This window comes from Coenobita brevimanus, chromosome 65 (assembly GCF_032717465.1).
Source record: "Coenobita brevimanus isolate Jiangsu-jjx chromosome 65, ASM3271746v2, whole genome shotgun sequence".
In the NCBI taxonomy this organism is placed as follows: domain Eukaryota; kingdom Metazoa; phylum Arthropoda; class Malacostraca; order Decapoda; family Coenobitidae; genus Coenobita; species Coenobita brevimanus.
The window spans coordinates 9,646,573-9,718,661 of record NC_137018.1 but is presented as its reverse complement, the minus strand read 5'-3'; the positions used below and the strand labels follow the sequence as shown (position 1 = coordinate 9,718,661).

At 42.2% G+C, this 72,089-nt stretch overlaps 2 protein-coding genes across 2 annotated transcripts; one reads left to right on the top strand and one right to left on the bottom strand.

Moving 5' to 3' along the window:
• Window positions 1–20,786: 20,786 nt before the first annotated feature.
• LOC145405063 (anaphase-promoting complex subunit 1-like) lies at window positions 20,787–27,010 on the bottom strand. The gene is made up of 3 exons (XM_080276566.1): window positions 26,888–27,010; window positions 24,126–24,299; window positions 20,787–20,940 (listed from the first exon to the last, which is right to left on the bottom strand). The coding sequence occupies exons 1-3, from the start codon at window positions 26,963–26,965 to the stop codon at window positions 20,929–20,931; spliced, it is 264 nt and encodes an 87-aa protein (XP_080132692.1). The 5' UTR covers window positions 26,966–27,010; the 3' UTR covers window positions 20,787–20,928.
• Window positions 27,011–33,480: 6,470 nt separating this feature from the next.
• On the top strand, window positions 33,481–52,235 carry LOC145404895 (centrosomal protein of 41 kDa-like). Its single transcript, XM_080276396.1, has 5 exons — window positions 33,481–33,546; window positions 36,986–37,157; window positions 38,299–38,490; window positions 40,396–40,602; window positions 51,708–52,235. Exons 3-5 carry the CDS (start codon window positions 38,302–38,304, stop codon window positions 52,233–52,235), a joined length of 924 nt encoding a protein of 307 aa, XP_080132522.1. The 5' UTR covers window positions 33,481–33,546; window positions 36,986–37,157; window positions 38,299–38,301.
• Window positions 52,236–72,089: the final 19,854 nt, after the last annotated feature.

Here is a 72,089-nt window from a genome sequence, read left to right as displayed (position 1 = left end):
GGGTAGGAGAGTGAGAGAGGGGGTGGGAAGGCAGGATAATGACGGGATGATGGGAGTATGGGATATGGGGAGGATAGTGACAGGATGACGGGGGTATAGGATATGGGGAGGATAGTGACAAGATGACGGGGGTATGGGATATGGGGAGGAAATCTGAGACAATGTAGTGATAAATTACTGGTGATGGGTGGGAAAATTTTAATCAGCAGTGCACAATAATTCCAACCTGCAGTCCACTGGGTTCACATTTCAGATGAACTACTACTACTACTGCTGCTGCTGCAACAACTACTACTGCTGCTGCAACAACTACTACTACTGCTACAACTACTACTACTACTACTAAACCATCCAGTATTATATCTTCATACGGCGTGGGTGAGTGCTCGGAAAGCATTTTGCATTTTATCTGGGCCATAAATTGAGGAAAGAACCCCCACCTTGTAACTCTCTCTCTCTCTTCCCCTATCATACCTGACCCCCATAATTCTCTCTCTCTCTCATATCCCTTTATCATACATCTCCTTAACTCACACACACACAAACACACACACACACACACACACACACATATATTTCTCATTACATGTACCCTTCAACACCCCCCTCTTCTCTCTCTCTACATCTCCCCCTTAACTCTGATCCCTGTATCATGTCCCCCCCCCCCTCTCTCTCACACACACAGACACACACACACACACAAAATTCCATTTCCCCTTATTTGTACCATTCTCTCTCTCTCTCTCTCTCTCTCTCTCTCTCTCTCTCACACACACACACAATCCTATTTCTCCTTGTTATGTACCCACCTCTCTCTCTCTCTCTCTCTCTCACACACACACACACACACACAAAACCATCTCCCCTTACTATGTTCTCTCTCTTTCTCTCTCTCTCACACACACACATCCCATTTCCCCTTCTATTTACCCAGCCTCTCACCCCTGCATAAGGTGTAGGATGTAAACTTTTTTAACATTGTGTAAAGGTCTAACTAAACAGTGTGTAATATGTAATACTAAAGATGCCACTGCAATATAATTATTTGGTCCACAAACTATATATATTTTTATGCATAAAATCTGTAAGCCTTGATGTCTTTCCATATGCTGTTATTATTTTGCTGCCAGCTTTAGTAGTGGCAACTTCATTGTTACATTGTACACTAATACATTGTACAGTGATACAGAACAATGGTATAACTGATGGACAATACCAACATCACATAGGGCTGTACTCCAAACAGTACTTAGCACAAAAACAGAAGACTGAAAGAAATTTGGACCAAGTTAAGGTAAAAAGGGTATAGACAGGCAACTGAAACAAGATTGTAAAAATGTATATACAAGAATTTATTTTTACAAAGTAACATTCATTTACTATACATAAAGTATATGGTACATGCCTATACTCTCTTCACCTTAACTTGGCCAAATTTTCATAATTTTGTAGCTGAAATTCTTGTTCAATGCCAGAAACATCATTTTCATAGCATTTTCTCATGACTAGCACAATATTCTATGTAATCTCTTGTTACAAGTACTGTACAGTGATAATGGAAAAGATGTTAATTTTAGGCCAAGTTAGAGTGCCGGTAAAAACTGTATAGTAATATTAGTTGTGCACTGAGACAAACTATTACTCTGACGGTTGAAGCCTTTGTCGATCTATTTTACATTAACTTATTCAGGCCATCACAAGAAACTAATGGGAAACTGACTGGCTTTTGCAGCGTTGTCTCTGAAAGCAAACATTTTATGCCCCATACTGAATGGCCTCAGTAAAAAATCAGTGTGAAGTGGTTAAAAGCTACTTTAATTTTTTGCCTGCACAAATCAATGACTTAGCATCAATTAACTACCAGTAACAGCTTTAGAATATTGTCCTCCTGATGCAAAAGGTGATAGAAATTTACATAATGGAGCATTTAGAAAAACATCCACTGATCCAGCTCTACTCATGTCTGTCTCTAAGAAACATGCTAAGCATTAAACATAAGTCCGTTTTTATATATGTATTACAGCTCTAACCTGGGATTTAAAAAGAATAAATAAATAAAGAAAAAAAAAGCAAACACACAAAACCTTCAGTGTAAAAATGTCCTGTACATAATCACTTTAGTCCCGTTTATTTAATATACAACCATTTATATGTATAAAATACACCTACAGTATTTGCATGACCATCTTCTACCTATGGTCAATAAATAAAACTTCAGCAAGTAATATGACACATGTTGGAAGCAGTAAGTTGAGAAGCTTGGACAACAGGGAGAGTGGATTGCTGCAGCCTGGTAGGGAGAGAGACACTGTTACTAGAATAATAAGCAAAATAACTGCATAGGTAAAGATATTAGGAAGTTTACTGATGATAATATGGGACCTAGTGTTTTAGTACAGCAGGAAAAACATCATAAGGATAAAGATCAATTTGATGGTAATATTTCTTATTGTGCTGATGATCATAACTGATCATCAGCATAATAAGATATATTGCCATCATATTCATCGTCTTTATGATGTTTTTCCTGCTGCTGTAGTCCCAGGCTCCTCTGAAGGTGAACCAGTTAACTACAAGCTCTAATCTTGCAGTCAATCCTCATTCTTTTCGGGGGATAACAAGACTGGGTACATGGTTATATCAGTGCCACTGCATGAAGGCATCCTTCAATAGCATCTTGATAGAACAAAATACTACTTATATGCTTTCTCTTTCTGGATCCTACCTAACCTGATGCTTTAATGGAATTAGGGTTATCCATCAATCCATCATCCAATCCTATGTTGCCCCATGAAGAATGTAAGGGCCTAGGGCTAGGCAAGATGGTCCTAAAATTTAAGATGAGAGTGACCAGCCTCACTCATCCCTGCATGGCATTACATGTGCATAATACCCCAACCACCCCTTGGATATTAACCTACATAGGCCCAATCTGACTGGAGTGCCTGAATTACCCAATGAACCACCAGATGCCATAATTTGGTTATATGGTTACCACCCAGCACAGTAAATGGTTTTCTGGTGTACAGGAAACCATCTGGCTTGTCACTCAGTGTAGAGTCACCCACAGGCAGAAGAAAGAGGAATGAATGAAGGAAGGCAAGACAGAAGAGGAAGGATGGAGGACAGGAAAAGGCAGACACCCAAAGCAGCATTACACAGTGAGTGGATGGTGAATGCTCCCACCTACCAACAACTTAGGGTAATAAGGATGTGGGGGGGAGGGAGGATAGTAATCATCTCGACCCTATCTTTAAAAAGAAAAGAAAAAAATGGGTGAGCAGTAGGATTGGGGGGGGGAAGGAAGATGACCAAGGCCCATCATTCAGAAACTGCCTAATATCTCTCCTAAGTGATTATTCTGCTTATTACTCCTTACTATCATCTTGTGTCATTTAAATCATTACAATACCTCCATACTCAGCATAAATAACATACAAATTGACAGCAGGCAGCCCTATCCAAAAATAATTAGCTAAGGAAAAGATGCTAGGCAGCCTCCTTAAGTTACAAGAATATGGACCCAGTGGTTATGCTGATACAATGACAATGCTATTTTGTGGCCTATTACACAGGCAGCTGGAGCGACTCGGTGCCAACAGTGCAATGGTTACCAGTCTCACTTGCCCACGCCTCAGATGAAACCTTTACAGTGTCCATCCAGCTGGAGCATCTTAACCCACTAAACCACCACCCAGCATAGCAAATGATTTGGGATATAGCAAACCATTTCACTTGTCACTCAGAGGGACTACATAGGAGACAAGGAAGGATGGGGACAACATGAAGTAGAGAGAGAGGGGATGGGGACTATAAGTAGAGAGGGGGGGTGAGGATAGGGACATCAAAGAGAGGGGGAGATGGGGATGCATCAAGGGAGGGGGGGAACTACATCAAGCTGAGCACAGAGGAGGGGGAAGGCACTACACTGCAAGGGGGAAGAGAGAGGGTCACTATCAAGTGGAAGGAGGGGGAAGGGGTGGGGACAGAGAAAAGGGGGGAAGGGAGAGAGGGTGACTGCACCCCCACCTTCCACCGTTATACTATAATTTTTTAATGATAAATACAACCACCATTACTACCAATGTTTCACCTTTCACAAACAAGACAAATGATAAAGAAGGAATAAGATAAAATTTTAATCAAGTGGACATAAAATGTATTTTACGTAAAATAAAAACAACTGTAACCTTCAATACATTAATTACCTTGGGCATCAAGAAGGGTGAGTATGAAGGCACACTTAGGTGTCAACTGGCAGTCTGTCTCACCCTTAACGTAGCTGATAACTTGTCCTTGCACCACTGTTGTGAATGGGATCAGAACAAAATTGGTTAAAAATAATAATAAAATTGTTAAAAAACACTCCTCCAACTGTTATACAATCCTTCAGTGCCTCATCAGGAGCACACATATAGTTACCTCCACTTCTAACGAGTACAGCGGGTGGTGTGTTTGGTGAAATGTGGCACCACTGTGTTTGTTTACATCGTAGTAATAGTAAGTGAATGGGCAGACCCGGCAGAGCTTCCCCTCTGCTACAGTACTAGTACCCATAGAAATAGTGTTCCATCAAATCATACTCTGTATGCAAATACAAGTGTTTGTCACGTAGGTATAGTGGAAGGTAAGAGAGAAAAACAAATCTTAGCACCCACTTTTTCTCTGACAGGAGGTGACTGTGAGGCGAGGTGGAACGGAGGGGAGGGGGAACAAGTGGTGGGGGCACATGTATCGAAACTTTGTCGAGTTTCGTTAAGTAGGATGCAGGATGTGATTATACAGATGTTCTGAGGTGATCGGTAATTCCATTTGCAGTAACGTATTTTGGATGAATGTTGGAGTCTTATTGTTCGTCATACAATGTGGTGAACAACTGTAGTCGAGCGTAAGTGTTTGAAGGTGAGATGTTTGGTGTCTCGAAACATGGTTCACCTGAGTGTAGTGAGTGTGCGACTCAACTGCTGTAACATTTTTGTGGCTGAACCAGAGTGGTGAATACTGATTCATGATTACACATGTGACACAATGGTAATGCATAGTAGGGGAGGCAGTAGCTCAGTCGGTAGAGAGGTGGCCTGCGGTCCTACCGGACCCAGGTTCAAATCCCCGCTGGGGCAAGGAACAGTTTAAGGATTTGGATTTAATAAAAGCAGGCTTTACTGATCTACCAGAAGACCCGCCGACATGTAAAAAAAAACTCGCTAATACCATTACACCAGTCCTGTATGAGACAGCCCCAGCATGTATTCAATGTGGACGGTGGGTGTTAGCGCCGAAGCGGTGACATGTAGAGGTGTATGGTATGTTGGAGGACTACTGGGTCTTGAGAGCAGGCTGTGAAGACTATGCCCAGAGTTGGACACACAAAAAAAAAAAAAATCCTGTCTGTTTTATTGTGAGGAAAAACAATCATTATATTCGCAAACCATGATATAAGTAGATGTCCTATTGCATAGGATTATAGCTACTTTGAGTGTTGGACAGCTGTTGGCTTATTGCGTGCAAATGTTGTGCAGTCATCATACTGATGGATCACGCGGAGGTAATGAGAAAATGTATTTGCATAATGAATGCATGTCTGGTATTATAATAATTGAAATAATGGTTGTGGGTGTCCAGTCCACACATGACGTCGCTTACTTCGAGTAATATTTCATTAGGTTCGATGGTTGTAACTCAACATCCACAAACATTAATCATCGTTTATTATATTCTTCTCAACAAATTCATACATCAGTTTTCATACAAGTATTACACATCCATGCCCTCCTTCGCTCCAGACGCATTAAATTAATCGTGGGTCTACACTCACACATTGTTCATCCAGAGGGAATAACATTTCCCTTACCATCACCAAAAATCACATGTGTGTGATGACTCTACACCCACCTTCTCACTCTCTCCTACTCCACCCCAGTCCGCTTCCAGACACACCTTGCCACCAAGCAGGGTGGTCAAGCCCTCCCACCCTCTCTATTCCAGGAATTTTTCGTTCCTCTCTTAATACCCCATCCCACTGACAAACCTCTCTTCAAGTCCCCTCTTACCTACCGAATATTCTGATCTATTTCAAACCGCCTTGGGAATATCGTTGTCAACGTTCAGCGTCATGGGACACGGCATAATAGATATCTGTAATATCAAAATCTATTGTTGAACTTTAGGTTATTATGAATCTCATATGATAGCTCTAAAAAACTATACTATGACAGCGTTTGGCATCCCATCTACAATTTCCACTACAACAGTGTCCGATACACATTACACATCATGATGTTTTAGATCCTGTTTCCCGTTGTCCTACGATTGATATACTATGTGTGTCCATTGTTTGTCATGAAATTTCAAGGATAGTATCGGGCCAGTATTCACTGTTAAAAAGAGGCATTTCGTGGTCTGGTGTTGCTAAGAAAATTGCGTAGTCTAACCTTTTTTGTGCAGGGTCCAGTAATGCAACTGGCCAGTCAAGATCCATGTTAACACAGTAGATGACGTCTGCAACGTTTGTGTGTGATAAACGGACAGTTAACGAACTGCAACACTGGCCACAATATTCATGTCTGACATTTTAACGCAAGGTTTTAAGATGTGGCCATAGCTACAGAAAGTATATTGGCAGTGTGGTGCTGCTGGGTTTACATGTGTTTCTGCAGGGAATCAGATAATACACCTCATAGACCTTTTCACACTCATACCAAGATAGCAGCCAAAGATGCGGTTTTGGTGGCTATACTGACTTAACATTGAACACACTTTCACCTCCTTCCAGTCAAAATGATGTCCAGTTTACAACTAATAGAAACATTAAGTAATACAATGAACAGTGCAGTTATATATGTTAATGAAGGAGTGTTTTATGCACTGTGTCATCACAGACTGATGCCGTTTAACAGCAAAGGATAAGTTGGACCTACTGTAGGGTAAAGGTTGATTGCTGCTGGAGAGTCCAAGTAAACGTATGCAACATTGGTGCACCAGCACCTGGATGGTAGTACCCAACCAGTGCCTTTTATGCAAAATATCCCTGGGTTCTGAAACTACCCCACGTCATCCAGTAGATTTACGCAAGGCCATTGACAAGGCTGCAATCTCGTTGTAATTATGCAATATGATAATGAAGTCAGTATCAGGTCTCGTTACCCATTATACGAAGAATGGTCGGGATTTTGTGTGTGCGAGAGAGCGATAAAAAAAAGTCTCTCTCTCTTTCTCCTTATATATACAGTATATATATATATATATATATATATATATATATATATATATATATATATATATATATATATATATATATCCCGACCATTCTTCATATAATGGGTAACAAGACCTGATACTGACTTCAATATCATATTGCATAATTAAGACGAGATTGCAGCCTTGTCAATGGCAAATCTACTGGATGACGTGGGGTAGTTTCAGAACCCGGGGGTTTTTCGCATAAAAGGCAGTGGTTGGGTACTACCATCCAGGTGCTGGTGCACCAATGTTGCATACGTTTACTTGGACTCTCCAGCAGCAATCAACCTTTACCCTACTGTAGATCCAGCTTATCCTTTGCTGTTAAACGGCATCAGTCTGTGATGACACAGTGCATAAAAAACTCTTTCATTAACATATAAAACTGCACTGTTCATTGTATTACTTAATGTTTCTATTAGTTGTAAACTGGACATCATTTTGACTGGAAGGAGGTGAAAGTGTGTTCAATGTTAAGTCAGTATAGCCACCAAAACTGCATCTTTGGCTGCTATCTTGGTATGAGTGTGAATAGGTCTATGAGGTGTATTATCTGATTCCCTGCAGAAACACAGGTAGACTATACATAATTTTACACTATCCCAGCAGCACCACACTGCCAATATACTTTCTGTAGCTATGGCCACATCCTAAAACCTTGCATTAAAATGTCAGACATGAATATTGTGGCCAATGTTGCAGTTCGTTAACTGTCCGTTTATCACACACAAACGTTGCAGACGTCATCTACTGTGTTAACATGGATCTTGACTGGCCAGTTGCATTACTGGACCCCTGTACAAAAAAGGTTAGACAACGCAATTTTCTTAGCAACACCAGACCACGAAATGGCTCTTTTTAACAGTGAATACTGGCCCGATACTATCCTTGAAATTTCATGACAAACAATGGACACACATAGTATATCAATCGTAGGACAACGGGAAACAGGATCTAAAACATCATGATGTGTAATGTGTATTGGACACTGTTGCAGTGGATATTGTAGATGGGATGCCATACGTTGTCATAGTACAGTAATCACTCTAATATCCGGACGCCCAATAACCGAACATCCCCACTAACCGAACCTTATCGTCCTGGGATCAAACATTCCCAAAATGGTCCGAAAATCCAAAAAAATTGGAAAAAAAAATCGATTTTTTGCCGTCCGTAATTTGAACTTGCCGCGCGCGCCGCGTGAGAGCATTGTTTTGGTTCGTCATTCCTCCGACGTCCGATAGAGCGCCGCTGCATCCTCCCCACTTCCCGCCTGTCTCTCACCGCGACAAGACCTGCGCTGTTCGCCATGGCTGCCCACGTGCTCGCTTTTGTGGTGGTGCCGTACTTGCTGCAAGGCCTCCTGCTGCTCTCTGCCCTACTCTTAGTGTGTGTGATGATGGCTCCGCCTCCTGAGAAAAGGAAGAGAGCGGTGTTGACTCTGGAGAAGAAACGGGAGATATTGGAGAAGGTTGATGCGGGTTGGTCTTCCTCTCGCATTCTCCGCTAGTTCAACCTGGCCCGGTCGACTTTGTTCGATATCAAGCGTTCCCGAGACAAGCTCATGCAGTACACGGCTGACTAAAGTGAACACTGTGAAAAGAACGGACTTCTGTGTGTTAGTGACTAAGTTCAGTGCAAGACTTCAGGAAGAGTGTAGTGCGAGTGCTTCAGGAAATCGTTCTTACTGTCAGAGTCCAAGAGGAGGCGGTTATTCATCGAGGTGGCCAGGGACTTGCTGTAAGTAGCCAGAATGTTTCATGTTGTACTATTTTCCATACTATATTTACCAGAATGTTTCATATTGTATTTTTTCCCATACTATACTTACCAGAAAGTGTCATACTGTACTTCTTTCCATACTAAACTTACCTCATGCATGTGCAGTAGGAATGTGTTTTTCAGAGTTCGGTTAGGTTCGGTTAGGTTAGGTTCGGTTAGAGTCCATAAGTACCAGAATGTTTATTAATGTAAGAACATACTTCTAAACCCACATTTTATGTTTCTATTGCATTTATTTCAGTCATTTATGTGCCTTATTGGTGTGATTTGGGTGTTAAATAGGTGCTATGCATGTCCGGAGGGAGTTGTATAGGTGTTTCTCTGTGTTAGGGTCCGTAAGTACAAGTCCATAAGCTGGGGCCCAATATCCGGACGAAACCAATATCCGAACCTACCGATGGCTCTATTGATCCGGATATTGGAGGGGTTACTGTATAGTTTTTTACAGCTATCATACGAGATTCATAATAACCTAAAGTTCAACAATAGATTTTGATATTACAGATATCTATCATGCTGTGTCCCATGACGCTGAACGTTGACAACGATATTCCCAAGGCAGTTTGAAATAGATCAGAATATTCGGTAGGTAAGAGGGGACTTAAAGAGAGGTTTGTCAGTGGGATGGGGTATTAAGAGAGGAACGAAAAATTCCTGGAATAAAGAGGGTGGGAGGGCTTGACCACCCTGCTTGGTGGCAAGGTGTGTCTGGAAGTGGACTGGGGTGGCGTAGGAGAGAGTGAGGAGGTGGATGTAAAGTCATCACACACATGTGATTTTTGGTGATGGTAAGGGAAATATTATTCCCTCTGGATGAACAATGTGCGAGTGTAGACCCACGATTAATTTAACGCGTCTGGAGCGAAGGAGGGCATGGATGTGTAATACTTGTATGAAAACTGATGTATGAATTTGTTGAGAAGAATATAATAAACGATGATTAATGTTTGTGGATGTTGAGTTACAACCATCGAACCTAATGAAATATTACTCGAAGTAAGCGACGTCATGTGTGGACTGGACACCCATAACCATTATTTCAATTATTATAATACCAGACATGCATTCATTATGCAAATACATTTTCTCATTACCTCCGTGTGATCCATCAGTATGATGACTGCACAACATTTGCACACAATAAGCCAACAGCTGTCCAACACTCAAAGTAGCTATAATCCTATGCAATATGACATCTACTTATACCATGGTTTGCGAATATAATGATTGTTTCTCCTCACAATAAGACAGACAGGATTTTTTTTTTTTTTTATGTGTCCAACTCTGGGCATAGGCTTCACAGCCTGCTCTCAAGACCCAGTAGTCCTCCAATATAACATACACCTCTAAGTGTCAACGCTTCGGCGCTAACACCCACTGACCATATTGAATACATGCTGGAGCTGTCTCATACAAGACTGGTGTAATGGTATTAGCGAGGTTTTTTTTACGATATGTCGGCGGGTCTTCTGGTAGATCAGTAAAGTCTGCTTTTATTAAATCCAAATCCTTAAACCATTCCCTGCCACAGCGGGGATTTGAACTTGGGTCCGGTAGGACCGCGGGCCATCTCTCTACCGACTGAGCTACCGCCTCCCCCACTGTGCATTACCATTGTGTCACGTGTAATCATGAATCAGTATTCGCCACTCTGGTTCGGCCACAAAAATGTTACAGCAGTTGAGTCGCACACTCACTACACTCAGGTGAACCACGTTTCGAGACACCAAACATCTCACCTTCTAACACTTGTGCTAGACTACAGTTGTTCACCACATTGTATGACGAACATTAAGACTCTAACATTCATCCAAAACATGTTACTGCAAATGGAATTACCGATCACCTCAGAACATCTGTATAATCACATCCTGCATCCTACTTAACGAAACTCAACAAAGTTTCGATACATGTGCCCCCACCACTTGTTCCCCCTCCCCTCCGTTCCACCTCGCCTCACAGTCACCTCCTGTCAGAGAAAAAGTGGGTGCTAAGATTTGTTTTTCTCTCTACCTTCCACTATACCTACGTGACAAACACTTGTATTTGCATACAGAGTATGATTTGATGGAACACTATTTCTATGGGTACTAGTACTGTAGCGGAGGGGAAGCTCTCCCGGGTCTGCCCATTCACTTACTATTACTACGATGTAAACAAACACAGTGGTGCCACATTTCACCAAACACACCACCCGCTGTACTCGTTAGAAGTGGAGGTAACTGTACCTGGGTCTCCACACCTTAGTCCAGGCTGGATTACGAGGCAAGTGACCAGTTGCTCTTTCTTGAATAAGGGAAGTGTTGGCAGTAAGGGAGAAGGAGGAGGCTGGAACTAAGTCAGAAGATAAGAATGAAATGGAAGTGGAGGAAGAGGCTGGCATTATGAGAAAAGGAGGGGGAGGGGGGGGAGCTGGCATTGAGAGAGGAGAATGGAGGAAGAAAGGGTTGGCAATGTGATAGACGGAAAGGAGGAGTACTGAGGTGGTATACACAAACAAAGAAGGAAGAGGCTGGCACAGAAATGAAGAGGAAAGGAGGAGGAAGGGGCTGGCATTGAGACGGAAAGGAGGAGGAATAAGGAGCTGGCACAGAGACAGACAGACAGCAAGGGGTGGGCACTGTGAAATGAGAGGAAGGAGTAGGGAGTTACAAGTGAGAGGGAGGGAGGGAGAAGGAGGTGCAGGGGATGTGCACTGAGAAAGGAGAAAGCTAGGTGTAAGGGAGAGGGGACTGAGGAGGGAGCAAGGTGTAAGGGAAGTGCACTGAGAAAGGAGGGGGATGAGGAGAAGGCTGCAAATGAGAGAGATGGAGGGGGTGATAAGCCTCTGTGAAGATAGAGGGTGGTGGTGGGGGAGGGGGGAGAAAGGGGCTGGCACTGAGAGAGAAAGGGAAGAGAAGGAAATTACTAACACTGGGGGAAGAGAGAGAGAGAGAGAGAGGAGGGGGGGGGGCTGGCATTAAGAGAGGAGGAGGAGGAAGAGGCTTGCATTGAGGGAGGAGGAGTAATGTAAACTGTTTAGGGAAAAGTTACCAGTAAAGAAGTTTCAATCCTAAGATCAGATGATAAAAATTTTTCATTGTGTGGGTACCAATATTACCATATACTGTACCTGGCCCTTTCAGTATGAGTCTTTAAAGTATTTATTTTCATTATCCACAGACAATTAACATTAACTGTATTTTACTCTGAAGAGAGTACTATCAGCGTCTTGGCTACAGGAAGTCATCCCAGTTCGATAAGATTGTTTGAGAAATTTTAAAACTAAATAAATATTTACACCAGTATCATACTGAAAGGTTTAACCATTTAAATTTACTGTATTTTTGGGTACCGTGAACCGGGGTGACTTCGTACGATTTTGAAGGTTATTTCATCCTGACACAATTTATTTTGGCCAAAATACTGATGTTAAGTATTACATACGTACGTGAGCCAATAACCTGTAAGTATCTAACAGCCAGATAATCTCAGTATCTCCATCTAGACGTAGTAAAATATTTTATAGGTGTCCGAGGTCACCCCGGACTGGGGAGACTTCGGACTGCCTTGGGGTGACCCCGGACACTCATTAGAAATGCACTGAAATGGGCCCCTAGTAGCTCAGCTGAATGTTTGGACAGTTCTGGGGGGTCTTCGGACACTGCGCGACTTTTAAAAAAATTGCTGAAAAAAATACAAAAAAATACAGAAAAATTACAAGTAAATAGTAGTGATATATAGCAAAAATAGATGAAAAAATAAATTTTCCATTGACTTACAACCCCAGTTTAGTTGATTATACATATACATTATAGGGAGTACATTCCCACGCTATGCGCAGGTTAAAGGCACGATTGTGACTGACTGACCGGACGGTTTAAAGCGTGCCGGCTATTTAAATGCCTAATTAAAGGGAACTTGGAATGGAGGAACAGAAGATAGGGAAGGAAAGAGCTAAAGAGTGAAGGAGCTTGGGAAGGAATGAGAGAAGGAGCTTGGGAAGGAGAAACAGGAGTTAGGAATGAGGAACAAGAGGAGGGAGAGGAGACGAACTATAAGGATATCATACCGGTACCGTACCATATGGTAACTTATATAATATGTGTTCTCACATCATATTTCTTAGCAGCAAAAACAAAGATAAGCATGCAGACTGTGTACATTGTACAAAATATGTTTTATTACATATAAAAAAAGCAAATTAGATATGCTGTCTGACCTCAACCCTTTAAATATCCATTGTCCGAAGTTACCCCTTTAAATCCCAAAAATGCGTACACATTCACTCATGTCATGTTTACATACATTCAAAATGCAGATTTTAACCCTTTCTCTGTTCCAATCTTCAAGTTAGACGTTAAAGTAAACCTCTAAATGTGTATAAGCGTGCGGTTTGTTATGATTCGTTCACACCAGACCAAGTTTTCCCGTATTCATTTTTTCACCAAAAAATAGCATTGTCTTTTTTACAATATATTCACCAGTGGAACATAATATTTTAAAAAGATAATTATACATAACATTTTACAAAACCTATGCAACATTATCCCGTTTAAATATATACGATATCTTTCTTCGTTTAGCAGCTGCGTAGCATTTAATCTTTTTATGCAAATTTCGTCCGAAACCACCCCGTGTCCGAATTCACCCCGGCTCACGGTAATTATTGCGTTCCAGTCAGATTCAGCCGGTGAAGGTTTATATCCAAGGGGTGGTTGGGGTTGATTGCTCATGTAATGCCACTCAAGGATGAGTGAGGCTGGTCACTCTCATCTTAAATGTCGGGACCAACTGCCTAGCACCGGGCTCCTACGCTCCTTATGGGGCAATGTAGGATTGGATGATGGATGGATGGATTTTAAGAGAGTACTTGCATCTTGGCTGTATGTGGTTTGTCACAATCTGATAAAATTGTTAGAAGAATGGATTTTTAAAAATACATCATCATACTGAAAGGTTTAATGGGTCCAAAGCACAAAAGGCTAAACTTCAGTAGTTTCTTTAAATATACACTCACTATTGCCAGACTATTTCCTGCAGCATTATATAAACCACTAATGATGAGGTGTCTGACAGCCAAATTAACTCCTCCAGTTATGTCTCTTGAAATTTTGGCTGGAGGTAAAAAATAAAAAATATATAAACCAATTAAGATGACAATATAATAATAATAATATTAATAATAATAACAAAAACTATGCCAAAGATTAAATGCCAGATTTGTCGGTAATATAAATCCACCTGACAAACTATGCATCATCCAGATATCAGTGGAGTTTCGTTACCTCGTGATAAATACACAGCTGGACACATACAGACGAACAAAGGTAAATGCATACAATGACAGCAAACACAGGCAGATATGACTAACCTTGCATCATGCAGGTATCGGCGAGTGACTGGAGTCGTTTACCAAGAGACAGTGCTTGTTTGGGCAACACTAGAGGCCTTGCGTGTTGCTGTTGCCCCTTCACCGTGGATGATGGGCAGACCAGAGGATGAGGGGTGACAGGGTGGAGGAAGTGGGAGGCTCGGCTGATCAGTTTAGCCTGCCACACTAACAATCCTGCTCGCTGGCTCAGATCTGATACTTGCCGAATCCCCCGTGGGAGAACGAGTCACTTTAACTCCTCTGCAATTACAGGTACATTGATTTTCAGTACTGTATAATCCTGCTATATACAGACGACTTGATTCTGCTTGGGTAAATATAAAAACTTGAGAGGTCTGACATACCACCAGACTGCCTGTTCATACATAGCAATCCAATATTTCTCCCCAAATTCCTATCAGAGAAAAGGGATGAGGTAGGATCCCCCCCTACCTCCCCACCAGAAAAGGAGAGTATAACAATCAAACAGCATACCCAGTGACATGCCAGTTATTAACATATCACCAAACAAGATAATAATGGCTCCACCTTATAAGTACAACCTGGTTGATTCTTCCCTTTAGCACTTCTTAACTCCTTCTGTAACACCTGCACTTATAAAGTATTAAAGGTACCACTCAACTTTTTCTCTACCATCCACACATGCACTGCTCAAAATGGCAATGTAGTTACTCATACAAAACCCTAATACAAATGGGCTCCTGATGGTACCAGTAGTTATGTTTATGGAAATCAGTTCATATGACAGAGTACATAACGTATGGGCAAAATTGGAGACTGGGTGTATAACCACCACCAACATACACCTATTATGCTATATATGAGGCAGTTTTATACAAGAAGAAGGGTTACTTATATCTAAAACACACAAAATTAACATCAGACCTATAATAATGCATACCTATTGTAATGGATGCTATACGAGGCAGTTTTATACAAGAAGAAGGGTTAGTTATATCTAAAACACACAAAATTAACATAAGACCTATAATAATGCATACCGGTACCTATTGTAATGGATGCATAAAGATCCCAAGAAAAGCTATTGGAACTGAAACTACATCCTCAAACTCCTGACTCTGGCTACTGATTTCATACAACAGTTATAAACACGAGTGACATAACCCTTAAAGGATTAATGCTGCGAGCAATATATAGGAATAATTTATCCCACTATTGCCAGAAGCCTTAACCCTGTAGGGAATGACCAAAAACAAACTGCTTCCACAATGCCCTGTCTTTTGGCTGCCCTCCCCTTAACTCATATCCTCCTCTCTCATTTACCTTTCCAGTTAATCCTCCCATCTTATCCCAGGTCTCCCCCTCCACCTGATGCACACACACTTTCCTAACCAGTCTTGTTCTTCACCCTCCCCACATGGCTAATAATTTATGCCCTTGATTGACCCACCAGTTCACAGAAAACTATTCCTAACATGTTATGAAAATCCAGGATACTTGATATCTTAATTCTGTCTCAACTGTTGTAATGTCTTAGGTGATACACTGGCAAGTATTTATAATAGTTCCTACCCAGGTAACAGCATGAACAAACCTCCCCAAGTTTACTAAAAAATGGTTTAGTTTTTGTTACTCTGATATTCCATCTAAATGACTTCCTTATGAAGTGTTTGTTAACAATAAGTGAAGACAGATGTAGTACACACACCATTTTACAAACAATTTAAGCTTAGTGAAGTATATAAAGAGGGATGCCTTCATATGGTGTACTGGTCAGCTCCACTGCCAGGTTTGAAAAACATTCCTCAGCTCCCTCCCTATCCCCAGAAAAGTGGATGGTGAACTGAGGAGGGCAGCTGCAGCCCACAGTTCACTGGGTTCACATTGCAGATGTGCTTTAGGACACTACTACATGTGTTGTGTGGTGCTGGTGCAGGATTTGTGCATTACACTGACAATATAATAAATATCACCTGTAGTGCTGCCAGCCAGTTGGGTATGGCCTGGGGCATTCCAACAGACAGGTACTTGTATACAATTGTCGTAAGTGCTGGAGTGAACCCATTTTCATTGTCCTCTTCTCTCCTCTCATTGCTGCAGCCTTCAGATGAACCCAGTGACCTGGATGATAGTGAAGATGGTTTGGTTGATGATGAGGATGACGTACTGGTTGACGCTGCTGACGATGAGAGTGATGACCCACCAACTTGTGCATGCACCAGCTGAGCAGAACAGCCACTGACCTCTGTACACAGCTCTGGAAGTGTTGGGAAAGATACAGTGCATGACATATAAATAAATAACTACATCAATTCATCCCAACTCTTATTCAGCCATTAAGTTAAATAAGTAAACTGAAGTGTCAATGAAAGTGTTAAAGCGATGCATACAAGTGCATACAAGATATTCACATTAGGAAAAAAAAAATGAATGAACACCAAGACTATTAACATGAATGAACATCAAGATTATTAATAAAGTTTGCTTAACCCCTAAAAGACGGGCATTGTAATGTTTTGACATATGTTCAGAACAGGCATAATCGGTGGGTGCGATATGGTGGGGGATTTGCAGGGGGGAGGTGTGGAGGGGTGTGGGGATTGTAGGGTGGTGCAGGGATGGGGACTGGGTGCTTGAGGGAGGTGGGGTTGGGGGTGATGGGTGGGGATGATAAGTGGGGGGTCGGGAGGGGGGAAAGGGTGGGGGTGGCAGTGCGGAGCTGAGAGGTGGCATTGTTTGGGAGGTGTGGGGATGGGGAGTGGAGAAGGGTAGGGGGTTGGGGGTGGTGGGGGTAGGGGAAGGGCAGTAGGGGATGGGGGATAAAGGGTGGTGGAGTGATGGTGGGGGGAGTGGGGGGTGGTGGGGTAGCAGCTGGGGTGATTGGGGATTGTGGGGGCATTGGGGATTGGGGTCGGGGTCGTGGGAGGGTGGGGGTTTAGGGCAGTAGGGGGCTGTGGAGGGTATTGGGGGGATGGTGGGGGGTGGGGGGAGTTTGGGGGTGGGGTGGTGGGAGGGTGGGGGTTTAGGGCAGTAGGGGGCTGTGGAAGGTATAGGGGGGATGGTGGGGGGAGCTGGGGGGTGGTGGGAGTCTGGGGGTGGGGTGGTGGGGGGTTGTGGGGGAAGGATGGGGGGTTGGGGTAGGGGGTGAGGGTGGGGGTGGATGGTAGGGGGTGAGGGTGGGGGTGGATGGTAGGGGGTGAGGGTGGGGGTGGATGGCAGGTGGTATGTGGGTGTGGTGGTAGGGGGGTGGGGTGGGTTTGGGGTGGGTGGGGGGACGTGACCGCATATGAAGACACCCGTCTTTTTGGCCCTAGTACCCTTGGACAGCATATGTGGACACCCGTCTTTTAGAGGTTAAAAGTACATACGAAATTTTCACATAAGGATAGGAAATAGATGAGGAACTGTACAGGCTGAATATGCAAGGGACAACCTCAGTGAGAAGACCAAATATGTCTGTCACAGTTTACAAACCAACATACTTTAATGGTCCAACGAGCAGTGGGATCAGTTGTAAATAAAGATGCTGGTAGTTTAGCAGCAGCAGCAGGGTGAGGGGTGGCGGTTCTGGAATAGGGGTGGTGGCCATCTCAGTTTAACCACTACACTTGCCCCAGATCCCAGCAGCCAAGCCAGGACGTCCCTGCTGGCGTGGCCTCAGGTCAAGGTGATGGGCCAGCAGTGGTGGTCAGGGGTGTCTGCTGCCAGGGTCACCATGGATAGCTCAGTCAATTCAGGAAGCCAGCGTTGGCGTCACCACCTCGTACTTCACTCCATGATACTCACACACTCCTTGAAATCTGGATGGGATGGTAGTGGGGTTTGAATGTTATATACAGTAGGCTGTTTGTGTGTCAACTTTCCTGATAGAACAACAACAAAGGTCGCTGCTAGTGTGTGTTTCTCAAAAAAAAAGCATACATGATTGCTTAAAAACCCAACTGTCACAATGAAAATCTTCAGACTCTGAGGTCAACTGAGAGGAGAAAAAGTTTTGGCATAAAAATAAATTGCACAGTTTCCTCTTCATTTTTTTTTTTTACCACTAGAATGTGAACCTATCCAGACAACCAATTCATCACCATAATACCAACCAGTACTAACATTCTCTGTCAATTTTGTCAGTTCCAGGCACTTTGGCCAAGAGGAAAATACAGACAGTCCTCATTAGCAAATGGGAGTTAGGTAGGGTCCAGAAATATGGAAAATAGCAAATGGAGGTTAGGTAGGGTCCAGAAATATGGAAAACTGCAAATGGGGCTAAGGTAGGGTCAAGAAATATGGAAAATAGTAAATGAGGGTAAGGTAGGGTCCAGAAATAGGGAAAATAGCAAACAGGGGTAACGTAGGGTCCAGAAAAACGGAAAATAGTAAATGGGGATAAGCCAGGGTCCAGAAATATGGAAAAAGAAAAATACAACAGGTAATGTGGGATTCAGAAACATGGAAAGAGGGAATATGTAAGTGGCATGATGGTGTGACTTACCCAACCATCACCTTGACCTGACAGAGGCGGCCTGTGTTAACGTCTACCAGTATGACCAGCCAAGGCTCAGCGGTCAGCACACACAAATAACACAGCACCTGTTAGAACACAAATATTATACCACATGAATCACCATCATCATCATCATCATCATTTATACCTCAATCCTATTCCTGAAAGGGATGAGTAAAAAATAAATGAATAAATAAAGTGTCTGGCCAAGTAAATGAAACACACACATTCATTCACGCACTATTCTAGCCCTTGGAGTCCTGACTTAACCTCACAGACACAGGCATCCACACATACATAAAGGTGGGGCAGGGTACAGGTAATGTCTTCAATGGACTGAAAGAACAGTCATATGCCAAAACCAGCTAACTGCTTCAGAACAGTAGTTGGACAATGTTGAAAGAAAAATCTGAGATTGCTTCTGCATACTCCCTCTTCTGTCTTTCTTTCCTTCATTCTTCCCTCTTCCTTCTCCCTGTGGGTGACTCTACACTGGGTGATATATAAATGGTTTCCTGTACACCAGGAAACCATTTACTACACTGGGTAGTAACCATATAACCAAATTATGGTGCCTGGTGGTTTAGTGGGTAATTAAGGTGCTCCAATCGGACTGAGCCTAAGCAGGTTTATACCTAAGGGGAGGTTGGGGTTATTGCTCACGTAATGCCACTCACAGATTCGTGAAGCTGGTCACTCATCTTAAATGTCAGGACCAACTTGCCGATCCCAAGGCTCCTATGCTCCTCATGGGGCAACATAGGATTGGATGATGGATGGATGGATGGCTTCTGCATATTACACCTCAATATCTTTGTGTTACTGATACAACTGCATCAATATAATTTAAATATCATAAATGAGAATGTTAAGGTAGTGTAGTGGCAGCCCCCGTTTCATCTGAAATGTAAACCCAGTGGACTGCAGGCTAAAATACCCCTTCTTCAGTAGTCCACCATCCTCCTTTTGGTAAACAGGGAGGGAGGTGAGGGAAGTTTGCATAACCAGGCAGTAGAGCAGACCAGTTATATTAGTACCACCACACAAAGGCATTCCTGTACAGCACCTGTGTTAATAAGGAGCCTGGAACAAACTGCTAAAGATGAGGTGCTAAGAAGGCCATCCACAACACTGCACATTATTTCACAGATCAATCAAGCCTTTGAAATATGTAACAATGTCAGTGGTATGACCTGGAGGTGGCAGCAGTTGCTGGAGTGTGTGGCCAACTTGGGGAGGCAGGCCATGAGGAGGGAAGCCATGGCCATGTTGGTGGTGGCCAGGCTGAACATCCCACCACCAAGGAACAGCAACCCCAGGGCCAGGTGAATTACCAGGTGGCAGCTGTACCTGAAAAGAAGAGAAGAATGGGTTTGCAAGTTGACCCTTTGACTGTCAGGGTTAAATTTAGTGGCAGCCAAAACACTAATATCTAAACATGGCTCTATGTGGTAGCCAAAAATACTGTACATTTAAACAAGGCTCTATGTGCTAGCCAAAATACTGTATAACTAAACAAGGCTCTATGTGCTGGCCAAAATACTGTATATCTAAACAAGGCTCTATGTGCTAGCCAAAATACTGTATATCTAAACAAGACTCTATGTGGTAACCATAATACTGTATATCTAAACAAGGCTCTATTCTCTACTCAATTAACTGAGTGCATCCCAAGTTGGATTATGCATAAAATCTTTCAAGGATTCAAATTTTTGGGCACCAACCCACTGGTGATGCCAACCACATAAACAAATTGGACTTATATTTTCAAAACATATTTCATTCTTGCACTGGCCAGCCTTGTTTACCAGATTGCTGCTCTTTGGCCATCTCTCCTAACATAAATAAAATTATTTAGCAGTAGCCAAAATATCCTCAAGATCAAGGAGGTTAAGGCAGCACATCTCATTTCATTAGTAACACTAACCCAACAGTAGATGTAGCAGGACCAACGCCTGACCAGAGATGTCGGATGATACACACAACATCCAGATCACCCACACCTGCCATCACCAGGGACAGTGCCAGTGCGGATGTGTTCGGACAGGTTTACAAAGTTGATGGTCCTGCCAGCTTAGCAACACTCCTGCGAAAATGACATACCTGTTAGTTCATCTATGTCATCCTTTCTCACTCATTAACAATAACAAATGAATTGTGGAGACAGTAATGATGAGTGTTTGGAGAGGGAGGGGGGGCTCAAACAGCTAACATATATAATTACTCAGGCTAATACACAATTTCACTCAAAAGGAAGGCACTTGAGAAGGGTGTCTCCATGTGATCCAGGTGGCTCAACTGCCTGGTTATACAAAGATCCCTCAACTACTTCCTTATCCTCTCAAAATGAGGATGGTGGACTTTAGGAGAAAGGGAGCTTCAGCCCGGAGTCCACTGGGTTCACATTTCAGAAGAACCTGGGACTATAACTAAACTACTACTACTACTACGACTACTACTACTACTAGTACTACTCACAAGAAAACTCCCCATCATCTAAAGCTTCACAGCTAAATTAAATAAATCATCTTCATCAACCAGACCTCCTTTCCCACCCTAGGGCAGGGTAAGGAGTAGCAATGTCCAGACAGTTCAAGTTTGCCTCATTCAATGGGCCATGCTTCCATTCACTCATGATTCAGGCCCCGGAATCCTGGCTCTATCTGACACGCCAAAAACATTCACCACATTCTGTAGCTTCACATAAACGTATCCAATAGAGTCAATCTGAACGCTGTCACGTTAAAAAGGGGTGCCAAATCCCTGATCATGCACTTCATCTCCCAACATTCATCCATGCAGTTCGATCTCTTGTCAGTCTCTTAGCCTCACCAATTTCCATACCTCTCTTCCTCACACACTCATCCATGACATCCCTCCACCTTCTTGTTTGCCTACTTCGCCTCCTCCCTCCTTCAAATTTGCTCAGATATAATTAAATAAAGCATCATCATCATCATCATCATCATAATCATCCGGACCTCCTTTCCCACCCTAGGGCAGGGTGAGGAGTAGCAATGTCCAGACAGCCCAAATTTGCTCAATCCAATGGGCCACGCTTCCATTCACTCATTATTCAAGCCCCCGGAATCCTGGCTCTATCGGATACATCAAAAACATTCACCACGATCTGTAGCTTCACATATACATATCCGACTGAGTCAATCCAGATGCTGCCACATTAAAAAGGGTTGCCAAATCCCTGATCATGCACTTCTCACAACATTCATCCAGCCAGCTCGATCTCTTGCCGGTTCCCTTGCCTCACTGACTTCCAAACCTCTCTTCCTCACACTCTCATCCACCATATCTCTCCACCTTCTCCATGGCCTAACTCGCCTCCTCTCTCCTTCAAATTCACTCAGATATACCTTTTTCACCACTCTATTGTTATCCATTCTCTCCACATGACCATACCATCTCAGAACATTCTCTTCGATTCTGGTGTCCAACGACTTCCTAACTCCACATCTTTCACGAATCACATTATTCCGTATCCTATCCACCCTCACATACATTCCTCAGAAGTCCCATCTCCACTGCTCTATTACTCTTGACTTTTCATTTTCATGCCACACCATAGGGTCACATCCCTATGTCAAAGTTGGCGCTAACACTCCTTCAGCAAATAAATACCAAGTGAAATTTACCTTTTAGTGAACTTTATGAACATAGTGGAGTATTTCCCTAATACATCAAAGGCCTGGTTATTGCTGAAGCAGCCAACTTGAGGCCCAACACCAGACCAGCCCCTGCCTGGATGTTGCGGCAGGTCTGTCAGTGCAACGACAGGGTAAATGATATACAAATACCGTAACTACATCCAAACACAAACACACACAACCAACATTGCATACATTTCATCTGACACATAATGTTAAATCTAGTTCATTTTGTAGACCAAGTAAACACTGCTCCTATTTTGTTACATTACACTAAACATGGTAGTAAATGGGGGTGACCATCATCCACTCACTTGATGAAGTGCTGCCTATCTATCATTCTTTTTCTGGGTCTGTCCTCCTCTCTTCCTATTTGTCTCATCCCTGCCACCACCATTTATTACATTTCCACTTCACATGGCTTTACACCGAGTGACAGGCCAAATGGTTTCCTGTTACTCAGGGAACTATTTATAATGTTAAGTGGTAACCATATACCAAAAACCAGGGTGATGTAACCTATTATGGTGCCCCTGTTAACTGGGTAGAGATGTATAGGCAGTTTCCATCCAGGAACCAAACCTCCTGTCAGCCATATAAGAATATCAGCTCACTGCATGGGATGGCCCTACATGGGCAGTTGCCTGTGGTTGATGGGTATACTCAGTCAGACAGACTGGGGTGGCACAGCACTAAACACATAAACCACTGTACAATTACAATACCCATTCCATCACAATACGCACTGTCAAAACTATACCGTACAGTAAAGTAAAATCTTCAATATCTCTGCATCTCTGAGGTTTGTTCTTTGCTGGGTTATCAACATTGGATAACTTTCCTCCTTTTCCCTTAACATCTATGTAAGGCACAGGCAATGACTTCAACAAACTTTACAAAGAGTTTTTCTTATTGGGTTTTTCTTGAAAGGAAAGTTATTTCAGTTTCTTGACCTGTGTCAAGGAACCTTTCAGGTCTGAGGTCCATTATGGTCAATTACCACTGATTCCAATGCATTAACAAAACACAGCACTGATGCAGCAGCATGCTGGAGGTGGACAACAACAAAGCAACACATAGGTAATGCAACTAGGCTCAGTATATCTTGAAGGTTAAATCAGTCTAGGCTGCTAACTTGGAGATATCAAAGGTTTACTGTATACCTATCTAGGTATTATCAAAGGGAATATTTCTCTCAGTGAAACAAAACTATCTATCTATCTATTGCCAGACGCCATAATCCCGTACCGGGTGGCCATTTGACTCTGAGTTATTTGTTTTACAGGGAGGGGCACTAACCCCTCACCAACCCACTTGACACGTAGGGAGCACGTATGGTTTGGTTATATGGTTACCACCCAGCATTGTATATGGTTTCTTGGCTTACAGGAAGCCATTTGGCTTGTCACTCAATGTAAAGCCACCTGTAATGGAAAGAAAAGCAATAAGTAGTGACAGAAAAGATAGGAGAAATAGGAAGAGAGGAGGGCAGGCACAGAAAAGGAATGATAAAAGCTAAGTAAGAAGTAGGCAGCACTACATCAAGTGAGTGGATGATGGTTACTTCCCAATAACCTAAGTAAAGCCCCCAGCTCCATGTGTCCCCTACCTGATGCATGGATTCATAGTCTATGCCTGGGGTGGACTGGTTGCCACCGCTGCGTACGTGTGTGAGGACACAGGACGGGACATGAGCCTCTACCCACTCTAGAGTTGGTAGTACACTGTGCCATGTGATTAAGCCAAGGGTAACAGTACACAGAAGGAGGAAGTCTGGACGCACCTGTAGAAGAGCTGTTTTAGTTATACAAGATGTTTTTTGCTTATACGGTATGACCTATTATCACTGTCTGCAAGCAATGACACTGATATAATCAAGCTGCCTGGTTAAACAGAAGTTCCTCAACTCCTTCTCTATCCCCTGAAAGTAAGATGGTGGACCATAAGAGGATAATTTCAGCCTGCATGCCACAGCATTCACATTTAGATGACTTCAGGCCACAACAAAACACATAATACAATGAATAAATACTATAATAAAAGCAAACATCTGCCTATTTTCTGTTAATTTTCATTCCCAGTTCCTCTATTTTAGGAATTTAAATGCATGTAAAATATTAACATGGCAATATACCACCTAATTTGATGCGGCAAGATCATCCAACCAAACAGTACATTAGCTGCACCTATTAAAGAATGACACAGTGTTGGCTGAACAAAAAATGAACTAGTGTTTACATGTCCTTCTTGTTCCCAGAAAATTATGACTTACACCTGTGAGACTTAGTTACTCACACTACCAATGGAGGAGACTGGCACATATTTAACAAGACCTTTTTCACCTTAACTTGGCCCAAATCTTCATTCTTCTGTGTTGCATTTCATGGGCAAATAGCAGAGTGTGTGGTGAAATGCTGAAGCATGAGGGAGAGATAGTAGTAGAATGGATGTGGAAGATGTGCAGATTGGCCTGGGAGGAAGGTAGCGTCCCGGAGGATTGGAAGTCAGGTATAATTATTCCCTTGTACAAAGGAAAAGGGGAAAAAGAAGTGAGTGGTAATCATAGGGGCATTTGTCTTCTTAGTATAATACGAAAAGTGTATGGTAGGATACTTATAGACAGAGTTAGAGAAAGAACAGAGAAATTAGTTGGAGAAGAACAGGGAGGCTTTAGGAAGGGAAGAGGTTGTGCAGATCAGATATTCATTCTTAGATCTTTAGTGGAAAAGTTTCTAGAGAAGGGAAAGAAGTTGTATGCGGCTTTCATGGATTTGGAGAAAGCATATGACAGGGTGGATAGACAAGGATTGTGGAAAGTGTTAAGAATATATGGAGTAGATGGGAAGTTGTTGAATGCTGTGAAGAGTATGTACGATGGTGCGAAGGCTGCAGTGCGTGTGGATGGTGAACTAAATGAATTTTTCTCTTTGAAAGTTGGTTTGAAACAGGGATGTGTCATGTCTCCATGGTTGTTCAATCTGTACATGGATGGGGTAATAAAAGAGGTACAAGGTAGGGTAGTGGATGTTGGAGTGGCCCTGGTGAGAGAGGATAGTGTTTGGAAACTCCCTGTACTGTTGTTTGCAGATGATACTGTGTTGTTGAGTGAAGACGAAGGGGAGCTGCAAGGCTTGGTGGATGAGTTTGAGAGAGTGTGTAAGAAACGGAACCTAAAGGTGAATGTAGGGAAGAGTAAAGTGATGGTCTTTGAGAGAGGTGAAGTTAGTGAATGTACAGCGAGGTTAGATGGTGAGGAATTGGAAAATGTGAGTACGTTTAAGTATTTGGGTAGTGTGATGAGTAAGGATGGAGGTTTGGAGGGTGAAGTGCTTGAAAGGGTACAGCAGGGAAGAAAGGTTGCTGGTTCCTTGAAAGCAGTGATAAGAAACAGGGAAGTGAGCATGGAAGTGAAAAAGTTACTACATGACAGTATTGTGATACCAACTCTAACGTACGGAAGTGAAGCTTGGACATTGTTGGAAGGACACAAGTCAAGAGTGAGAGCAGTGGAAATGAGTTATTTAAGAGAAGCCTGTGGAGTCACGTGGAGAGACAGGCTGACGAATGAGGATATAAAGGAGCGTTGTGGTGTGGATGTGGATGTGATAGGAAGCGTTATGAGGAACACACTGAGGTGGTTTGGCCACATGGAGAGGATGGAGGGTGAAAGACTGACGAAGAGAGTGTATGTGAGTGAGGTGGAGGGGGGAAGAGGGAGGGGGAGGCCGAGGATGAGATGGAGGGATGGGGTGGAGAGGTATATGAGAGAGGGGGGTGTGAGTTGGGAGCAGGGCAGTGAAATGGCGGGGGACAGGGCGACTTGGAGGCGATTTGTTTGTGGCCACCCCAAACGGGATTAAGGCGTCTGGCAATAGATAAATAGATAGAAGACTATGTTATGGCTCTACATTGTTTATTTAGTACTTTTTGTGACTAGCACTGTTTTCTGGCATTAATCTATAGTTACAACTAAGCCTTCAAGAAGATGCTAATTTAAGGTCAAATAAGAGTAAAAACGAGTACAGAAGAAGATAGCCTTCTTCACTGATATACTTTACTGCAATTTCTTCTACTGAAAATCCCTAACTCCTTTCAGCATAAATGATGACTAAGTGAGGCCAATTTGACCATAGCAGGTTTATTTTCACATGACAGATGTGGATCATTCTCACAGCTTAAATACTAATTGTGGCAGCATGAAATTAGTGTTAGGTGGAGGAAAGGCAGTCTGATAGCAGAAGACTGGGTGACAAGGAGGCAACCTGTCAAAGAAGGCAACCTGTTTACAGCCATCCCCTTCATGATAAGTTATCTGATTACAGATAGCTAAGTGTAGGTAGGTAGATAGGTAGACAGATAGCCATAACAAACCTGGTCAAGAAGATATGGTGTTGCCAGTGGTGTCATGCAGCCAGAGAGGGCAGTGTTGTTGGTGTTGAAGTCTATCATACCCAGGGCAAGGGTGGCACCTGCAGTTGTTACCTGAATGGTGACATTATCTATCTACCTATTGCCAGATGCCTTACTCCCATAAAGGATGGCCATAAACAAACTGCCTCCATGTTGCCTGTCCTCTGTCATTTCACTGCCCTGCTCCCAGCTCACCCCCTCCCTCTCATATACCTTTTCACTCCATCCCTCCATCTCATCCTTGGCCTCCCTCTCCCTCTCCCCACTTCCACCTCACTCACATACAGACTCCTTGTTAGTCTCTCGCTCTTCATCCTCTCCACGTGGCCTCCCTCCCGAAAAACAATTCATTCAGTAAAGGTGACGTCAGTCACGCACAAGTTGATGTGACACAAATATGCATAAAGCTACAGCTAATACTGTTCAATCCTTTTATATTCTACAGATATATGAGCCACTGTTGTTCATTTCTTTGTATTGTAAAGAAATATGCTTGTTCATCCATCCATCATCTAATCTTGTATTGCTCCTAAAATCAACAGCATAGAGCACTCCCCAGCCCTGATTGTAAAAGAATGGAAAATCACTCCTACGTGTGTGTGTGTGTGTGTGTGTGTGTGTGTGTGTGTGTGTGTGTGTGTGTGTGTGTGTGTGTGAATTGAGGGGACCACTTGGGAGAGGGAAAGGGAGAGGGCGTGGAAAGGGAGAGAGGAGGAGGAGGGACATCCATAACACGACATTGTCAGAGGCAGAATATCTGTACCACTGCACTGAACGTACTTGGGTGTAACATGACCCTGACATAATTAATAGGTTTATAAATAACGTGCCAATCAGCTACCGTTGTCTGCAGTGGACGGGGATGAAGAGCAAATCATGTCACTTTACTTCAGGCATCAATACACAGCTAGCATGTGTGAGGCAAAGTTGCATTGAGGTCACACACACACACACACACACACACACACACACACACACACCTCTGTAGTGTAGGCTGTCTCCCTCAATAAACCCCCTACAGAATGCCTGTCTGCTGTCCACTACTAGAGATAGAAGGATGGGATGACAGGCTAGGAGAGCATTAATCATACAATGGAATTAAAACTGGTGATTGTATACAGTACACAGCAGAAGCAAGAGACCTGGTAAAATAGAGGCATGGATGAAGGCGGCAGGCAGAACATGGTCACTACAGCCAGTGCCAGCAACCAGTGTGAGCACAACAGCAGTGCATCTATCCTTCCTAATAGTATATCTCACATAATTTGAGGGAGTATATCTCAACATAACCATTCCACTCTTTCCTCTATCAAGAGCATACCCACCACATTCCACACTACCATGCAACACAATGTTCCCTACCGGATGATAACCATACATACGTAATTGACCTTGTCAGTAGATTGGCTGGTTGTTCCACACCACACACCCTCATGGTATAGAGAACAACGTTATGAAGTTATATCAAAATCTACCCATGCATGTGGAAGTCACAGAGTGGACACGCAATTGCAGTCGAACAGCACTCGACCTTGTTTGAGCCCCATGTGTGACCTTGAGCTTGGGATTTGATGACTAGCTGTTGCATGCCACACACCCTCCTGGTATGGGGAACAATTGTGTGACGTATATCAGAATCTGTCCTTGCATGTGGAAGTTACAGAGTGGACACAAAATTGCAGATGGTCTGATGGACCGATGGAACCACACTCGGTTTCACCAGTAGAGGCCTGATAATTGCTGAGGTAGAGAAGCCTAAAAATTCTCTCACGTGGAAATACTAGCCAGCGGAGGGGAACTGGCAAATACTATAGAATGGCACCAGCAGAATATATTGTACTAAACTAATGCACCATCATATGCAACGGTATATGCCGACAAGGTTTGCTATGTTTCAGTCTCCACTAAGAAGACATTTACACTCGAAAATAAACTAGAAAAATAATGACTACACACACACACACACACACACACACACACACACACACACACACACTTAGAAACAAGAGTTGAAGAAAAAGGCATTAGAAAGGAAGTGGAAGAAAAAATTAAAAAAACAAAACAAAATTGGTCAAAGATTCAGCAGATGTCAACAAATCTATAGTAATCACTGGTAAAGATGAAGAAGAAATAAAGAACAAAATTTTGAGAGACAAAAAAGGGGATGGCAAATATCTATCTATCTATCTATTGCCAGACGCCTCAATCCCGTTTGGGGTGGCCACAAACAAATCGCCTCCAAGTCGCCCTGTCCCCCGCCATTTCACTGCCCTGCTCCCAACTCACACACCCCTCTCTCATATACCTCTCCACCCCATCCCTTCATCTCATCCTCGGCCTCCCCCTCCCTCTTCCCCCCTCCACCTCACTCACATACACTCTCTTTGTCAGTCTTTCACCCTCCATCCTCTCCACATGGCCAAATATAATGTGCATATTAAAGGAGATATCAGAGGAAATCTGTGATAAAGACCTAGAGGAACACAAAAGGCTAGGGAAATATGAGAGATATAAGTCATGGCCCCTGAAAGTAACCTTCCAGAGTGTGAACAATGTGGAGAAAATACTACAAAAAGATACAAAAATGCAAACAAATTCATGGAAAAAGAGGAATTTAAAAAAGTACGGACAAAAAGATGCCTAACTCAAGAGGAATTGGGAATACAAAAGGAGAAGAGGGAGGAGGCAAAAACAAAGAACAAGAAAAGATCAGAGGAAGAATCAATTTTTTTACAAAGTAATAGGATTGCAGGTACAAAAGTGGTACATAACCAACAGGGGAAAAAAAAAAAAAAAAATAGTAGACTCAAGTCATGGCAAGTATGTAACCAAGATGATTAAGTTGATGCACTCGAATGTAGATGGAATGGTGTCTAAATTATCAGAGATAGAAGACTATACCAAAGAAAAGGAACCACATATTATTTGCCTAACTGAAACAAAATTAACCCCAATGATATCAAACACTATCCTACACTTAAGGGATTATGTGGAGAAGAGACAGAAATTTAAGTAAAGCAGGAGGAATTAATCTTTACAAAGAAAACTCTACAAGTCAAAGAAATAAAAACAGATATACCCTCACAAGCAGAACTGATTGCATTGGAGATTAACACATCTGAAGGAAAATTAACTGTGGCGAATTTATACATGCCACCTAAAACAAACACTTGGGAAAGAGGTGAATATGAAGACCTGGCAGAAAGTACAATTCAGAGTTTAAGAACATTACTACATAGAATGGAAGAGCAGTCTGAAAGAATTATATTAACTGGAGATTTCAATACAAATATAAATTGGAATACTCTACATGTAAGAAGCCATGAAAGCTGTTGCGATCAAAAACTCCTGGATCTTGTGCAGGACATTTTCATAACACAGCATGTAAAGGAAAACATCAGAAAAAGAGGACCTGATGATCCATCAGTACCAGATCTTATATTTACTAGGAAAGAAAATGATACTGACAATATAATGTATCACCCTCCATTCAGCAAAACTGACCATGCAATATTAAATTGCAACTTCAGGACTGCATATGACATAGTTACCAGTAATGAGAGTTACAAAAAGAGTCTAAACTACAAAAAGGGCAACTATCATGACCTGATGTACTTTTTGGAAATAAACTGAGAAAAGGAACTTAGAGGACAAAATTTAAATATTGTATACAGAAAATTCTGTGATTTTATGAAACATGAGTCCAAAATTACATCCCTCAGCACAAAGAAACAGAAATGAAAATAAAGAAATGGTTTAATACAGAATGTAAAAAATCTGAAGAAAAAAAGAGACTTGCTGTGGAACAGATACAGAAGACACAATAGCGAGAGGGCATATAACAACTATAAACAGGCAAGAAATGATTCACTCACATCCCATCCCTCAACTCTACAAAACCTCCTCCCATCCCTCAACCTCCACCCCTCCCCCTCCCTTACTCTCTCTTCCCTACCCTCCATCCCATTCCTCTCTAACATGTCCCTTCCCTCTTCTTTCCCCATCACCTTCCCACTTCACCTCCACTCCCCCACCCCCTAGCTAAGCTAAACTAGATATAGCCTACATCCAATTGTCTCTGGCTGGAGTCGGGGTGGTCGAGAATGACTAGGGATTTTTATGCCAAGAGAGAGAGAGAGAGAGAGAGAGAGAGAGAGAGAGAGAGAGAGAGAGAGAGAGAGACAGACAGACAGACAGACAGACAGAGAGTAGAAAATACAGACAGAGGAAGACAGTTCCAGAGTTCACCAGCTGCAAAAATGAAGGACTGTGAAAAATGGTTAACTCTTGCACTACAGAGCTGGACAGAAAAGGGATGAAGGTTTACTACTAGATGGATGCTACATGCCTGCCGTAGTGGTGGAGAGATGCAAGCAGACAATTCAGACGAGCGGTGACCACTGAAGTTGCGACAGAAAAGAGATAGGGATGCAACAGTGAGGCAAAGAGACAGAGGTTGAAGAGTGTCAGCAAGAGGAGGAGAGTTAATGAGATGAAAAGAATTGGCTCCACTTTGTCGAAAATAGCTGTATGTGGGGAGCCTCTTCACATATGAAAGTTATTCCCTGTATAAAGTCAACAACTGTGCAGGGGTTGAGAAAACATGGAGTCAGCTTAGTACACACAATCTCTTGGAAGCAGAATTTACGAGAGGTCACATGACGTTTCCAAGATATTCCTGCAGAAGACTTTGATGGGCTGAATGATGTAAGAAATGCATTCCTGATGCATTAAAAACATGATTACAGTTACCCCAGTCTGATATATGAGCCAAGTCACACATTAGGCGTGCCATAACCTCATCCACTGTTTACTGAAGTAATTGCTGAATGGATGCTGTGAAAAGCCAATGGAATGGTGAGGTGTGTCATCAGCTTATGAGTGGACAGGAGTTGAGGTACAGCTTAGGTCACTGATGAACAGAAGAAAGAAAGTTGGTGACAGGACAAAGCCCTGAGGAACACCACTAGGAGAAGAATGGTTGCTGTCTACAACAGCAGCCATAAAAACAACCAGAAATGAAGCTAGAGATGAAAGCACAGATTGAAGAATTGAAACCATTGGAGGGCAGTTTGGAAATTAAAGATTTATGCCAGACTCGATCAAAAGCCTTTGTGATGTCAAGTGCAATGGTAAAGCTTTTGCCAAAGTCCCATAGGAGGATGACCAGGAGTCTGAAAGGAAGTGAGATTGCCAGTGAAGCATACCTGGCATACTGATGACTGGAAAGAAGGTTATGATAGGAATGGTGCTTTAATTTTTTTCTTTGCTAAGAATAAGAAAATGGACCTTGTTGGAAGGCCACAAGTCAAGAGTATGAGCATTGGAAATAAGTTACTTGAAAAGAGCATGTGGAGTTACATGGAGAGACAAACTGACAGGATGGTGCTTTTTAATTTACCGTTATCTATTTTTCTTTTTTTTTAAGAACACATCAGTGGATCTTGCCAGAAGGACACAAGTCAAGAGTGAGAGCTGGGGAAATGGGTTATTTGAGAAGTGCACGTGGAGTTACGAAGAAAGACAGACTGACAAGTGAGGAAGTGAAGGAGCATTGTGGTGTGGATGTGGCTGTGATAGAAAGTGTTAAGAGAAATACATTAAAGTGGTTTGGCCATATGGAGAAGATGGAGAAATAGACTAACAAGGAGAGTGTATGTGAGTGAGGTGGAGGAGGCGAGGGGGGGAAGGCCGAGGATGAGATGGAGGGATAGAGTGGAGAGGTATACAAGAGAGGGGGGTGTGGGCTGGAGGGAGGACAATGAAATGGCAGGGGACAGGGCGACACAAGAGGCGATCTGTTTGTGGCCACCCCTCATGGGATTAAAGCACCTGGCAATAGACAGATGGATGGAATAGATTAAAAAAAACTTAGAAATACAGGGTGTAAGGTTAAAGCAATCATGTGATGGTTGGGTATGCTGTGATGTTGGGTTGGCCTTGGTATCTTGTGGGGTTGAGGCTCCCCTTCCTACCCAGCTCCCCCTTCATCCCCCCAGCCTCTTCTTCCCTGCCCCCACCCTGCCAGCCTACCCCCTCCTTCCAGCTCCCTTCCAGGTATCCCCTCCCAGCCCCCCCCACACAGTCAGCCTACCCCCTCTTTTCCACACCTGCTACATTTACCATACTTTCTGTGTAATTTAAATACCTCGATAAATACATAGCTGAATAATGTTCCTCTGAAGCTTTGACTTTGTCCAACTTCTCCACTGCAAGTGCAGGGAGCAGATGCAGGTGTAAGCTATGTAAACTTAAATGTCACACAATAAAGGTAAAGTTAAATGTCAGAGACGCCGTAAGTACAATCTTCAAATCATAGAGTGTTTGTTTTTTTCGTATAATAATATACGTAGTTACCTGGAGACAAATAAAAGATTATCAATTTCTTTTCAACAAATTATAGAATAATATGCGATAATTTCACAGAGTAGCAGCAGTGGGATGGACTGGATGAATTGTTATGATCACACCAATATCAAGATTGTATCATCGCGTGCCCCTGTTGTTAATGTGTCTGGATTATTTTGGAGCTTCTGTTGGAATTTTGTTTAGTCGCCGGGTTTTCAGTGGTGCAGGTTGGCCAGGGGTGAGAGTGAGAAGCTCATCTTTAGCTACAGCAGGTAAATATGGAGAATAATGTAACCGCGTACGGTATAAAATCAACAATGTACTCGCAGTGAGTGATTAACCCTTTGCCAGCCGATGGCATCGATCGTTGCAACAGGCTCAACCTACCAACGATATCGAGCGATATAGCGTCACCGTAAACACAGTGATGAATTCCAAAGAATGTATCATTTGGCATCTTGCATGGGTATCCGGGTATATGCTCCCAGTACATGACCTGTGACAGTGGCATGACGGTTTTTCTCAATTTGCTTAAAGTTACATATATACTCGGTGCCAGTTGACTTGCGTTCGTTGGTAGTTTACTTATTTACCTGCCCTAGTTGCCAAACAGGCAATATTTGGAATACATTACGCCTTCAAAACAAGTACCGCAGAATATGTGGGCCAGTCTGGTGGAATGGGTCGTAGGCTTCAGTCACCACCTTATTCAGCTGTGAGGGTACAGTGTTCAGTTTGATACTCATCTTAAAGATGAATATTTTAAAATACTTGATAGCTGCTCTAGTGATGGGAAACTGCATAAGCCCCAACTTAACACTACTATACCTGTATCATCCTACCCCTGAAACATAGATTAATTCTCTTATTTACCACTGTTGTATCTTTAAAGCACTTTGATTCTTACATGTAAGCAATCTTAATAATTTTATCATTTTAAACCACTGAAGATGCCATCAAGGAAATATCAAAACGTCTGATAATTAAATCCTTAAGCAACGTTGGGTCTGGTTAGCACTTGGATGGGTGACCGCCTGGGAACACCAGATGCTGTTGGCATCCCTACGTGTCAAGTGGGGTTGGTGGAGGATTAGTGCCCCTCCCTGTAAAACAATTAACTCTAAGCCCTTGGCCACCCCGTTTGGGATACATGGCGTCTGGCAATGAATGGATGAATGATGAATGTCTGTCACGACATTGCAATTAGCCTACTCCTCCTGATGGAAGATATTTTCTTTTTCCTCCGCTCTAGTGGCCAGCACCAGGGGCCATAATTCAAAGGTAGCTAAACCTTGTGCAACAGTAGATTGTAGACAGTGATTTTTCAGTATCAGGTGCATTAACCATTGGAATTCCTTGCCCACTGTAGTTGTTAGCAGCAGCTCAGTTTCCATAGTTATTCAAAAGACTTCATAAATCCGAGATACCGGTAGCTAAACCTCATGCAGCAGTATAATGTAGATGCAGATTTTTCAGTATCAGGTGCACTGACCACTGGAATTCCTTGCTCACCACAGTTGTTAGCATCAACTTAGTCGATATCTTCAAAAGACCTTTGCACTCATCTTTGGGAGATGACTTGTTCAGATACCTGGTATGTAGGCTAGACTCTCTGCAATATTAGTTATACCCAGTCATATACCCAGCTGCTTATGGGACACAACTCAGCCCCTCCAAACCATAACATAATCAAATTGGCATTGAGTGTAACGACAGGGTTGGTGTGCCAGCAGATGTGGGCTGCCCTGCGTATCTTGTGCTTTTCCTATAGAGTCACTGCTTAGTTATTGGGATAGTCAACAAGGTGAGTAAACCTGGTGAGGTGAGGGATAGGTTAAGTTAGGTTATGATAAATAAGGTTGGGTTACATCATCATTTGGACCTCCTTTCCTACCCTGGGGCAGGGTGAGGAGTACCAGTGTCCAGACAGCCCAAATTTGCCCAATCCAATGGGCCACGCTTCCATTCATTCATCATTCAAGCCCCCGGAATCCTGGCTCTATCAAATACTGTATGCCAGAACATTCACCATGTTCTGTAGCCTCAGATAAACGTATCCGACAGAGTCAATCCAGATGCTGTCACATTATAACGGGGTGCCAAATCCCCAATCATGCACTTCTCCTCACAATATTCATCGAGCTAGCTCAATCTCTTGTCAGTTTCCTTGCCTCACTGACTTCCAAACCTCTCTTCCTCACACACTCATCCACCATATCTCTCCACCTTCCCCTTGGCCTACCTTGCCTCCTTCCTCCTTCGGATTTGCTTAGATAGGCCTATACTTTTTCCACCTCTTGATTGTTATCCATTCTCTCCATATGACCATACCATCTCATTACACTTTCTTCAATTCTGGTGTCTACAGACTTCCTCACTCTACATCTTTCACAAAGCACATTATTTTGTATCCTATCCACTCTCTGTATTCCATATACATTCCTCAGCAGTCCAATCTCCACTGCTCTCACTCTTGACTTTTCATATTCATGCCACACCATAGTCTCACATCCATATGTTAAAGTTGGCACTAACACTCCTTCATGTATGCCTCGTGCAGCTGCAATACTCAAGCCTCTGTTTCTTATCAAGGCCTTCATTGCACCAGCTACGGTACTTTCTTTCCGTGCATCATTGTACTCCCCACTTTTGCACATTTTCCTCTCTTTTCAATCACTGTACCCAGGTCTTTGAACCCTCTCAACAATTCCAGTCTCTCTCCATTCACTGTAATATCACACTGGGAGTCACCTTCTCTCTCAATAACCATCACTTTTTTTTGTAACATTTACTCTCAAGGCATAAGCCGCACAATGCTCACAGACATCAGCAAAACTCTTGCACTAGTCTGCCATGTTCTTGTTTGGTACTGTATTTGCAAGTAGCACTGCATCATCAGCATACAACAAATTTGAGGTACTCCATCCATCACCAGTCATTACCAACGCCATTCCCTTCTCCATTACTTGGTTTGGTTACATCATGAAAATTTAGTTTAGATTGGCATACACAGGCTCTGAAAAGGGCATATATATATACAGTTTATGTATAGTATATGTATATACAGTATATGTACATGTACTGTCATGTATATATATACCCGGTATATATATACACTCACGTGTTCCCTACGTGTCAGCAAGTGGGTTGGTGGAAGGTGAGTGCCTCTCCCTGCAAAACAAATAACTCAAAGTCAAATGGTCATCCCAGCATCTGGCAATAGATAGATAGACAGATATACATATATACATATGTACATACATTAGTAATCACTCACGTATCCAAACCTGTATCATACGAACCATGACAATTTCTGAACCTCCATACTGAAAAGTTAACAAAATTAATAAATAATAACCAATACTGTACATGAAAGAAAGAAATGTTAATTTTGTGTGAATGGCGAAACTAGTGTGGTAGCCGGTAGGTGGCATAGCAAATTGAAGCAATAACAAACACCCATGCCACATCGCTGTCCCTATTGCCTAAGGCTCGGAAAATCAGGGAAGCTTTTGAGACCATCACTGATTACTGTGAGCACCCTAATGCTATACCACCCTTCCAAAAGGACTTATGCTCTCTCTGAGAACTTCGTAACCTGTTCATCAGAAATCAGAGCAAATGGGTGTTCAAGCAAACAACAATCAACACCTTCTTCAAGCTAACCATTCCTTTAACATTGCCTTCACCATCTCCTACACTATCATGCAGCCAGCCAACAATCAACACCTTGTTCAAGCTGACCACTCCTGTAACATTGCCTTCACCATCGCCTACACCATTATGCAGCCAGCCATCCACCTCAACAGCATCTCATCCAACCATGATACCCATGAATGACAACGACAGTGAGGATGAGATTGAGGAGGCAGGCCTGTAACTGGTGAGTATTGTAATGCACCTAGGCTGTACTGTACAGACAGTTGTATGCCTAAAATACTATAGTTGTCATTACCCAAATTTTTTTGCATTATCCAACCCTCCCTTGGACCAATTAGTTCACATATGCACGCGATTACTGTATAGCTACCGTAAACTCTCAGTTATCCATCATTGCAATATCTGGTTTAAAGCAGTATCCAGTGTTGCTGGCCTGGCTATAGAAATGCAATATCTGGCGCCTAAATGGGAAGTAACCAGCGGTTCTGTGCAATATCCGGCATCGAGGTGTATGAACCAGTTTGTAAATGATAGCCAGCTGGTGCTTTATTGCTGTATTTTATCATTATTGTATTTTATGCTTAATTTTCATTTTTTACCCATGGGAAAGTTTTTAGTGTAGAAAGTTGAGACGGATAATAATGCTGTATCCGCACTAATTAATAATGCAGTATCCGCCTTTGTGCAGAATGTTGAGCCAATGGGAGATACTATGCAATATCCAGCATAGGGCTTGGCCGAATTACACTGGATGGTGTATATATATAAAACCTGTACCGGTATAGGCTAAGACTGTAAATCCAACTGGGGTGTTCTAATTGCTAGACCAGAGTTCTCTGACCTTTATTAGCTTGTGCACCTCCCAAACCTAATGGCTCTATATCCATTCCATGTCTATTTTGTGACTTGCATCACATTCTGAAGTTTATCTCTTGTTACACCTCAGCAGTATTTGGAAGATAAAACGGTTTTTGCTCAACCAGGATCCTCATATAATTTTTTTTTTTTCTTAATTTATTAAGGCAATGCAGTTGGGTTGATACAGAGTAGGACAGATTGGGAGTTTAAAAAAGAAATTCTCCATTAGTGACTATGACCAGTGAAATACCTGTATGCGGATGGTTATTCCGTTGAGGTGGAGTCGGCATTCTGTGAGTTGGAGTAATGAGTAAATGACTGTATATATGCCTTATTTCACTGGCTGTTCTGTTGATTAGGCGTCCCTCTGTTGTTTTTGCCCATTCATTGCATTCTGGGACCTGAATCATCCCATCCTTAGGAGGGGAGAAAGAGGTCAGGGTAATGATGATGAATGGTTTATAGAATACTTTTGGCCCAGCTTGGATCCTTTTATAATTCTGCAGGAGATGCAGCCAAATCGGTATGGAGGACGGGGTGGAAACTCGCTAAAGAAGTTCTCCATCAGCGACCGAGACATCCTAAACAAACGCATCAAGACAAACCCACGCTATGAATGTATCACATCAAGGACCAACTCAGGATTTAACACCCAGAGGAGGCATGAATTGGAGGTCGAGATACGCAGATATTATAGGGTGAGATGAAGACACCATATGCACAGGATGGTCCATGTATTGTACTGTACAGTATTACAAATCCCAATTCTTTTGTATTGTGAAGAAGATCTGTCATCATTACCAGTTTTTACCCTGCATCATTTTCTACCTCCATTAACCCTTTCCATGATTTAAATTGTTTCTTTTTTATACATCCACTGATTTCATAGCTGACTGGCAATGAACAGCCACGAAGTTTGCACCCCTCACATCAGCGTACTGAGCCATCTTCCCAGTACACAAGAACTGGGATGCCTAATGTGTGGACCCCCCTGCATGTCAGGTATATATGTGTTCCAAAATATCATGACTTTTCCCATATACAGTAACTGGTACTGTAAATTGTGGAAAATTGGTCAGTCAGCTTTACAAGTATGGTAGCTGTATATTTAAAAAAAAAAAAAAAAAAAAATGATGGGATTGACTTCCAGACAGTATGTATTCAGTTCATGATACATTGGTCTTGCAAAACTAAATTAAGATTTGAATGCTTGTGTATAGCTATTTGTTGTAAAAAATATATTTATTATATCAGATAATGTTACTGCAAATCATTGTATGGCACCCTCATGCAAGGGGAACAGCATGCACATTCCATTATCGGCCCTCTAAAGTCTTGCATTGTTTTATGCACAGTATTCAGATTATATATTATTTTTTTTTTTAGCTACTGTACCAATGTATATATATATATATATATATATATATATATATATATATATATATATATATATACAGTATATCAATCACTATCAATCATTCAATCCTACACTGCCCTATGAGAAGCGTAGGAGCCTGGGGCTAGGCAGTTGGTCTCTACATTTCAGATGAGAGTGACCAGCCTTACTTATCCCTGAGTGGTATTACATGAGCAATCAACCCCAACCACCCCTTGGATATAAACCTTCACCGGCTCAATCCGACTGGAACGCAATAATTACCCACTAAACCACCAGGCGCCAAAATTTGGTTATATGGTTACCACCCAGCGTGGTAAATGGTTTCCTGGTGTACAGGAAACCATTTGGCTTGTCACTCAGTGTAGAGTCACCCACAGGCAGAAGGAAAAGGAAAGAATGAAGGAAAGAAAGACAGAGGAGGGAGTGTAAAGTTACCCATAGGTAGATGGACAAGGCAAGAAAGACAGAAGAGGATATATATATATTTTAATTTACTTTGGAATTAACCCCTGAATTTGGGTAATAGCATTTTTTGTTTCCTCTTTCTGCCACCAAACATATGGTATTTATTAAGTTAGGAAAGGCCTTTTATACTGAAGGGGTTATTAAGGTTATATATAACTCCATAACACAAGCATAAGGTTATATATAACTCCATAACACAAGCATTTTGAAAAGTCCTTTTTAAGATGAATAGTATTCAAGATATCAGAAGTTTGAAACATTCTCCATTAGCTGTAGTGCCAAAACTCGGAGGAGACATGAGCTGGAAACTGAGATACATTATGGTGCAGAGTGAGGGCAGACTGATGAGATATATGTATTAGTCCATGTTAGGTCCACTGCAGGACCGAATCTTCTTCCTAGAAGAGTGATAGCCAGAATGAGCCCTTCCCCATGCTGGTAAATATGAATGAGGAAAGGGTGTCAGTAGGAAGTGTAATGCTTACATGGATATACCTGGTATGAAAGTTGAATTGTTGCAATGACTGTGTTTATGTGTGTATGTGTGTTAGTACTATACAGAATATACCATTGTTAGGACCATCCATTTCAGTTTCTTTCTGTTAATTTTTTTCTTCGCTTCAACTTCACTATCCCCCCCTCCCCCTCCATGTGTATCACACACATTCCCCACAGTTTTCCATTATCCATTTTCTCCTCCTGACCTAAAATTATAACTAGTTAAGTATTTTTTCCACAGGTTAGAAATGATGAGGTGTTTCGACGCATTTCTCTTGCTGATCTAGTCCAGTTGATGGTGGCACATGCAGAGGATATGATGGCGGCTAGTGGTGGTGGTGGAGAGGAGGAGGAGGAGAGAGAGGGAGGGAGGGAGGAGGAGAGAGAACTGCCACTAAAATATAGAGATGAATTGAGGAAGGTGGTGCACGGTGTGGAGACTCTGGAGGTAAGGCATGGCGGTTGTTGTTGTGGTTCAAGGGTCATCTGAATGTGAACACCAGTCCTGTATGAGACAGCCCTAGCATGTATTCAGTATGAATGGTGGGTGTTAATGCTGAAGCGGTGATGTGTAGGTGTGTTGGAGGACTACTGGGCCTTTGGATAGGCCCTGAAGCCCATGGACAGAGTTAGACACATTAAAATATATACCGGTATATACTCTTCACCCTGCCCTAGGGTGGGAAAGGAGGTCCAGATGATGATTATATACGTACAGTGTATATATATACAGTAAGCCCCCGCGTTTGGCGATCCAATTAGTCTGGCGAAACTACCGCCAAATGAGAATTTCGCCAGACACGAGTTCTTTTTACCATATAAATTGCCTATAAAGTGCCTCAATCAGTCTTTGGTCATTGCCAAAGTCCCCCTTTTGACCCCTAAAACACTATCTTTCGAGCTGAAAAAAAATCTTTTGCCTTCACATATTAATACACATGTAGAAAACAGACCAATAAGCAATAAATAAAGCTAATAAGACATGATATAAAGGTTGTAACTAACCGTAAATAGAGTGAAGATAGGCTTGCTTGGCTGGGGACGTCGGAGTGGCAGTGGGGGCAGCTTAGTTGCTACCACCACTTTCCTCATCACTCTCCCCCTCCTCCCCCAAAACCCCCTTAGCAACCATTTGTCTCTCTTGATCATCCACTTCATCGAAGGCAGAAAAGTCAGCATCCAGCTTAAAGAGGGCAGCGAAGCTTGGCTGGGGAGGTTGGGGTGGCTGGGGAGGTTGGGATGGCTGGGGAGGTTGCGGCTGTTCTTGTGGCTGCTTTTGGGGCTGTTCTTGTGGCACATCGAGTGGGGGGGGGGGGTTATCAATGATTTCACAATTATCATCGTCTACGGGAATGGTGCCAATGACGTCTTGGATATTGCGTTGTCTGTCCAGATTCTCTAAGAAAAACTTTGTTATTTTTGCCTGCTTTGACATTTTCAATTTTTCTTGATATTGCTCTTGGAACACTTCAATCAGCTGGCCCAGAAAAACTTTGGTTTTGTTCTCTAAATCATCATCACCACGTACCAATGCACAGAGCTCCTCCCTCATTGTGTCACAAATGCCCAACGCTCGGGATAAGATACGTGTGGTGATTTGTGGTGGCTGGCTAGGAGGAGTTTCAGTTGTTTCCTGTTCCATTTCTTCGTCAGCTTCCATCATTTCCACAAGTGTTTGCTCCTTTTTTCCTGACCCCTTTTCTACCATCTCATACACACCTTCCCTGTCCACTGTCTCCATACCTGGTACCTGCTGAACAGCCTGCATAGTCGTGCGTAATAAATCTTCACTGCGTTGCCTCTCTTCTCTCTCCAGCTTTAGATGTGGCAGAAGCGAATTCCAGGCGTGTTCGATTGTGTTCTTCGTTATCTCCCTCCACAAAGTGCACATTAGGTCTACAGCCTGCTTAATTTGGAATTGGTTCCAAAACTGTTTGAGGCTAACAATGGTTCCTGGTGGGACGTCTCGTAACTCTACCACGTCTGCAGCACGGGATATGCTGGGCTGGGGGGAGGGAGGAGAGGGGCCAGGGAGGGTGGCAACGGTGGCAGCCATGGCGGCAGTATTACCAGATTCGTCACCTGACTCCTCGCTGCTGCTAACCTCATCTTGTATGTTTTGAAGTTCTGTCCGTTTATCAGTCATTTCCCTCATCTTCTTATGCAGATGCCCATAAAATATGAGCTTTACGTTTGCAATTAACTCCTGGTCGAGCGGCTGAAGCTTCGAAGTTGTAATTGGGGGGAAGAAAAACAACCTGGACTGCGGGGTGCCTGTCAACTAGATACTGGGCATGTCCGGGGGCATTATCAAGGAACAGAACAACCTTAAAGGCAATTCCCTTTTTCTCACAATAGGCCTTGGCATCCGGAACAAAGTGGTTGTCGAACCACTCAACAGACAAAGCTTGTGTCATATAGCCACTGCTGTTATGAAGCCAATAGCAGTTGGGTAGGTTTTTCATATTGCAGTTTCTGAAAGAATGGGGTTTGGCATGCTTATATATAACCAGAGGTTTCATTTTGCAGTCCCCAGACGCATTGCAAGTAAACAGCACACTGAATTTGTCCTTGGCTAATTTTTTACCAGGCGCCTGTTTAATTTCCTTTGGGATAAAAGTCGACGAAGCCGTACGCCGCCAATAGATGCCAGTCTCGTCGCAGTTAAACAGCTGATGCAGTGAATAGTTGCCATCCATGACGATTTTTTTAGCTACTGGTATGTATGCTTCAGCTGCTGCTGCATCAGCTGAAGAAATCTCACCTTGGTATTTTGCATGCTTTAAAGCACACCTTTTTTTGAACCTCTGCAGCCACCCCTTCGATGCAGTGAATGGAGGGGGGTTTTTAGCACCTTTTCTTTTACACACACCAGCGTAATATTCCCGCGCAGTTTCCCTGATCTGGATCCCGTCCACACTCACTCCTTCCCTCAGTCTTCGACTTAACCACTGAAAAACATAGTGTTCTGTTATCACCAGCATATGATTATGCAAAGTTTGTTCTCTCATAGCCCTATGCGGACCATGCTGGCCCTGCCCAGCTGAACCCGGTGTACAGGTAAAATATTTCCGAGCACTTTCACATTGTTTTTTAATATCCTCTTTAGCCTTTCGTAATCTCCTCACTGTTGACTCTGGCACATGTAACGCTCTCACTATGTCACAGTTCCTGCTTCCTTCGTCTATCATCTTGATAATTTTCTCCTTTTCATTCACACCGTACGATTTGTGATGCTTTCCTCGCCTGTACTCACGCTTTTCAACCCGTTTCCCTCGCCCACCTTCGTCCTTGCCGCCACCACCATTGTCCTTACTCCCCCCCCCCCCCCCCCCCGTACCACCTGTTGCGCTGGTAGAGGCCATGTTGGCGGGAAATTGCCAGAATTCGTTCCCAGGAGCACAGAATAGACGCTAGCACAACCGCTCGCACTGCGTTCTGGTTGGTCTGACGTCACCGGGCAGCCGTGTGGTTCAATGTGCGGCTGCCAGGGGACCGCCAAGTTTGAATTCAAATCGCCAAGCGCACATTCGGTGGTCCGTGGCCACCCTACCACCAAAAGTGAGTTTCGCCAAGTTTAAATTCGCCAAACGCGGGGGCTTACTGTACACATATATATATATATAGCGTTTCGTTTCGTTTTTAAAGGCTCCAACATGCTTGCATGTGTAATGGGCAGCAGAGGTCGTTGTGTACTAGGAATTCGCGTACTGTGAATACATAAACTTATGGGAAAAATTACATATGGGCGGCACCCCCCTTCATGGGCAGCCCTTGAGATGCCTTTCAGACTTAAGTACTGTACTAGACAGGGAAACTATCTAAGACATATTACCTAAGATAAAGTCAACCTACAAGATTATGGCTTTACTAGGTAAATTATTGGTGGTAGGTGGTGGTGACCATCATCCACTCACTTGATGTAATGCTGCCTACTTCTTCCTTAGGCTTTATCATTCTCTTTTTGTGCCTGCCCTCCTCTCCTCCTATATTTCCCATCTTTCCTGTCACTTCTTATCGCTCTTCTTTCCTTTACAAGTGGCTTTACATTGAGTGACAAGCCAAATGGTTTCCTGTAAGCCAAGAAACCATTTACAATGCTGGGTGGTAGCCATATAAACAACCCATACGTGCTCCCTACGTGTCAGCAAGTGGGTTGGTGGAAGGTTAGTGCCCCTCCCCGTAAAACCAATAACTCAAAGTCAAATGGCCACCCCTTATGGGATTATGGCATCTGGCAATAAATACAGATAGATAGATAGACCTTTACCTGTTATCGCTTCTTGGGGGGGCAATGTCGTGTACTTGGGGTAACCCTGGATTTGGGCCACGCATCGCTGCCCGTCTCGCTTACAAGGAGTTCAATTCGTGCACTAATAAAAAATACACTAAAATAAAAAAAAAATAGGTCTTCGCATACAAGGGGGATCGTGTACTTGGAACCCGCGTACTGTAGGGATGTACTATATATATATATATATATATATATATACACACAGTATATATAGGCCTATATGCATATAAAACAAAATTTATGATATCTAGGGCTGGTGGAGGTACTGTCACAGACAAGGGAGAGTGGACATGTGCAGTTTGCCACAAGGGCGTGGGAAGTAATTCCATCTTGTGCGGTGTTTGTGATAAATGGGTGCACAAGAGATGTAGTGGTATGAGAGATAGAACGCGAGATGATGCTGATTTTATGTGTACGGCGTGTCGGGGAGAGCAGGTGGAGATTGTCAGGCATGAAAGGATTGAACTTGCTGGTGAATCTCTCGAGTGTGTGGAAGAGTTTTATTTGGGAGACATGTTGTGTGCTGGAGGTGGGGCTGGAGCTAGCTCTGTGGCTAGGGTGAGAAGTGGTTGGAAGAAGTTCAGGGACCTCTTGCCTCTCCTGACATTGAGAGGACTCTCCCTACGTGCTAAGGGGTCTTTGTATGCAGCATGTTTTAGGAGTGTAATGCCATATGGTAGTGAGACCTGGGCAGTAAAGGAGTAGGATATTCGCAGGCACAGACGTACAGAAATGACAATAATTAGGTGGATGTGTAGTGCATCCCAGTGTGCAAGGTCTGGGGGGACTGGGTTTACGATGGAAGAGTTGAGAGGTAGGATGGGACTAGAGTGTATTGGTGTTGTGATGAGGAGGGGTAAATTGAGATGGTATGTGGAGAGGATGGGGGATGATAATTGGGTGAGGAAGGTGAGAAGTGTTAATATTGGGGGTGGGGTTATGAGGGGTAGACCGAGGAAGACATGGGACGAGGTCATTAATTGTGACCTCAGGGTTAAGTGACTGAACAGGGAGGCTGCAACAGATCATCCAGCATCGAGAGCTGCCATTAGGTGACCAAGGCCGACGCATGCAAGCATGTTGGAGCCTTTAAATATGAAACGAAACGATATATATACCTACACAAGGTACTACCCAAAAGTTCCAGTAATTTGAACAGAGGGAACCAACAGTTTGCAGTTTTGCCTTTTGCCACTGGGAGGAGTCAGCAGCACCCCGAGTGTCAATGTGGACCCGGTCATGTCTGTGAGCGGGCATATTGTTGAGCTACGCTCACTATTGTAATGTGGTGTGTAGGTGATTTGGCAGTTTTGCAATGGCGGACCAATGGTGCAGCAATGTCAAGTCAACGTTGATTGTTTTCTTCAATATCCAAGGGATTAATCACAAGGAATTCATCCCATCCGGTCAGTCTGTCAGAAGATAGTTTTATTGTGAAGTTTTGCAGCATCTGAGGGAGAACATCCGCCACAAACGTCCAGAACAGTGGAAGAACAAGGACTGGGTCCTGCATCATGACAATGCCCCAGCCCACACATGAATTGTTGTCCAGCAGTTCCTGGCTTCCACTAACATGGTAGTCATTCCCCACCCACCCTGTTCACCTGACCTTGACCCCTGCAACTTTTTCCTGTTTCTCAAGCTGAAATTACAACTGAAAGGGTGTCGATTTGACTCGATTGAGGAGATCCAGACAGAATCGCAGGAGGTACTTAAGACCATCACGCCTGAAGCCTTCTAGGGATGCATGGATTCGTGGAAAAAATGCTGGAACCATTGTACATATGCCCAAGGGGACTACTCTGAAGGTGACAGTGAGAACCAGGAGGTAAGGTAACTTATTTTCCTACAATATTCAAATTACTGGAACTTTTGGGTAGCACCTCATATATATATCATCATCATCATCATCATCAGCCGTTTGAGTATTCACTGCAGGACCGGCCTATTTTGACCGAATTTGGGGCGATACAGTCACTGTATCTCTACCAAGTGGCTTAGGCTGTCTGGTAGAGATTGTATGTACAGTACTGTATATATGTATACTGTATATAGGTGGTAACCATATAACTAAATTATGGCCCCTGGTGGTTAAGCAGGTAATTAAGGCACTCCAATCGGATTGAGCCAGTGCAGGTTTATATCCAAGGAGTGGTTGGGGTAATGCCACTCAGGGATGAGTGAGGCTGGTCACTCTCATCGTAAATGTCAGGACCAACTTGCTTAGCCCCGGGCTCGTACACTTCTCACGGGGCAACATAGGATTGGGTGATGGATGGATGGAATATTACATTACTGTATTGTTATTATTAAAGTTATTACTGTTAATGAATGGCAGGAGACAGGGCAACTTGGAGGCAATTTGTCTATGGCCATCTTTTACAGGATTAAGGCTATAGATACAGTAGACAGATAAATAGATTGTTACTACTGGAACCTTGTGATGAGGGGAAAATAATTGTTTGAGTGAGAGAATCAAGCGAGAACACCAAATTTAGTTACAGTTTAGACCCCTGACGTATGTACCCGAGCGAAAGATTTATTGGTGAAATGCTGAAGCATGGGGGAGAGATAGTAGTAGAATGGATGTGAAAGATGTGCAGATTGGCCTGGGAGGAAGGTAGAGTCCCGGAGGATTGGAAGTCAGGTATAATTATTCCCTTGTACAAAGGAAAAGGGGAACAAGAAGTGTGTGGTAATCATAGGGGCATTTGTCTTCTTAGTATAATAGGAAAAGTGTATGGTAGGATACTTATAGACAGTTAGAGAAAGAACAGAGAAATTAGTTGGAGAAGAACAGGGAGGCTTTAGGAAGGGAAGAGGTTGTGTAGATCAGATATTCATTCTTAGATCTTTAGTGGAAAAGTTTCTAGAGAAGGGAAAGAAGTTGTATGCGGCTTTCATGGATTTGGAGAAAGCATATGACAGGGTGGATAGACAAGGATTGTGGAAAGTGTTAAGAATATATGGAGTAGATGGGAAGTTGTTGAATGCTGTGAAGAGTATGTACGATGGTGCGAAGGCTGCAGTGCGTGTGGATGGTGAACTAAGTGAATTTTTCTCTTTGAAAGTTGGTTTGAAACAGGGATGTGTCATGTCTCCATGGTTGTTCAATCTGTACATGGATGGGGTAATAAAAGAGGTACAAGGTAGGGTAGTGGATGTTGGAGTGGCCCTGGTGAGAGAGGATAGTGTTTGGAAACTCCCTGTACTGTTGTTTGCAGATGATACTGTGTTGTTGAGTGAAGACGAAGGGGAGCTGCAATGCTTGGTGGATGAGTTTGAGAGAGTGTGTAAGAAACGGAACCTAAAGGTGAATGTAGGGAAGAGTAAAGTGATGGTCTTTGAGAGAGGTGAAGTTAGTGAATGTACAGCGAGGTTGGATGGTGAGGAATTGGAAAATGTGAGTACGTTTAAGTATTTGGGTAGTGTGATGAGTAAGGATGGAGGTTTGGAGGGTGAAGTGCTTGAAAGGGTACAGCAGGGAAGAAAGGTTGCTGGTTCCTTGAAAGTAGTGATAAGAAACAGGGAAGTGAGCATGGAAGTGAAAAAGTTACTACATGACAGTATTGTGATACCAACTCTAACGTACGGAAGTGAAGCTTGGACATTGTTGGAAGGACACAAGTCAAGAGTGAGAGCAGTGGAAATGAGTTATTTAAGAGGAGCCTGTGGAGTCACGTGGAGAGACAGGCTGACGAATGAGGATATAAAGGAACGTTGTGGTGTGGATGTGGATGTGATAGGAAGCATTATGAGGAATACACTGAGGTGGTTTGGCCATGTGGAGAGGATGGAGGGTTAAAGACTGACGAAGAGAGTGTATATGAGTGAGGTGGAGGGGGAAAGAGGGAGGGGGAGGCCGAGGATGAGATGAAGGGATGGGGTGGAGAGGTATATGAGAGAGGGGGGTGTGAGTTGGGAGCAGGGCAGTGAAATGGCGGGGGACAGGGTGACTTGGAGGCGATTTGTTTGTGGCCACCCCAAACGGGATTGAGGCGTCTGGCAATAGATAGATAGATAGAAGAAATGGGGGCATGGGTCGGGAGGAAAACTCTGTAGTACAGTAGTGACCTTTTTGGCTATCTCAGCCAATTTTGAGGTTACAAGAAAGATGGACACCAAGTTGGAAAACTGCATAAAAATCCTCAATTATTTCATTTCATAGACAACCCATAATTCCCAATAGTTTTTCCGTGAATCGAGGAAACAATCTTTTATAAGGCAGATTAACGTAACAGCCAGCTGCACAAGAAGTAACAGTTTAAGATTGCATGAGTAGTGTAGCAGTATTTACCAACGATTGCTGAGAGCAACCAGGTTTTTGCCTTTTCAAAACAAATACAGTAAAACCTCGACATAATGGACTTCAGTAGACTGGAATTCTCTTTTATCGGACTTGAGGAACTACCGGACTAAATTCCCATATATCGGAAAAAGTCCGATAAAGCCAGAAGCAGTCCTGACTGCCTGACCCCTTCAGCTATGTTCACCGTGATCAGGTGAATAAAGGACATGTTTATCAGTGTATAATATAGTATTATTATATATATTATACCATTTGCTTAATATAGTGAAGTTATAACACAGTACAGTACTGCAATGGCAGTCAAAACAGTTTAAAAACCATTCATGGTATCCGGACTAACGTCTTATATATTGGAAAAAGTCCGGATTAGCAGGGGGAAGTCCGGATGTCGCTTTTATCGGAAATTCGCATTTTTCGGAATGGTTTCGGCCCCAATTATTCCGTTATAATGAGGTCTTACTGTAATACCTTCCATTTGGTCTTGGAAATTTTTGACTGAATCCGAGTCAAACTAATATAATACCCTGATCGACAAAAAAAACTATGAACTTCTGGTTTGTGACTCAAACCAGAGTGCACCGAGAGATTTGGTCAAAGTAATTTTTGTGAGTGAGCCAAAGGCAAAGTCATTATTAACCTGCTAGGTCCCAAGCCCTAGACCTAAAATTAATACAAGAGAAGTATTGGTTTTAGGAAGTGTGAGGGAGTACTTTTAGGGTAATCTAATAAGTTCTTTTTAGTATTTTCAGGTCAGGAACTCAGAGGAAGATGAAGAGCCACGTGAAATAATATTCAGCACTGCCCAACTAGCTCACTCACCCACCCGAACACAGTCCACACTTTCAGTGTGGACGCCTATTACATCTTTATAAATATTTTTGTTGTATTGGTGGTAGGTGGGGGCACTCACCATCCACTCAATTGATGTAGTGCTGCTTTGGGTGTCTGCCCTTTCCTCTTATCCTTTCATCCTCTTCTGTCTTTCATTCATTCCTCTTCCTCCTGCCTATGGGTGACTTTACATTCCCGCTTTTGCCTTTCTTTCCTTCATTCTTTCCTCTCCCTTCTGCCATTGGGTGACTCAGCACTGAGTGATAAGCCAAATGGTTTCCTGTACACCAGGAAACCATTTACTACACTGAGTGGTAACCATATAACCAAATTATGGCACCTGGTGGTTTAGTGGGTAATTAGGGCGCTCCAGTCGCATTGAGCGTGTGTAGGTTTATATCCAAGCTGTGGTTGGGGTTTATTGCTCACATAATGCCACTTGGAGATGAGTGAGGCTGGTCCCTCTCATCTTAAATGTCAGGACCAACTTGCCTAGCCCCAGGTTCCTACGTGTCTCATGGGGCAGTATAGGATTGGATGAGGGATGGATGGATGGATTAGTATTATTATAGTATTTTTCTTTATCCTGATTATCATCATCATCATCTTCATCTTCATCATCATCTGTATTGTCTGTATTGCTCATACTGTCATCATTGTTATTCATCCATCCATCCATCATTCAGTCCTACTTTGCCCCATGAGGAGCGTAGGAGCCCAGGGCTAGGCAGTTGGTCCTGACATTTAAGATGAGAGTGACCAACCTCACTCATCCCTGAGTGGCATTACGTGAGCAATAAACCCCAACCACCCCTTGGATATAAACCTTCACCGGCTCAATCCGATTGGAGCACAGTAATTACCCACTAAACTACCAGGCGCCAAAATTTGGTTATATGGTTACCACCCAGCATAGTAAATGGTTTCCTGGTGTACAGGAAACCATTTGGCTTGTCACTCAGTGTAGAGTCACCCATAGGCAGAAGGAAGAGGAAAGAATGAAGGAATGAAAGACAGAAGAGGGAGTGTAAAGTCACCCGTAGGCAGAAGGACGAGGAAAGAATGAAGGAAAGATAGAAGAAGATGGAAAAAAAGGAACATGGAGGAGAGGACAGGGCAGACACCCGAGAGCAGCACTACTTTGAGTGAGTGGATGGTGAGCGCCCCCACCTACCACAAATCATTGTTATTATGATATAAAAAGAAGTTACTTAAAATGAAGTGGCATTCCAGAAGAAGAAGATGGAGGAGGTGGTGGTGGCGGTGGTGGTCCTAAAATATCAAGAGAAATTGAGGAAGGTGGTGCATGGTATGGGGAATCTTGAAATGAGACTTAAGAAGGGGAAATAGTGTAACTGGACTGCTGTCTGAAGTTGCCCTTCTCTTTCAGTCTACAGGACTGTCTTGCTTTCAGGAGATTGGGGGGGAAGTTGAGGATGTTTGTATAAGGAGGTATTTCCAGTGCCCAATTATATCACTGTGACCACATGGAGGTACCCCTGTCTAGCTCTGATGATATTGAGGATGATGATAATTTTAACTACAATAAAATCTTGACAAGTAGAAACATATGGTATTGTGACCTTCCTGACCTTTCAAGGCACTTTTCCTTCATTTGCTTCGGTCCACAGTCAAACATTAAAATATCTGCATGTTTTTTTTAATACATCTTCATGTGGAGAGGATGGAGGGTGAAAGACTGACAAAGAGTGTATGTGAGTGAGGTGGAGGGGGGAAGAGGGAGGGGGAGGCCGAGGATTAGATGGAGGGAGGGGGTGGAGAGGTATATGAGAGAGGGGGGTGTGAGTTGGGAGCAGGGCAGTGAAATGGCGGGGGACAGGGCGACTTGGAGGCGATTTGTTTGTGGCCACCCCAAACGGGATTGAGGCGTCTGGCAATAGATAGATAGATAGACAGTAACTACTACTGCTACCTGGTTTTAATAAAAATTATACCTGTATATATTAACCAAGTTGTAGCAGTAGTTATTGTGAAGATGCATCTGGGGGGGGGGGAAAGATGGTTGACAGTGTGAGATGGAGTCAGGATTTGAGAGTCTTAATTGGTATGTGAATGAGTGGATGTTGGGCATATGTTAGTGACAGTGTTTGTGTTTCAGGTTGGTGGTAGTTGCAGCACACGACCATATACCCTTGTAGATGTCCGTGTAGCATCTGAGTACTATGAGGCCCACTTGGCCACGTCTGTGTCCCACCCATCTGCCCGCCTGGCCAGGGCCATTGGTTGGGAGTGCCCAGCCCTCCTGTCAGCCAAGAACCGGCCAGATGCCATCATTGTTCTGTATGATAACTGTGAGGAAAGTGCTGGGGAATGTGCTGCAACGCTACAGCACCGAGGCTACAACAATGTCTTCATGCTCAGTGGGGGGTTCAACCTGGCCAGGGATAAATTCAACACACCTCTTATTACAGCCAACCCAGCAGCCAACTTACATCCCACAGATGCAGCAACTTTGGCTGTTCAGTTGGCTGGCACTGTTCTTCCACCACTCAGCATGGCTGATGCAGCAGAATGGTGGTCTGTAGCAAATTCTGGTGGTGAAAGCAGTTCTACCAACACACAGCAACTGCCAACCGCAGAACGACACACCGCCAGGACAGAAACTAAGGTTCAGCCGTGGAGGTAGAGTAATAATTACTGACCTCACTTAACCCCTCACCCACTACCACACTCAACAGTAACAACAAAAGAAGCAGCCACTCCCATTCAACAATGGTCAGATTGTTTTACCTAACATAACTTTACACCTGAAATTCAGTGAACTATACTTAATGAGGTATGAGTCTCTTCTGTAGTTTGCCTGTGTTCATGTGCCAGAATTTGGTCACTCCCACAATTTCATTGTTGTTTTGATTGCATGAAACTCACTGAGCCTTAGTTGTGAAGTAGGAATAAGTTTCCATGGTTACCATATTCAGTTTGTTTTCACGTGACAGTATTGGGTCATTCCCATAACATGAGTACTGAACTAAGGTTTGGTTACAGTTATATGAAATTTGATGAGCTCTAATTATGAGGTAGGAATGAGTCATTGGTTACTAGTCAGAATGACCCTGCAGTCGATTACACTTATGCATCAACAGAGCTGATAGGTGTTAGGAATCTGTTTCAGCTTAGAATACGCACGCTGTAACTGGGTTAAGCAAATCCAGGTGCCATAGTAATCCCCTTCACTATGATGACATTATTTAATTTATTCATGCTACTTCTAGACAGTTTCATTACTATGAAAGGAGGTTCAGTAGTTATGGAAGGCTGTGGCTAACCTTTTGAGTTCCAAAAGTCTCATCAAAGGCGAACAGAATAGTCTGGAAATACCGGTAACACGAAAAAATACGGATAAAAATATGATGATCCTGATTAGTTATGCATGGCCTTCTTTTTCTTCCAGTGGTGGTGGTAAACAATTATTGGGGGTAGGCTACTCAGGGTTTACAATATGTCCAGTGGCACTTCCTTCCCATCATGTTTGTGTGTGTTTATGTCATGTATTTGTTTGTTAATTTGGTTTAGTATTTGTATAGCATTCGCATGTGTTTATTAAAACGTTTATTTGTTTTGCACTGTGTATTTATTCCATAATTGTGTTTAGTGTTTACATTTGTTTATTTGTATGTTTAGTGTTTGTGTATGTATCCATTAATATTTATATTTAAATATTTGTGTATTTAGCATTACTGCTTTCATCTTAAATGTCGGGACCAACTGCCTAGCCTCAGGCTCCTACGCTCCTCATGGGGCAACGTAGGATTGGATGATGGATGGATGGATGGTATGTATCCTGCATCGACTCAATATTCTTGGGATTTCATTTTCCTGGGGACGTTCATGGAAAGATCACAATATATCTTTAGCAAAATTGGCGTCCATGAGTCTGAGTGTGCTAAGCTGGCTCCAGGCCTTCTCTACCGTCCACACAGCTGTTGACCTTATGCTGGAATTTTATCCTCCCATGTGTAGAGCACAGTTCTCATGAGGGGATGGGCTCCCCACATGCAGATCTTTCAAACATGGTGGAGTCATAGGCTTATTGTCTTAATAACTCCTCTCCTTATATCGATTCCCTTCAACCTTTCCCTCATTGCCACACTGTTGCATCTCTTTCTCTCTGCTATCACTGGTTCAGTGGTCACTGCCCTTCTGAACTGTCTACTTGCATCCCTTCTCCATTACTGTGGGTGCATAGTTCCCATTTGGCAGTGCACATTCACCCCATATCTGTCCAACTTTCTAATGCAAGAACTAACCAGCATTCATAGTCCCTCCCTCATGTATGCAGCAAGTCAGCTCTGAAACTCTTCTATAGTCTGTATTTCCCACTGCCCATGACATTAATCTTCGACAGCAAATGTATGCAGGCTTTTTGAAATGTGCAGATCTTGGATTTGGCCCTCCTTTGTTTGTTTTTCCTTGGAGGGAACACCTTTGCAGTGTTCTAGCCATTGGTTCCTTCTTCCCTGCATAGAAAAAAATATATATATTTATTTGTAATTTATTTTTTATTTTGATGTGCTGTTGAGTAGTTCTTCTATTATGTCTTTATCTTCTCTTGCTTTCTGGACCTGGATGATGATGATGATGATGATAATAATGATGGTTTGTTTTGTGTACTGGTGAAAAACATTGTCCAGGGTTGAGATAGGCAAATGAAATAACAATTGATTCCATCTGGTAACCAAGATTTGTTTTTGTAGGAAGAAGCAGTGTCATGGAAAATATCTGCAGTTTTCTTTTTTCATCCTCCATGAGAAAAGAAATATATAAATTTATAATAATTTTCCTATAGTTATTATTTTTTTTTAGGGGGAGAGAACTAGAGACATGGGAGGATTCTGCATTCTTCTTTCTTCATCCTTAATGAGGAAAGAAATACGGTGGTGTATATATATTGATAACAACCTTCCAGTAGTAACCATGCTTTTTTTGGGGGTGAGGGTAGGGGTGGGGGGAGGAAAGCTAGAGACATGGAAAGATTCTGCATCCTACTTTCCATTTCATACTTCTGAAATATATATATATATATATATATATATATATATATATATATATATATATATATTATATATATACAGTATATATACAAGAGGATGAGAAAAAGGCAGAGTATAAGGGAGAAGTGGAGGAACGATTAGGCAAATGTGAACTGGAGCAGATGGGGGTTGTGGAAGGTGTGTGCAGGATATTTACAGAAGAAATATGTGCAGCATGTGATGTGGTGTGTGGGAGGAAGAGAAGACGGAGAGGGGTGCAAGGAACAAGGTGGTGGACTGAAGAGGTGAGACAGGCTGTGGCACAAAAGAAGAAAGCATACAATGAATGGATGAAAAATAGGGGCGTGGAAGAAGTTGAGAGGCGGAAGAGAGAGTTATATGCAGAAAGAGAGAGGTGAAAAGATTAGTAAGAGAGTAAGAAGAGAGTGGATGAGGAATTTGGAAGGAATTTGAGTGTAAAATGGAGGGACTGTAAGAAAATGTTCTGGAAAGAGGTGAAGAGAGTGAGACAGGGTGGAAGTGAGATTAGCAGGGGAGTGAAAGATAAAAATGGTAGATTGCTAGTGGAGAAGGAAGAAAAAGTGAGCAGATGGAGAGAACACTTTAAGGAATTGTTGAACTTACAGGATGGAAGTAATGTGAGTATAAGTGGCTGGGGAATGGCTGGGAGAAGGAGGGAAGTGAGAAGACAGGAAGAAATCAGTAGGATAGAAGTTGTGGAAGCAATGAAGAAAGTTAAATCGGGGAAAGCCCCAGGAATTGATGGAGTGTGTGGTGAAATGCTGAAGCATGGGGGAGAGATAGTAGTAGAATGGATGTGGAAGATGTGCAGATTGGCCTGGGAGGAAGGTAGAGTCCTGGAGGATTGGAAGTCAGGTATAATTACTCCCTTGTACAAAGGAAAAAGGGAAAAAGAAGTGTGTGGTAATCATAGGGGCATTTGTCTTCTTAGTATAATAGGAAAAGTGTATGGTAGGATACTTCCTGATAGAATTAGAGAAAGAACAGAGGAAATAGCTGAAGAAGAACAGGGAGGCTTTAGGAAGGGAAGAGGTTGTGTAGATCAGATATTCATTCTTAGATCTTTAGTGGAAAAGTTTCTAGAGAAGGGAAAGAAGTTGTATGCAGCTTTCATGGATTTGGAGAAAGCATATGACAGGGTGGATAGACAAGGATTGTGGAAAGTATTAAGAATATATGGAGTAGAGGGGAAGTTGTTGAATGCTGTGAAGAGTATGTATGATGGTGCTAAGGCTGCAGTGCGTGTGGATGGTGAACCAAGTGAATTTTTCTCTTTGAAGGTTGGGTTGAAACAGGGATGTGTCATGTCTCCATGGTTGTTCAATCTACATGGATGGGGTAATAAAAGAGGTACAAGGTAGGGTAATGGATGTTGGAGTGGCCCTGGTGAGAGAGGATAGTGTTTGGAAACTCCCTGTACTGTAGTTTGCAGGTGATGCTGTGTTGTTGAGTGAAGACGAAGAGGAGCTGCAAGACTTGGTGGATGAGTTTGGGAGAGTGTTTAAGAAACAGAATCTAAAGGTGAATGTAGGGAAGAGTAAAGTGATGGTCTTTGAGAAAGGTGAAGTCAGTGAATGTACAGCGAGGTTGGATGGTGAGGAATTGGAAAATGTGAGTACGTTTAAGTACTTGGGTAGTGTGATGAGTAAGGATGGATGTTTGGAGGGTGACGTGAGGAATTGGAAAATGTGAGTACGTTTAAGTAATTGGGTAGTGTGATGAGTAAGGATGGAGGTTTGGAGGGTGAAGTGCTTGAAAGGGTACAACAGGGAAGAAAGGTTGCTGGTTCTTTGAAAGCAGTGATAAGAAACAGGGAAGTAAAAAAGTTACTACATGACAGTATTGTGATACCAACTCTAACGTATGGAAATTAAGCTTGGACATTGTTGGAAGGACACAAGTCAAGAGTGAGAGCAGTGGAAATGAGTTATTTAAGAGGAGCCTGTGGAGTCACATGGAGAGACAGGCTGACGAATGAGGATATAAAGGAGCATTGTGGTGTGGATGTGGATGTGATAGGAAGCGTTAGGAGGAACACACTGAGGTGGTTTGGCCATGTGGAGAGGATGGAGGGTGAGAGACTGACGAAGATAGTGTATGTGAGTGAGGTGGAGGGGGGAAGAGGGAGGGGGAGGCCGAGGATGAGATGGAGGGATGGGGTGGAGAGGTATATGAGAGAGGGGGGTGTGAGTTGGGAGCAGGGGAGTGAAATGGCTGGGGACAGGGCGACCTGCAGGTGATTTGTTTGTGGCCACCCCAAACGGGATTGAGGCGTCTGGCAATAGATAGATATATACACTCAACCCTATTCAGGTAATCAACCAGTCATGGATGTCATAACATTTTGGAATATTCATAAAAATTGAATTCCACTATTATCTGACTTAAAAAAAAAAAATATATATATATATATATATATATATATATAGCTGAAAAATGTCAAAAACTTTTTCACTAGGTAAGACACAGTACCAAAACTTTGTTTTCTCAACTATTAGACCAAATCATGGTATGCCATAGCATTTTTAAACTGTCATGAAAAGTGTCTTTCAGTGGTACCAGTCATTTTCCAGAAGAGCCAAATGTAGCTCAAAAAGGCCAAAAATACAACCTTGCTTGCTTGGACATGTTCCACACCTGTGATGTGGACTCCTATTTCTTGACTGTAATGACGACAAGGGTGCTAGGAAGCCTCCTATACTACGTAGAATATGGTCATTATTTCAGCTTGCAGGAGTCCAAATGCTTCCACAGTAATTTGAGTGTTAGGCATATGTGAAAGGGTGTTGACAAGATCATGGTTAATAAATAATTGTTGTGACTGACTTGCTTAATAATAATGTTTTGATGTGGTTTTGCTGGAAAATGTTAAAGAAAGTATCATGAAATGGACTAGTGAAGTGGAGAGACTGGCTAATAGAATATAAGCAGGGGAGAGGGAAACTATAAGGATGAGATGGATGGATGGATGGGGATCGAGAGATATACGAATGAGGGTGTTGTGAATTGCAAGAAGGTTAGCCTGATGGTGAAACAGAAAGTGACATGCCAGTTTGTTTGTGGCCATCCTATCCATAATTAAAGCATCATCCACTCACTTGGTGTAGTGCTGCCTACTTCTTCCTTAGCCTTTACAGTATCATTCTTTTTCTGTGCCTGCCCTCCTCTCTTCCTATTTCTCCCATCTTTCCTGTCACTACTTATTGTTTTTCTTTCCGTTACAGGTGGCTTTACATTGAGTGACAAGCCAAATGGTTTCCTGTAAGCCAAGAAACCATTTACAACGCTGGGTGGTAACCCTATAACCAAACCACACGTGCTCCCTACGTGTCAAGTGGGTTGGTGGAGGGTTAGTGCCCCTCCCTGTAAAACAAATAACTCAGAGTCAAATGGCCACCCCGTAAGGGATTATGGCATCTGGCAATAGATAGATAGATAGACTATGGATTGACAGAATAGCATGAACAATACATGTAGTAATTTATGCATACCTATTGTAGGTAATGATACTGGGAATACTGTAATGACTTTGGAGAAGATAACTCCCATCAGTAATAATCTTTGTTGCTGACAAGACCATGGGGATTGAACAAAGTGAATGAAGTTTGAATGTATCTATCTGTCTATCTTTGCCAGACGCTATAATCCCGTAAGAGTTAGCCATTTGACTTTGAGTTATTTGTTTTACAAGGACGGGCACTAACCCTCCACCAACCCACTTGCTGACACGTAGGGAGCACATATGGTTTGGTTAAATGGTTACCACCCAGGGCTGTAAATGGTTTCTTGGCTTACAGGAAACCATTTGGCTTGTCACTCAATGTAAAGCTACCTGTAAAGGGAAGAAAAGCAATAAGAAGTGACAGGAAAGACGGGAGAAAGAGGAAGTGAGGAGGGCAGGCACAGAAAAAGAATGAGAAAGGCTAAGGAAGAAGTAGGCAGCACTACATCAAGCGTGTGGATGATGGTCGCCACCACCTCCCAGAGCCTTAATTGTCAAGTAAATGAGTCAATGGATGTGTTGTTGATTAGGTCTTCTGTTGTGTATCTTATTCCTTGTTTTGCGGACCCTACCTCACCCTATCCTGAGATGGGAAAGAGAGATTGGGATGATGATGGTGAATAAACCCACCTCATCCATAGGTGGGGGGGGGGGAAAGGTCGATTGTTTTGATGATTGAATTCATTGTAGTAGTCGACACAGACAAGCCTGATGGTAATAATGTATCCAATGCACTGTTTGTAAAGATTCCTATCCCATTTATTAGTGGGATGTTAGAGTATGATGACAATGATGATTATGATACTAGAGTTGACAGTAATGGTTGTTGCCATAATATTTTTGTGTGATGCTACCAGATTATCATATTGTACTGATGCTCATTGCATATACATATCTCACTCATTTCTGGTGTCAGTACACCATACAAGGGATCATGGACAGCATAAAGTGAGGAGTGCTGAATGGGCGAGAATGCCTATTGATTGTTCAACAGCTTCAGGAAAAATATATTGGTAGGAGAAGGGATCTGTATTTTGTTTTTGTTGATTTGGAAAAGGCCTTTGACAGAGTCCCTAGAAAGGTGGTGAAGTGGGCAATGAGAAAGCTTGGCTTGGAGGAGTGGCAGGTTAGGGTGGTCATGGCTATGTTTGTGGCTGCTCACACCCGTGTAAGAGTGAATGGAGATTTGAGTGATGAGTTTTCTGTGAATGTTGGTGTGCATCAGGGGTCAGTTTTGAGTCCCACATTGTTGATCATGGTACTTGAAGCTCTCTCACGTGACTTTAGAAATGGACTCCCGTAGGAGATGTATGCTCATGATTTGGTGTTGATTGCAGAGAACGAAAGGAGGCGGAGGAAAGGTTTAGGAAGTGGAGAGATGGTATGGGGCACAAGGGCTTAAGGATAAATGCAGATAAAACAAAAGTGATGATATCTAGGGTTGGTGGCGGTACTGTCAAAGACGAGGGAGAGTGGCCATGTGCAGTTTGCTACAAGGGCATGGGAAATAATTCCATCTTGTGCGGTGTTTGTGATAAATGGGTGTACAAGAGATGTAGTGGTATCAGAGGTAGACTGCGAGATAATGCTGTGTACGGCTTGTTGGGAAGAGCAGGTGAAGATTGTCAGGCGTGAAAGGATTGAACTTGCTGGTGAATCTCTTGAGTGTGTGGAAGAGTTTTGTTATTTGGGAGACATGTTGTGTGCTGGAGGTGGGGCTGGAGCTAGCTCTGTGGCTAGGGTGAGAAGTGGTTGGAAGAAGTTCAGGTAGTGCTTGCCTCACTGACATTGAGAGGACTCTCCCTACGTGCTAAGGGGTCTTTGTATGCAGCATGTGTTAGGAATGTAATGCTGTATGGTAGTGAGACCTGGGCAGTAAAGGAGGAGGATATTTGCAGGCTCAGACATACAGAAATGACAATGATTAGGTGGATGTGTAGTGCGTCCCTGCGTGCAAGGTCTGGGGGGGCTGGGTTTACGATGGAAGAGTTGAGAGGTAGGATGGGACTGGAGTGTATTTGTGTTGTGATAAGGAGAGGTAGATTGAGATGTTTGGACATGTGGAGAGGATGGGGGATGATAATTGGGTGGCGAAGGTGAGAAGTGTTAATATTGGGGGTGGGGTTATGAGGGGTAGACTGAGAAAGACATGGGACGAGGTCATTAAGTGTGACCTCAGGGTTAAGGGCCTGAACAGGGAGGTTGCAATGGATCATGCAGCATGAAGAGCCGCCATTAGGTGATCAAGGCTGACGCATGCAAGCATGTTGGAGCCTTTAAAAATGAAACGTAAAACATTTGCCTAAAATTGCCATCTCACCATCTGGAATGTTAAGTTCCACATTAACACTAGAATATGGTGTCAGTTAAGATGCAGTGCTATAGAAAAGGTGTAAAACTGTAGTATTGTCTTTTTCTGCCACTGAGCTATGTGAAATAAGGTTAAAAGGAAAAAAAATCTGACCCAGGTTAAGATAAATGGTCCTTATAGTAGTTTGGAATGCACCTTATGAGAACAAGCCTTTATTGGTATTGTACACTATGTCACTCTACCTAGCTTTATAATGTACTTTGATAAAGCTCAGTGCTGGAGAGGATGCCTTAACATGATGGTTTTGATATCAATTGATGGCTCCAGTGCCTAAGTATACAAACATCCCTCAACTCATTATCCACCAATGGGAGGACGGTAGACTGCAGGAGAAGGCCTGCTTCATCCATCAGTCTGCTGGGTTCACATCCAAATGTTGCTTGGGCAACAACAACAACAAACTGAAACATTGTTTACTACCAATAAATGCTAGTCCCCATAATGTGCTGTACATTGTCTGTACTAAGTCTTTTTTTATTTAGTAGCAAATGGTCTTTGATGCCAGGCACTTGGAATCCAGTGAAACAGTTCAGTTCATAAGTGACTTGAAGATGGGGTTATGTTATTAGCAGTGACTGAGCCCAAGATGTAGGGAGTAGAAGAAGAAGGTTGTATCAGTAAGACACCAGGCTGGTGGCTCAGTGGTACAACCTGTTGATTCAACACTGTACCTCCAGGGTTCAGATCTGCCTCGAGTAATTAACACCTTGAATCTTTTTTTTTTTATTTATTTTTTTTTTTATACTACTAATACTACAGTTTTATGCAACATAGAAAGGACTATTGAATTTGAAGGAGAGTAATATTGCTTAATGAAACCTTCGTATCATATCATATTGTTTATAAAGGCTCTAACATGCATGCATTGGCCTTGGTCACTTAATGGCAGCTCTCCACGCTGCTTGATCACAGCAGCCTCCCTATTCTGTCCCTTATCCCTGAGGTCACACTCTATGATCTCGTCCCATGTCTTTTTCCATCCACCTATTGCAAGCCTACTCGTGATGTTCACACTTCTCGCTTTCTGCTCCATATTGTCATTCTCCATCCTCTCAACATTCCCAAACCATCTCAATCCACTCCTCCTCATCACATCACCAGTACCATCCTTCCTCTCACCTCTTCAATCGTAATGCTAGCCCCCCCAGGCCGCGCATTCAGGGATGCAGTAGACATCCATCTAATCTGTTATTTCTCTACACTAGAGCCTATGAATATCCTCTTACTTTACTGCCCAGGTCTCACCGCCATACATCATAACACACCTAACACATGCCACATACATAGATCCTCTAGCACAGAGGGAGAGCCCTCTCATTTTCAGGAGAGGCAACAGCTCCTTGAACTTTCTCCAACCACTCCATACCCAAGCCCCACCTTCAGCACATAACATGTCCCTCAGTGACTTTCCAGCAAGATCAGTCATTTCATGCCAGACATTCTCTGAACATGTTCTCCCTTACATACTGCACACACGAAATCAGCAGTATTTTGCAGTCTACCTCTGATACCACTACATCTCTTACATACCCGCATACTACAGACATTGCACAAGATGGAGCTACTTCTCACACCCTTGTGGCCAACTGCACATAGCCACACCTCTGCTTTGACAGTTCCACCACCTGCCCTAGATATCATCATTTTTGTTTTACCAGCATTTACTCTCGGACCCTTGTGTCTCAGTTTGTCTCTCCATTTCCTAAATCTTTCTCCTGCCTCCTCTTCATTCTCTGCAATCAGCACCACGTCATCAGCAAACAACATCTCCCAGAGTCTATTTCTGAAGTCATGTGAGAGGATTTCAAGCACCATGACAAACAATAAGGGACTCAAAACTAACCCCTGATGCATGCCAACATTCACAGAAAACTTATCCTTCATATATCCACTCACTCTCACCAGGATGCAAGCACCCACATACGTAGCCATAACCACTCTGACCAGCCACTCATTGCCCACTTCACCACCTCCTCAGGGATTGTCAAAGGTCCCTTTTCTTTCCTATATATTATTCCTAAAGTTGTTGGACAGCACATATGGCAGCAGTGGCCCCTTTGCCCGGCTTAAACCTAATTTGCATCTCATCAGTATTCACTCTCTCCCTTAGTCCATATCTTCTAGGACTCTGTCCATTAACTAGTCCAAAAGTTTTATGCCTCCATAATTCCTGAAAGTCCAAGAATAGCAGCAATGATTTGTGTATACTGTACTATTAAGTTATGTATATCATGCTGAAGATTAATAGCAAAAAAAAAAAAATGGATTTCTAATTCAGATTTAACTACAACTGCTCACAGTTCTTGTAATATCAAAAGAAGTAAACATTAAGCCAAAGTCATGCCACTGATGGAACACCACTAGTGTGTGCTACATGTGTGCATGTGTGGTCAGTAAACCGCCTGACTTGCAGGTTCCTCCCTGTCTGAACCTTCACCTTGACAGAAGACTACTGTGTGGGTAATGATTTGTGGTGAATTATATTCTGACCACAGTAATATTATACCTGTTATATTTTTGTGTAAGTGTTCCCTGTGTTTTAGTTGAATAATTTTACATTTTACAACAGTAAACTGTGTGGGGAATGGCCATCTTTCTGGTAAATTATCATCCCTCTCTCTATCTATCTACAGCCAGACTCCTTAATCCCATAAGGGGTGGCTACAAATTGTCTCCATGTCACCCTGTCCTCTGCTATTTCAGTGTCCTCCCAACCTTAACTTACACCTTAAAAGGTGAGAAAATATGTGTTAGAAGACGTATGGGAGTAGCAATGGGGGTAAAACAAACATTGATTTAATTTTCGTTACTCAGCAGTGGGGGTAAAACAAACATTGATTTAATTTTCGTTACTCAGCTGATACCAATGACTGAATAGTTTTCCGCTTTCATTAATGATACTGATATTAATCAGCTATGCTTGCCGACTGACAGCACTGTCTGGAGGTACAATACTGTAGCAAGAATAAACGGGCATCGTACGTAATTGGACTGGAGAGATTAAATGGGAAGATGACAATGATGATGGTCAAAATGAGAAGTTTAGAAGGCGCTGAAAACAGAGCTTTTTTTTGCTGTGTGCAGGCAGGATGAACTCTGAGATTTGGGTGATGTGCAATAAGTGCATACATTTTTTCCCCAAGAATATCGTACTGTACAGTACCAATAAGCTCATGATGGTTTGAATTTGATGGCTGGTTGGGGTTTATTGCTCACATAATGCCAGTCGGAAGCAGAGCAACTGTTCATTCTAGCCTTAACCCTTTTACTTCTTTATTCATTTTACCCAGGATATACCACTGATGATTTTTATTACATCCTAGGAAGATTATCTAATAGTGGAAGGAGTAAAGAAGATTGTTACTCTCTGAATGTGAAAAGTCTCTCCTGAACTAAATAATATCATTAGAAGACTAGTAGCAGTACAGGTTATTGTAAGTGTAATCCTAGGTTCATCTGAATATGAACCCAGAGAACTGTGGTCTGAAGTTGCCATTTTCCTAAAATTTACCATAATCTTTTCAGGGGTTAAGGAGGGAGTTCAGGGATGTTTGTATAACAGGGCATCTCCACTGTCTGGTTATGTAGTGCCACTTTATGAAGGTATCCCTCACCAGCACGGAAAAAAAAAAAAAAAAAAAAAAAAATTGGATTGAAAGGTACCATAAATCACTTTCCTTAGTAGCCTAACCCCATCCCCCTGTGTTTTCGATGAGGGAATAAAGCATGAAGCAACAGTAGAGAATACAACTGGTTGTTTCAGTACGCTGGTGATAGCACATGATCTTGTTAGTAAGCCTTGATGTTACTGTAGTCACTTGTATTGATAGCAATGTGAGGTTCCAATATTTCATTTAATCAGTTTTCCATAATGTTGATGGAACACATGATCTTGTCAGCAAACCCTGATGTTACTCTGGTTGACTGTCCACTGTGAGTGAGTTCACACACTGTGTATGATTAGTCCAGTGTACTCCAGTAAACTATATGCAGTTTGAATTTAGGTGACCACAAAATACTGTAAGCACGTCTGTTCTTGTTTCCTGATCGTACCCATATTAAACTAAGTTATTTAATTTTAGGTATCCACTGAATAATGTAAGTTTTTCTTATTCTTGTTTCTTAATTCTCCCTGGCCCATTTATTGGTGGGAAATGCAGTTCCAATGATAGAATTGTACTTTAAACTTTCAAGAAGTCAATGAACTTCAACTTTTTACTATAGTATTTTGTATGGGTTTGTGCTATGTGAGTTTATTCAGCCATGTGAAATCCATCACAGGTTAACTGTTCCATATAAACAGCAAATTGAGGTTACATATTTTTCTAAAACATTAACATTCACACATTTTCAGTGTATCACAATTCTAGAGTCATGGACAGTGATGTAATATGTCATCCACTTCTGCTTATTTGCAGCTTAATGCCTTCAGTGCACATTACAGAAAGTATCATTATGAAGGATTCTGATGGCTGTTAAATCATTTATGACTCTTGTTGTCCTGGAATATAAGACATGTTCTGTATAATGAATGTGAGGGGAATTATAATTTAATACAGTACACATAACACCATATAAGGAATGCATAACTACTCTCTTGTAAGTAGCACAGGCCTCCAGTGTTTTTCAGCTGCATCATCTGTTCTGTCATGTCCAGTGCAATATCATGTAGGTAAATTTTGCAATGTATGAAAAGTCATTATTTTTTCAGAAATAAGTATCATGCCAGAAGGACTCAAAGATATCTGAAATGACAAATATGGATTCTAAATTCCCAAGGAGGTTTATTAATTATCATCTGAAAGTGAATATACGATGAAAACAATCCCCATGTGGAAGTTTCACGACCAGATGATGTATTGGATCCTCATCAAAGCAGGTTTACGAAAGGTGGGTAAAATCATTGGGCATTTTTTCATATACATTGTCTGTGCTGTCATACTGTTTTGTGCAAAATATGCATTGATAGTTTTTTTGATCGACTGTACATGCACAGTGCATACCTGAATCAGGACTTGAGAGTCACAGTACAAAATAGCCAGAAAACTTCTTAGATATATTTCTGTTATATCAGTAATATTTTGCAGTTTAACTGGATCAAGCTATTTTAGTTTGTATCAGTTTTAACCAGAGTGGTGTGTCTTAGTTATTTTAGTGTATGTTAGTTTCACCAGTGTTAAATGTTGATTGTTATGCATTACATGTTGCTGTTGAATGTTTATAAATGTTTACTATCTCTCTCTCTCTATATATATATACTCTATACTATATATATATATATATATATATATATATATATATATATATATATATATACAGTATATATATAACTAGAACTGTTTAGACAAGAAACCAGTATATGTTTAAGTGCTTCAATATAATGTCTGATTTATTCTTTGCAGCTCTTACATTATTACTCACCTTTGTGGTGACCTTCCCAAAGGTAAATAAAATCAACTAGTGGCTGGAAGAATTAGTTTTAAGAAGACATTTCAGTGAAATAGTGAATATGAAACCGAAGAATTCCATTACTCTGAGCAGAAATAGTCTAGAAGCTTTTGTATGCATGTGAATGTTTAAGAGATTGAATATTTATTGGTGTGTTGTGTGTGTGTGTGTGTGTGTTTACTTAGTTTTATTTATTTAGTTGTGATTTACAGGAAATGAGGTATACCCGTAAGGTCCCATCTGTTTCTTGATGAGTCAAATTTTGCTTTGAAGCCATTTAAGTTTTTAGACTGGATGATCTCATTGTCCAGGCTATTCCACAGGTCTGTACATCTATATGGAAAACTATATTTCTTAATATCCTTCAAGCAACTTGGCTTTTTAGTTTCATTCCGTGTTCACTTGTTACTCTCCCATCCCATACAAATAGATCTTTTCTGTCAATTTTTTTCTACTCCCATCCCGGCCCTGAACACTGCAATCATGTCGCCCCTCTCTCTCCTTTCTTCTAGGGAAGGCAGGTCTAGTTTTTCCAGCCTTTCCATGTACAACAGATCTTCCCGGGTAAGGACCATCTTGGTTGCTGTTTTTTGTATTCTGTCAATCTTGTTTATATCTTTCTTTTTATGTGGGGACCACACAACTGCTGCACATTCCAACCTGGGGCGGATCATGTCCGCTATCAATTTTTTCACCATATCCTCATTCATGTAATGAAATGCTACTCTTATGTTAGTCAAGAGATTGTACATGTCTCTATCTTGTTAATGTGTTTTTCAGGTAACAAATTATCTTGGACCAGCACTCCGAAGTCCTTTTCTTCTCTCACTTTTGTGACTGGTTCATTACCCATCAAATAATCAAGTAATCGTCTCTTGGTACCTTTACCCATTTCCAATATTTTACACTTTTTTTTTTTTTTTTTAAATTTCATTTCCCACATCTGGCTCCAGTCATGAATCCTATCCAGGTCCTCCTGCAACATTTTACAGTCTTCTTCAACTTCTACTCTCCTCGTGATCTTTGCATCGTCAGCAAACAGACTTGCATAACTGTTCATTCCATCTACCATATCAATTAAGTAAATCAGGAACATTAAGGGCACTAACACCAAGCCGTGTGGGACTACACTTGTTACTTCCCTCCATCCAGACATCCTGTCTTTTATTACTGCCCTTATTTGTCTGCCTCTCAAGAAGTCTCTCATCCATTCTAAGAGGTTCCCCTTCAGTCCTCCTATGTTCCAATTTCCACATTAGTCGCTTGTGGGGTACCTTGTCAAAGGCTTTCTTAAAATGTAAATACACACAATCCTCTCATCTCTCTCTCTCCTGTAGCACTTCTATCGCCCTTGTGTAGAAGCATAACAGGTTGGAAAAACACGTCCTTCCACTTCTGAATCCAAACTGACTTTCTGCCAAAAAGTCCATCTCCTCTAGATGTTTTATCCATCTGTCTTTCAGGATTCTCTCACACAGTTTTGCAACCATGCTGGTCAGGGACACTGGTCTATAGTTCTGGGGTTCTTCCTTGTTCTCTTCCTTATAAACTGGTACCACAATGGCCCTCTTCCATTCCCCTGGCATGTACTTCCAGAGAAAGCACAATTAAACTGTGAATCTTATCCGCCATTTGTTCTCTACATTCCTTTAGTATCCAATTAGAGATCCTGACTGGTCCTGGGGCCTTCCTCACATCTTGAGTTTCCAGTAATTTGTACACTTCTTGCACTTCAACTTTTTCATCTTTTAACACTACATTACTAGTCACTACCTCCTCCACAAAATCACTTTCTCTAGTGATGACTGATTGGAAGCATTTGTTCATTATTTCAGCTTGCATAACCGCATCTCTATAGATATTCCTTCTACTTTCAGCTTATTGATTCCATCCTTTTGTTTCAATTTGCCATCAACAAACCTGTAAAACAGTTTAGGTTCTTCCTTACATTTGTCAACTAGGGTATACCTTTTCCAAAGTTTCTTTCTTCCTCTTTGCGTATTCTTGTATATTCATTTCTAGTTCTTTTATATTCTTCCTCTGTTCTGTCATTACTTCTCTTTCTCCATTTGTTCCTTGCCTTATCCCTTTCTTTAGTCATTTCTCCAGTTCTCTTTCCCACTAATTTTTGGCACATACTTTTCCACACCAGTATTATAGATGTCTAGAAAGATATCCCACTTCTTCTGTATCTCTCTTGTTTCCCAGAATTCTCGCCAATCTGCTTCTTCAAAAAAATTTCCTAATCCTGTAAAGTTTGCTTTCCCAAAGTTGTATCTTCCATGCCTGTATAGTTCATCTCTTGTCTCCCCATTTCCTTCTATCATTTGGAACTCTATCACTACATGATCACTTTTTCCCACAGGACACAGATATTTCAGAGATTCAATTGCATCAGGTTCTTTGGTTAGAATTAAATCTAGTCTTGCTGGTGTGTCATCCCTCCTAAATCTTCTCTCTTTCTTTGACCCACTGGGTCATTACATTATCCATTGCTACATTTAATTATATGTTGCCCCACAAATCTTCACCACTTCCTGAGTCCCATTCCTCCCAGTTTACCTCTTTACAAATGAAGTCCCCCATCAGGATTATGTTGCTGCTTTTCTCAGTCACTTTCTGTAGGTATCAAACCATGTCCAACAACATCTGATATTCCTCCTCATTCCAACCCTTTTTCTTGGGGGGTACATATGCTACTGCGATGTCTTTCTTGCCTTTCCCTCTGGTTTCTGTTATCATGTTTATCACTTCAGCCATACCTTCTCCCAGTTCCACACTCTTCACATTTAGGCTGTTTTTCACTGCCATCATCACTCCTCCTCCCATTTTTTCTTTTCTGTCTCTTCTCCATATTTTATATTTCCCACCTCCCATTTGGATTCCAGTATTCTCTCTCAGCTTGGTCTCTATGAAGCACATAGTGTCTGTGTGCGTGTGTGTGTGTGTCCGCCCTTGTAAAGGTTTGAATGATGAGGGAATAATTGTATGACACATCACACAGATCACTAGTAATCCCCTCAGTATAAGAATGAGGACATCCTTTTTCTAGTTGATTTTTCTTGCTTCCAGATGTTTTTTTTCAACCCATGAAAGGCCTCTTGTATTGAAGGGGTTTATTATGGGCATATTAAATCCCTCAACTCCAAAATCCTATAATCCTAAGCTGGATAAAATAATGAGGAAAAAAACAAAGCCCTCAGACAGAATTAACTATCCTATGCCATTACTTTATGGTATACATTATTCATGCAATGAGTAGAATGAAGAATGACTGAATGAATAACCCATTTTGCTAGTCATACTGTTAAACCCTTCAGTATGAGAGGTGTGCCCTTAGATGAATCAAATAATTCTGTGGCAGCCAGAACAGTATAAATGAGATTGCATCATACTGAATGAGTAAATGGAGACCACTTCTAACTCATTCACTTGAGTTAAGGGACACTGCCACTTGACTCATGCACTGCCTAAGTCATCCAGTCATTCACTTCCTAAACCATTCTGTAAGAGTCTCCCCCAAGTTTAACAGAATCATCTTGGGGCTGCCAGACAAAAACAGACATTATCACAATGAAGGGAAAGTAGCTTTTCATAGTGTCTTCCAATTTTGTTTTGAACCTTGATTATATACTCAGGTTGGTCACTTCCCTCTCATAAATAGTTATTTACTTATTTAATCATTTTTTGCAAGTTAGATAAGGATGTGGGAGTTCAGAGTCTTCCAATGTGTTTTGTTATTATTGTAAAAGCAAAATTTGGTTTTAGATGGAAATTAAGGTTACTTCTGTAAGAAGGTCAAGAACATGGAGTGTGTAATCTTTGCTCATATCTTGCTCTTCTTGCAGAAAGTTATCACTGAATTAATATTTATTACTGGTAGTTTCGGTAACAGCACATTCCAAAGACAGTCCTGTGTTACTCTGTACCTTATTTATTAGGTGTGTGTGTGTGTGTGTGTGTGTGTGTGTGTGTGTGTGTGTGCGAGAGAGACAGAGAGAGAGAGAGAGCAAAATATGTAAGTAAGCAGCACAATAGCAAGACAAATTAAAAAAAAAAAAAAAAAATGCACAGCCATGCCTTCCCATTGTCATATATTAAGGAAGCACAATACTGTACTTACCCATTCAGTCCTGTGACGTAATTTTTATTTTATTCTTATTGCCATCAGATGATTTTATTTGACTATGATTATACAATAGTAGTGATGGGATTAATGACAGGTAAACATAACCCTTCAGTTTGAAATGTCAGTCCAAAGCTGAATAAAATTGTCTGGGGATAACAAGAATACAATAAAAATTGTCACTGAATGAGAAGAGTTAGCCGTTTTGCCCTGTCTGGACACATTATGGTATTTTACTCTGGCTACCACAAACCAACCTTTATTTAGCCAAGGGAATATGTAGTCATCAAAGTATTCAAAACACTCTTAAGTTAACCAATGGAGTACTTGAATTTTCCTCATCTGAATAAAATAGTTGTGTTTTAGCCTGAAGAAAATTCCAAGTGCAACCATGACAGCAAAAGGGTCAAGCAAAAATTCTGGGTGGCTGCACCAAACTTGACCTCAAGCTACTGTATCTGAGCTTCTTTTGATCATGAGCTGAAGTTACAAACATGCTTACAGTTAATTCCCCATTATAACTGTGATTTGTTTCCTCAGGAAGGTCAAGAAAAGGAGAGTACAGAGCTTTCCCTTGTCACTTATTCCTTGTACGTGTACAATGACAAAGACTGGTTACAGGAGGAAAATTATCGTAGTCTTATATTTTTGTTTTCACTGGAACTACAAGCAAAGAGACTGCTAGTTCTTCCTGTAAAAATAAAGCTATACCTATATCTAAAGTCCATTCAGTATTAGAATTTTACTTGACCGTAACTCATTCTTGCTCACCTGCTTAAACTCACACCATCTTAATCCATGGCCTATAATTCTAATTTGGAATGAACAACAGTTACAGGTGATGGAGTTGGAATGAGGGACTATGGGCAGTTGTAGAAGGGCATGGCTCATTGCCCAGTGTAATTCTAATCTGGAATGGACAATAGTAAGAATACACTAAAAAATATGTTGGATAGGCATTAAAATGCAACAAGGTGCAGCCACTGACAAGTTTTCTCTGGACGGTAGTTTAAGTCACATCGGTGTACTCAAGGAATAAAACATCACTTGCAATGATTAGTTGGTTTTATTACCCATGGTTATCCATTAATGTGTTCTATTTTCTCCCTTGTTGTTGCTTAACTCCAGTTTGTCTGACCAAGCAAACCTGTAGACCACAGGTAAACAATTGCTTCTGTGGGACCTCCTACAGGTATAGTACAGCATGTACAGGCTATAAAAAAATTTTCGGCACCCTTACGACACGATACATTACGCCACACCACGTGAAGCATTCTGAATCGACTCCTGGATTACGGTGCATGGTTGGTATCCCTGGCCCTGTGTTGCTAGTGTGTTAAATCATCTGCCAATGATGACATACAGTGGGAGAGGGACAGAGGTACAGGGGTACCTACCACACCACGTATTCACGCCGTCTGTAACAGTGATCATTGCGAGGGGTATCAGAATAAGAGGTGTCAAAAAAATTTTGAGAGTGTACATCATGCAGGGAATCAGCACCTTCTTATGGGAGACAGCACCTTGGCAGGGTTGGACCACGGTCCTTCCCATGGCGAAGTGCAGGGAAATACGAGGAGGGCTGGCTCCTAGTGTGTGTGTGTGTGTGTGTGTGTGTGTGTGTGCGACCGGGGATAAGTGGGAGGAAGAGGTGGGGGAGGAGAGTAAGCTACATGTCTTCTCCCTTACGTAAAATATGTCGACTACTGTATACTCTTTTTACTCTATCTTGGTCGAATATTACCTTCGTTCCTTCTTGAAGGCAGAGTTGTAAAAAGAGATTGAATCTACAGTATGAGTCTAGTCACAATGAAGTGCTATAGACAGAGTAAATCTGCAGCACTGTCCTTGTCTATTGTTGAACTACAAGAAGTATGGTATAAAAAGACAAAAATATTGGCCAAGGTGAGGTGAAAAACACAGAGCCATATCCCAGAGCACGTGACAAAAAAAAAAAAAAAAAATATGATGTCCAACAGAATGAGGTAAGTTAAACTCAATGTAGTCTTACATTAACTTAG

Excerpts from the sequence above, each read along its gene's own strand:
- LOC145404895 (XM_080276396.1), top strand. The coding sequence starts at position 38,302 with ATGCAGCCAAATCGGTATGGAGGACGGGGTGGAAACTCGCTAAAGAAG. Across the intron at positions 38,491-40,395 it reads AGATACGCAGATATTATAGG|GTTAGAAATGATGAGGTGTT; the intron begins GTGAGATGAAGA and ends TTTTTTCCACAG. Across the intron at positions 40,603-51,707 it reads ACGGTGTGGAGACTCTGGAG|GTTGGTGGTAGTTGCAGCAC; the intron begins GTAAGGCATGGC and ends TTTGTGTTTCAG.
- LOC145405063 (XM_080276566.1), bottom strand. The coding sequence starts at position 26,965 with ATGATAGACTTCAACACCAACAACACTGCCCTCTCTGGCTGCATGACA. Across the intron at positions 24,300-26,887 it reads CACCATATCTTCTTGACCAG|GTGCGTCCAGACTTCCTCCT; the intron begins GTTTGTTATGGC and ends GCTCTTCTACAG.